At 44.6% G+C, this 70,172-nt stretch overlaps 5 protein-coding genes and 2 non-coding genes across 8 annotated transcripts in view; 2 read left to right on the forward strand and 5 right to left on the reverse strand.

Moving 5' to 3' along the window:
- The first annotated feature begins 285 nt into the window (after positions 1-285).
- Positions 286-24,185, forward strand: LOC115799231 (polyhomeotic homolog 3). 2 transcript variants are annotated; one of them, XM_030756272.1, is made up of 12 exons: positions 286-845; positions 8,053-8,686; positions 10,762-10,914; positions 11,610-11,711; positions 12,756-12,951; positions 14,418-15,530; positions 18,377-18,708; positions 19,128-19,293; positions 21,229-21,340; positions 21,563-21,683; positions 22,294-22,600; positions 23,474-24,185. In XM_030756272.1, exons 2-12 carry the CDS (start codon positions 8,072-8,074, stop codon positions 23,626-23,628), a joined length of 3,372 nt encoding a protein of 1,123 aa, XP_030612132.1. In that variant the 5' UTR covers positions 286-845; positions 8,053-8,071; the 3' UTR covers positions 23,629-24,185. The 2 variants fall into 2 exon arrangements, with proteins under 2 accessions (XP_030612132.1, XP_030612133.1); XM_030756273.1 differs by lacking the exon at positions 11,610-11,711 and having other exon boundaries at positions 287-845.
- A 2,186-nt stretch (positions 24,186-26,371) lies between these two features.
- On the forward strand, positions 26,372-29,557 carry cldn11b (claudin 11b). Its single transcript, XM_030757108.1, has 3 exons — positions 26,372-26,597; positions 27,495-27,659; positions 29,265-29,557. Exons 1-3 carry the CDS (start codon positions 26,372-26,374, stop codon positions 29,522-29,524), a joined length of 651 nt encoding a protein of 216 aa, XP_030612968.1. The 3' UTR covers positions 29,525-29,557.
- Positions 29,558-33,052: 3,495 nt separating this feature from the next.
- On the reverse strand, positions 33,053-47,250 carry LOC115799589 (probable cationic amino acid transporter). The gene is made up of 7 exons (XM_030756817.1): positions 46,950-47,250; positions 46,628-46,864; positions 46,269-46,486; positions 45,282-45,428; positions 37,391-37,599; positions 36,556-37,319; positions 33,053-33,426 (listed from the first exon to the last, which is right to left on the reverse strand). Exons 1-7 carry the CDS (start codon positions 47,248-47,250, stop codon positions 33,053-33,055), a joined length of 2,250 nt encoding a protein of 749 aa, XP_030612677.1.
- Positions 44,399-44,470, reverse strand: trnaa-cgc (transfer RNA alanine (anticodon CGC)). Its single transcript has one exon. It is a non-coding gene; the product is annotated as a tRNA-Ala (tRNA).
- trnaa-ugc (transfer RNA alanine (anticodon UGC)) lies at positions 44,835-44,906 on the reverse strand. The gene has a single exon. It is a non-coding gene; the product is annotated as a tRNA-Ala (tRNA).
- Positions 47,251-51,140: 3,890 nt separating the features above from the next.
- rpl22l1 (ribosomal protein L22-like 1) lies at positions 51,141-54,626 on the reverse strand. The gene is made up of 4 exons (XM_030756786.1): positions 54,469-54,626; positions 51,722-51,835; positions 51,422-51,543; positions 51,141-51,354 (listed from the first exon to the last, which is right to left on the reverse strand). The coding sequence occupies exons 1-4, from the start codon at positions 54,475-54,477 to the stop codon at positions 51,210-51,212; spliced, it is 390 nt and encodes a 129-aa protein (XP_030612646.1). The 5' UTR covers positions 54,478-54,626; the 3' UTR covers positions 51,141-51,209.
- Positions 54,627-64,168: 9,542 nt separating this feature from the next.
- Positions 64,169-70,172, reverse strand: part of eif5a (eukaryotic translation initiation factor 5A) — a 7,055-nt gene continuing 1,051 nt past the window's right edge. The window contains exons 2-5 of the mRNA XM_030756412.1: positions 68,914-69,101; positions 67,504-67,608; positions 64,921-65,052; positions 64,169-64,545 (exon numbers count right to left, since the gene is read on the reverse strand). Of these exons, the coding sequence (XP_030612272.1) occupies positions 64,480-64,545; positions 64,921-65,052; positions 67,504-67,608; positions 68,914-69,081 (471 nt within the window). The 5' untranslated portion in view covers positions 69,082-69,101 and the 3' untranslated portion in view covers positions 64,169-64,479. The remainder of the gene's footprint in view (positions 64,546-64,920; positions 65,053-67,503; positions 67,609-68,913; positions 69,102-70,172) is intronic.

The raw sequence follows: 70,172 nt of genomic DNA on the forward strand, positions 1-70,172 counted from the left end.
TCACTAACCTGCAGGATAATAACACCTGATTGGTGGATTCATTTAGCACCAGCGCATCAGTCAAACTGCGCGCGCTCGTATTTTCTATATTGTCTGCAGTTTTTCTAATAATGCACAATATTGTTAACGCATCTGTGCTGCTCTCAGTAACACACTGCGCTGTTGCATTGGCATGAACGCTGTATTACAGTGTGCTGCGTGCATGGCGCAGCCTGGCTGTGTGTCAGCGTCTTTGCGGTCCTCCTGAGCTCTGAGTGGTGCTGTCTCGCCTCCGTCGCTCTGCAACGACTGCCTTCCATTGCATTTCTCCAGCAGCGGACCGACCAGGCCCCTCGCAGCCGCTACACGGTGGCCCCCGAGCCGGGCTGATTCCCACCGCGGACCCGGCAGGTGAGACGGTGGCGGCACACCGGAGGACGACGGACTCAATAACCCCTGCGAAGGCCGGATCTACGGCGAGGAAAGGCCCAGGATGTGATGAAATCCTAAACAAAGTGCGACACACACACGGAGAGAGACACACACAAGCCCGTGCGCATCATAAACGCGCCCGTCTTGCACTGCAACTTTGCGTTTTTGGCTCTCGGCGGGCGCTGGAGGCGGATAATCACATAGGTGAGGTCGGGGAAATTATTGTCTGGGGAAGGGTGACGCGCACTTCTCAGCAGCCCCTGCGCTGTCAGACGAGGAAGTGAAGCTCCACACACGCCCATTCGAGCCTGTCGACCCTGCTGAAAAAGCCCAGAGCCGCTCATCAGATAACAGCAACGGACTTGACAAACATGCGCCCGCTCTCGGAGGGACGGCAGCGGGAATAACCTGCAGGACGTCGAACATTTCCGCAGGTAGGCGAGCGGAGCGCTTTGCGCGCAACGTGGACGTGACAATTCTCCAAAATGTTATTATCGTGAGATCTCTCCCCTGTGTAGGCCTGTCTCCATCTTTCTTTCTCTTTTTTATGGTCAAATGTATGATCTCTGGCCTAACTGTCACCGTGCACTGACTCACTGCCACCACCGTCTGAGGCGGACGCGTTAACAGGCTGCGGGCCAGATGTCAGCATCTGCTCGCTGTGCGTGGACGGGCACCTGCCTGCGTGGTGGTTTTGCGTGAATTTAGCTGACTTCTGGCAGCAGATTGCGCTTCTGTTTAAAGAAAAACCCACTTGCCAGAAGGTCCTGGCCCTTATTGCGCCCTGATCTCCGCATGTGTTAACTTTAAACAATGAGCAAGCTCCTCGTGTGTTGATATCAAATCCATACATGTTGAATGCAGATAGAGATTAATTGGTAATATATGAATTATTGATGTATTTTTACGCAGATTTGCTGAACTTTGTGTGTTTGAGCTTTAATGTTTGAGCGTTGGATCATTAATGAGGCGAACGGTGCTGTTCCAAGAGTTCAGATTGAGTTCTGGGAACTTTTTTAAATCTTTGTCACATTTATAGACTGAAGCAGACCATCATTGATTTACTTTGAAAATATAAGTGGGAGATAAATCAATAAAAGGCCTGTTTTAGAAGAAATGATACAGATCTTAAATGATTTAATGCACATGAGTACAGATGGTGAGGAGATGTGCAGGGAGACCTCCTGGACTCATCCCGCTGTTTTTAATTTTATTGTCTGGTCATTTTTCTACAGGCTTTTATTGCAGAGCTGCACAGCCGCTCATTGTAGCATCATCAGATCAGTCATTTAAATCATTTTTAAGTAAAAGTGGACAAAATGTGTTGGTTCCAGTTGGTTGAGAATGCTGGTTTAGTTTGTTTTTGTCATAGTTTCTGATACTAAACTCATTAAAGGCATCAACATCAGGCTTCAAACCTGTGATGGATACTTTATTACTCATTGTTATCATTTATAGACTGAACCAGACTGTAATAGGTTTACTGTGATAAATAAGTGGTAGATTAATCAAGAAAAGCAACATTTTAGTAGAAATTATTTACAATAACTCTTATTTACCATTTTTTAATAAATTAGATCTGATCTTAATATTCAGATGCTGTTCTTCCATTCCTGAGAGTATTAAAGTGATCCGAGAAGATCAATGTTGTTTGGGGGGACCCCCCCTGGTCCACACTGGGGCCCCTGTTGTTTTCCATACTACCAGTAAAACATGCCAAACCATGTAAAATATTAATCCGACATGTTAATTCCAGAGCTGATAAAACAGGTTGATTTAACAGGACTTTCAGCTGTTTTTGAAGACAAAGTGTCCAAAATGCTCTGGAATGTGATGGTTTTCTGGCTTTCTTCATAGTTTCTTTTACTACGCTGAGTTTAAGGTTTTTGGATTGATAAGAAGACAAAAATTGGGATTTAAATACTCATTGTTATTGTTTATAGACTGAACCGGACGGTAATCGATTTACTGTGAAAAATAAGTGATAAAATACTCAATAAAAACAAAGTATTGTGAGACAACGATACTGAACACAGATGGATCCTAGAAGAAAAAGTTTTTTCAGGGGACCTCCTGGACTCCTCCAGGGGGATTACCTGGGCCCCCGTGGTTCCCGGGCCACATGTTGAGCAGCAAAACAAAATAGAAAAACAAGTGAACAGTTTTTACTTTTAATGCCTGTTTCTACTCGAGTAAATTATCTGCATGTGTTGACTGAGATAACACGTGCATTAAGTGGTTTTCAGAGCTAACGTGGCAGAAATGTGCCAGTCCCAGCTTGTTGAACCAGCCATAACTGATTTTTATGAAAAATAAGTGGTGAATAAATCAATAAAAGCAACATTTTGATGTCTTTTGAAAGTTTTCACATGATTTAGAGTCAAGAAAAAAGGGGACCTCATGGAACCGCACTGGGGCCCCTGTGGTTCCACATTCTGGACAACAAAACGAAAGCACAGAACCACGTGAACAATAAAGTTATCCAGTAAATTACCCACATGTGTTTATTTACTGTTCCCAGCGTCTGAGTTTTTGAACTGCTGGTGTCTCCATCCAGGCACACTGAGAGTGTTTTAGTGGTCACACCTTATAGAACTGAATAATTGTGAAAATAAACATTAGCTTTGCCCCAGACAGCACTGTGCATATATATTCATGTTCATCTGTACAATCTGTGTGTTGATGGAAAAGTTGTGGACTCTCAGAGTCTTCACAACAATCAGTCAGTCAGGCAGTAGTGAGGGTGAAACCAGGCTTTCTTATAACTAGCTGTGATCAATACAAATACAGTGTTGTGCTACTTTTAGACAATAAAAGTGAAGAAGGGAGGATGCTGGACCCTCTGACCCCAGCTGAGTGTTTGGACTCATCCTGCTGTGTTCACTGTTATGTTCAGGGGACATAATGTGCTGTCCATTGTTTTCTCTCATCTGTCTGCAGCTGCAGGCGTTCATATTAAACATGAGCAAAGTTTCTCATCCCTGTGAGCCAAACACTCGGCTTCAGACAGTTTTTTTCTACTCTTGGAACTGTATGACGTTATAGAGACAGGATATTCCTAATATGGAAAATCTCAGGCAGTGTGGCCCCTCCCACCCACTGTCACAAGGGTCAACCAATCAAAAGAAAGTTGCCCTGAAGGGGGAGGGGCTAAAACTGCTTCTTTTTCTGTGTTCTTGTTTTATTTTATTGAAGCAAAACGAGGAAATAACAGAGAACAAAAACACAACATAATAATAAGCCAGAGACTCATAACAGCAGTATTAATAATTACACACCATACTGAAATAAAGCAGACTAAAGTATGGATAAAAAAATAAAAAGACTTCCATAAAGAAATCATGCTGCTCAGAAGTTTACCGACACTCAGCACAGGTGCTGTGGTCATTTTTAGCAGCCAGAATGATGCCAGAAGCTTGTTGATGGCTGCCAAAAGGACATTTAATCATATACTAGTGGGCGTGTTTGTATGTATGTATTTGAGCCTGTGTGGCTCAGAGAAAATCCTGAATCAATCTAAACTCATGAACTAGTGCCTGTTTTTAAAGTCTTTACAGATGCTGGTAAAAGGACAGTTTAAAGAACTCATTATGAGCCTAAAATTAACATTTGTGCCAACCACACCTGAGTGTCCACAGATGAAAACAGATTAGTCACCTTTGGTTTGTCAAATTATTTCTAATTGATTTTTTTCTTGGAAGATCTTTATCTGTAAATGAATCGGGTTTCATTTCTTCTCAGCTAGCGAGTGGTCTGCTTTCTGCTCAGCTGCCAGCTCACATTTTCCTTCTGAATTCAGCTCTTAGTTCATGCAACAGTCCAGTGATTAAAACTGACGGCCAAAGCCTGGAAATTATGTCAAATAAGAAAACTGTTTTACTCACATTTACAAGAAGAACTTGAACCTTATTAATAATTATTACACTGAAATAATGTCGCAGGTACAATAAAGGCCCCCAGCCCCCCAGGAATACTCAAGAGGTCAAACATTACAAATTGTTGTAATCTGAATATAAAAACTATAATACTTGAACCGTGAGTGCTGCTTTTGCTGGGGGACCTCCTGGAGCCAAACTGGGGCCTCTGTGGTTTTTTCAGGCCACATTTCAGAGAGAAAAGGAAGAAAGAAAAAGTGTTCGCTCTGCGGCTGCACGAAAAGCTGCCCGTTAGAAACTGAGTGTTACTGCATACTGGAGTGTTTAGAGTAACCACCAGCAAAACAAACAAACAGAAATGTTTTTGGATGTTTTATGATCAGCTGTTTCTGAGCAGAGTGAAAGTTTCCCACAGATTTATGTCAGATATGACATAAGCCACTCCCGCAGGCAGAAATGATAACTGCACGTTTCTCTGGTAACTGAGTACTCAGAGTAACCTTTTACTACAGATTGCTGTGACAGGAGTATAAATGAAGCTGGTGGGTCTGAGTTTCTGCATCCGTTTATAGCACAAAAGTTTTTATTTATGTAAAATCAGGCACGTTTATGGAAGTATAGCAGAGTGATGCTTTACATGTTCCTACTGCATTACGAGAACTGCTACATAATTAACTTCTCTCATTTAAAATAGTTGCTGCTGACTCAGTGTGTTGTGTTGCTTTTGTGAAGTAAGCTGTTTAACCCTGAGCTGCTGTAACAGCTCCAATAATGACCTCTGACTCCTTTATCTGTGACAGGAATCATTTCATTTTGATCATTAAATGTCTGCTGCAGTAAATCTTTCCATAATCGCTCTGTTAGCCGTGGTTCACTGCAGGATTTCACTGTTTAGAAAGCATCACACAGAGGCTGCAGATTTCTGTTCATACCTGACAGGTGTGCTCTTCTGCTGCTGCAGCCCATCTGCTTCAAGGCTCTCAGAAATGCTCTTCTGCAGAATGACTTTGAGTTACTGTTGCCTGCTTGAAGCAGTCTGGCCATTCTCCTCTGACCTCTGACCTCGGCACAGCATTGTCTCCCAGAGAGCCACCCCACACTGGACATTTCCTGTTTTGTGGACAGTCTCTGTAAACCTGAGACAGCTGTGTGAGAACATCCCAGCAGATCAGCACCAGCAACCGTGACTTAAATCAGCTTTCATCCTCATTCTGATGCTCAGTGTGAGCTTTAGCAGGTCATCTTGACCATGTTTTAATGCCTACATGTGCTGAGTTGCTGTCATGTGATTGGCTGATTAGATATTTGTGTTAACGAGCAGTTGAACTGTACCTAATAAACTGGCCAGCGAGTGACAGGAGTTGCTGTGTTTTTGAGGATGTAAACAGGAAGAGCAACAACTTTATCTTCAGATTATTTTGCAAACTAGCAGCAACTGTTCTAAAGTCGCAGTTCCCGACAAATGTCCTGCTAGCAGACCTCCTCCTCCTCCTCCTCCTCCATGGTTATAGACCTTCCTCTGCTTCTTCCATGTTGTCACTGGAAGGACATGAATGTGTTTTAAATAACTGGGGGGGGGGGGGGGGGTCCCCTGAACCCCCCCTGGAATCTGCACCTATGCTCCTTAAGCACGTTGTACACGAGCATCTCAGGCATGGTGGCTTTGCATGGGTGCCAGAGGGCTTTAAGCAAATACTGTCCAAGGTCACCAGCTAAAAATACATTTAAATTTCAATACATGCAAAATCTCTTTTTTCATTGTTTGCATCCCTCTGAATAAATATGAAGTTCACTGACACATGGAGGACGTTTCACTGCTGTTTGTTTATGATGAAAGATGAGGCTGGATTTGAAAAACTTTGTTTAACTTCTTGATGGAGAGCTCGTTGGTTCTTGGTTCCTGTTTTCTTTTTGGACATGCAGAGTTTCAGGATCCAGTGTGTGAGGCCTCAAACGCAGGTACAGGACCTGCAGCACGATTACCTGATTGATTTACAGGCTGTTTACAATAATCAGTCTGTCACTCTATAAAATATCAGAAAGGCCAAAAACCAGAAGAAAAACAAGTAAATCTTCATACTGGAGATGTTGGAGCAGTTAGAGCTCCTCTGCAGATGGCTCGAATCCAAACACGTGTGGCTGAAGCTGAAACACAATGCTGCCACTATCAAAGAGGCGGAGCTCCAACGTGCGGGCAGCAGCGAGGCGTCACCACGTCCTCAGACGCAGACTCTAACTGTCACTCCTTTCACATGAAAGTAATGCATCACATTTACTTTGTTACACGACTCGTTACAGTGTTACGCAGCAGCGTCTCCTGTGTAAATGCTACTCAGTGAATAATAAAAGTACACTTTCACAGATCTGCAGCAGCTCTGTGAATGAGGAGGAGGAGATCCTGCTTTCAGTGACACGTTTAAACATCAGAACCAAGCCGACTGCAGGACGGCCTGTCACACAAACACACACATGTATATTTGTCTGTGAACACAACCTTCAGGCTGTATTTGAACCCAAACATGAGCTTTCTCTTACCCTGAGTATTGCTGCCTAAACCACACCTACGTGGCTTTAAATGCTACACCGTGTTTAAAGTGGTTGGTAGGACTTCAACTCTGGGTGGTGGATTCACTTCCAGCTGTAAAATGCAGATTTCTTCATTTTTTGTACATATCAACACAAATCAGTACAAATGAGGTCATGAAGGTGGGTGAGTTTAAATACCTGAGCCATCCAAAGCAACAGAGAGAGCAGCAGGGTGGAATGGGTGGAGGTGAGTGTCAGAGGGATCTGTGACAGAAGGAGAGCAGCAAGAGTGAAAGGGAAAGTGTAAAGATGGTGGTGAGACCTGCTGTGATGGTTTGGAGATGGAGGCTCTGACACAAAGACGGGGGGCCGAGCTGGAGATGCTCAGATCTTCAGTGGGAGTGAGCAGGATGGAGTAGAAATGAGTCCATCAGAGGGACAGCTCAGAGTCGGAGAGGCTGAGAGGGTTTGGTCACGTGCAGAGGAGGGAGGGTAGAGATGGAGCTGCAGGCAGGAGGAGATTCATGGATGAAGAGGGTTGGTGTGGCAGAGGAGGATGCTTGGATAGGGTGAGATGGAGGCAGATGATCCGCTGTGGCGCCCCCTAAAGGGAGCTGAAAGAAGAAGACATACAGAGTTGGGAAAGTTAAGGAGGGAAATTCATGTCCAACTTTGAAAGCAGGGCCTGTTTAATGACTGTGAGTGTGTGCTGTGTGGGCAGAGATGCACACGCCTGCTCATGTCGGCTTTTTAACCTGAAAATCCAGCTTTGGCTGCTCGCTTGGACTCTGCCAGAACATCACTGTGGGTGTGGCCTCACTCGCAGCTTTGTATAGAACGGGTTGGCGTGTCGCTGGAATAGCTGTGATTGTGGACTGTTACATTCCCAGCAGACACCTCCGAGGCTTTCCCAAGCCGGCACAGAGATGTGCAGAGCTCCTTTAAACCGGAGAGAATCATATTTAACAGTTAAAATCACTGATTCATAATTCACTGATGACCAGAAGAACCCTAACGCTCAGTAATGTGTGTGTCTTAAATGAACAGTATAATAAATCCATATAAAAATCTTGAGGACTTCCTTGTTTTTTGTTGACTCTGAGAAGAAATGATGTGATTGGTCAGTTTTCACTGAAACAAAATAACTCCATCTGTGTGTGTGTGTGTGTGTGTGTGTGTGTGTGTGTGTGTGTGTGTGTGTGTGTGTGTGTGTGTGTGTGTGTGTGTGTGTGTGTCTCAGTGTGCTTCAGTGTTGAAGGATGGACAGGGAGCTGGTTCGGCAGAGCCAATCAGATCACGGCGAAGCCACCAATGGAACCAGCCCTCAGACCGCCGCCGAGCCCTCCACCACCCCTACCACCCCCACCCCTCCTCGGCTCACACCCAACCCCATGCTCCTGGACTCCGCCACACCCACGCTGACACCCACCACCTCCTCCCCTCCTCCGCCTCTCACCCCTGCTCCCTCCATCACTGCAAACCTTGGACCGAAGGCGATGCTGGCGGCGGCAGCGGCTGGCGCTCCATCCCCTCACATCCTTGTCCCGGCTCCCCCTAAACTCACCTCCACCCCTACCCCCACCCTCCGCACATACTCCCGCCACGGCCATTCCTCCAAACCATCTCCCTCCACACAAACCCCCACCTCCTGCTCCTCTCTTCTCCCTCCTCCCTCCTCCTCCTCCTCTCCTGTTGTAACAACAGCCACTTTGCCCCTCCTCTCTCCTTCTCCAACTTCCTCTGCAACACACAACAACACCTCCATGTCTACCAAGACCTCCACCAGCCTGACCAATGGGAGCGCCAGGGTCGTCTCCACCACCTCCACACCAATCACACCGTTTCATACACCAGCCAGTCCACCTGGCAGACAGGTAAAGGATGCACCACATCCACACGCTGACCTCCATAAAATCCACAGGAGCACTTAGAAACATGCAGCCTGGGGTCCTGATGGAGTCACAGCTGTGTCATTGAATCTGTCTGAGCATTTTATATTTGCTCAAACAGCACAAGAAAGCAAACACCTTAAAGCAGTCTGTCGTGGTCCTGGGCCGGTGGTCCAGTGTTTTTGAGTTCTTTTGTGAAGTTCTGTTTTGTTCTGTTTCTAGTTGTGGTTGTAGTTTAGTATTAGGATTGTAGTTTTCCTTTGTTTGGTTTTCCATGTTAGTCCTGGTCTTCCCTGTGTGTTGTATCTAGTTTTCTGTTTTGGTCTGGTTTAGATTCCCTCTGTTTACATGTGTGTCTTGATTTGTCACTTCCTGCTTTATTTTGACGATCTTGTGTTCATTGTGCTTTGTGTTTAGGTTTACTTCCCCTTGTCTCATCAGTGTATTTCGTTCACCTGTGTTGTCACCTGTTTCCTTTTCCCTCGTTATTCGCTGGTGTATTTAAGGTCTCTGTGTTGTTTCGTTCCTTGTTGTGTCGTCATCGGTTTTTCCTGCTGTGTGCGCGCGCGCGCCTTTGTGTCTGTGCTTCATGTTCATGTTAATGGTTCAAGTTTACATATACGCTCCAAGCCTGTGTTACCAAGTTCATGTTATGTCATGCTTAATCTAAGTGCTATTAAAAGTTAAAGCGTTTAATTAAGCTCCTCACTTCGAGTCCTGCTTTGGGGTCCTCTGCCTCGCTGGCCACAGCCCCCAACTTGACAAAGTCACCTTCCTGTACTTCAGCAGGACACAACAAGGTGATGACTACATGATTGTACCAAGCATCTGTGTTCATGTTGCTGCAGTCTGGAAAAGCAGATTACCTGAGAAGCTGAACGGTGACAGTCGGGGCTGAAATCCAGCATCAGGACTGTGTTTGTTTCTTAGACTATCTCTACCAGGTGGGCAGAGCCCCCATGATGTCATGGTTTCTAGTCTGCACATTTTGATGCAGTCATGTGACCTAAAAAGGCTCGTTTAGACTCCAGCCAGCGGAGGGGGGGGGTCACTCCCATACAGCTGCAGCAGGGACAGGAACAGGGTTAACATGGGAGTCTGTGGGGACCGACTGTCTTTGGAGCCTGCCCCCAGTGGACGTTAGAGGAATTTCAGCCCTGAGAGTTACAGCAATCAGATGCTAAATATTTGAATGAAACCTCAGCAGAGGTTAATAACTCGAATAATAACTCAAAATTTTGAGTTATGAATAATAATTATTATTATTATTATTTCAGTGTTGGGAAGAAACTTCCATGTAAACATGAGAATGAGTGACAGCTAGTTAAACAGCCCGAGGCCGTTCACCTGTCAGCCTCCATCTGGGTCAGTGTCTCACAGTGTGGGGTTACAGTTTCCTCTTTGTGCGCTTTCATCTGAGTGCGATTCATATCCTGACACTCGGCTCTCAGTGAGCCACAGACACATACGCTGCACTCACACTATCATCAGGTGTTTTTGTCTATGAAAACAGTCCTGATGAACTTTATCAGGCTGTTATGAGTCTGTGCTCAGAGCTCAGCCTCAGAGGATTTCAGGGTTTGTTCTGCATGTTTACGAATTACAGACATTTTTGTACACGTTTTTAATACTTAACAAAAATCTGTTTACAGTGAGCGACTGCCTGAAGTCCAGACTGCCTTTACTGTCACAGCTGCTCTGATGGGCTGAGATCAGGTGTATAAAAATGGCTGCAGTTCCTAATATTTAATATTAACCCCTCGAATTAAAGCTGAGAGTCTGCACTGCAGATTTAACTGTGGAGCTGTTTTAATTTAATAAATGCTGCCGACAGTTTATGACCAGTTTCAGTTTCCTGCTAAATCTCTAAATTAAACCTGAAACTAGAGATTAAAGAACCATAAAAGGGTGCCGTTTCACTGTTTACTCCTTTGGTTTTTACCCTACACACACACACACACACACACACACACACACACACACACACACACTTCTTGCTATTTGAGGAAACATCATATAAAGTCTTCCTTAATTGCTTCCCTCTCCTCCCGTTGTTCCAGGTATCGCAGGCTCACCCTGCGGGCACACCTGGGCTTGTGCGAGCCAATCAGAACCCCTCCCCTGTCAGGCAGAAGGTATCCCAGCAGACACTGCTCCTAGGGAAAGGTCTCAAAGGGTCGGGCCAAGACCAGGTGCTGCTGAGAGCTCAGATGGTAAACACACACACACATACACACACACACACACACACACACACACACACACACACACACACACACACACACACACACACACACACAGTGATTTCATGCAGAAACTAAATCATATTGAAGCCTTCCCTCTGAGATGCAATAATGTAAAAAACTGAGGGTCTTCTACCCTAACCCTTGTCCCTAACCTTGACCCCTGACCCTAACCATAGCAAGCTTAAAGTTTTCAGTGTCCCTACCTGTCTCAGTCACCATGGTAACTGATGCTGAATGTATAACCCCGTCATGTGTTCACAGATTTGGTTTAATATAATCTGGAAGCACCACATTTTCACCTGTAATACTCAGTGGCCACTTCATTAGGTACACATTGCTGGTACCGGGGTGGACCCCTTCAGCTGTCCTTATTTTTTCACAGCACAGATTCAACACTAGTTTCTCTATTCTGTATCGATCACCTCTGATCAGGTCGTAGAGGCTTAATTATGACTGAAAGGTCAGAACCATAAATCTGTGCTATAATTCTGTCACAGTACTCATTACTGATGTGTGGAAGTGAAGATGAGCAGCAGTGAAGGAGAAGACTCAGTCTGAAGAATCAGGCACACTTTAATATTCCCAGCTTGAATCCCTGCTCTCCTCTGTGGATCTCCTCCTTCACTCATCATCTCCGTCTCTTTCCTCTTTCCCTTCTGCAGCTCATTCTTACATCTGCTATGCGGCCTCAGCAGCCGTGCTCCTCCTCTTCCTCCTCCTCTTCTCCCACTTCTCCTCCTTCCTCTAACCCCGCCTCCGCTCAGGTGAGCAGCTGAGCGAATGTGACTGTTCGTGTGTGCGTGCATGTATATTTCTGAATTGATCTAAATCCTTCCTCACATTTTAAAATTTATTTAAATTTTTTAAATGTATTTATTTGTTTTAAATTTAATTTAAATATATTTAAATTTTTATTTCTTAATTTGTTATTAATTTTAATTTTTGTAATCTTAATTTTTGTATTTTTGATTTATTTCTATATATATATATATTTTTTAATCCTTCCAGCCTTTAGGTACTCGTGCTGCTGATGCTGAGCGTCACATCTTCACCTGTTTCTCTCATCCATCTTTATATAAGCTATATATATATTAAATGTCAGATGTTCATATTAAACCAAAGCTCAGATGCTCTCAGACAAAGTGCAGGAAATACAGCTAGCAAACGCTGAGTGCGGCCCCTCGGCAGGCTTCCAGAGACTGAGCAATCACAAAAAAAGCTCCCTTGTAAGAAGGCGGGGCCTTAAAGAGACAGGAGGGTCCAAAGTTCCCACTGCCCCCCCCTCAAAATCAGCTTTACTATATTTAATAATGAAGTCATTTTTATAAATGAGGCATTTTTAGCATTTTTGAGCCCTCAGAGGTTCATAAGTACAGGAGATATCTACATGAAATCCTCTGTGGCTGAAAACATATTTAGACTGTGGTAAAAACTGCAAACAGATCAGTTTTACACCCACTCCAAGTGTCACAATCTGAAGTTTCTCTGACCAACTGTGAGCGCCAGAGTCATGGGAACACATTCAAGGGTGATGTCACCGTGTGGGACAGGTACCTGCTCAGGTTCTGCTTTCTGACACCAGGATCGACTTCTATCCACAATTCATTTGGGTCAGAATAAATTTCTAATGGAGTCCCACTAATTGTGGTATATGGCTGTGAGAAACAACACCGTGTTCTATCATACTGGACATCAGTGCATCCTGCTGCCTCTAACATACCTGCTCTACCTGATAACTGTTGCTAAGCTGTAATTGGACAGCCAGCGCCTTGACGAAACCTTACTGAACATCTTCATCTCCTTTCCAGCTCCTGAGGCCTCCTCCCCCTGGGACCCTCACCATCCCTCCTTCCCTCCGCCTCAAGCACCCCACCACGGCCCCGCCTCCCCTCTCTCGCCCTCGCGCTCCCCTTTTCCCGCCTCTCAGGCCGAGACCGCAGCCCAGCACCACGGCAACAGAGAGCCTGACCACGCCCAGCCGCCACCTCTCTGTGCCTCCTCCAAGTAGGTCCCTGAAGAGTGTGTGTGTGTGCTGTCCCATGTCTTAAATCTAACAGATTTTCTATAAGATCTGATCAATACTTTAGATCAGGTCTTACCTCAAAGGGACTTACTCTATCTTACACATCTCCATCCTTAGTTTTGTGTTTCTAAATAATATACATGTAAAAATAAAATCTAAGCTATAAAAAACTTAATCTACTCAGGCATTCAGGGGCCGTAGACATGACCTGTAAATAAAATGACTCAGTGAGGCTCTTTTTCAAAAGGACAATCATTAATTAATCCTTCTAAATAAATATAAACATTAGTTAATGTACTTTAAAGTACTTTTTAAAAGTCAATTTATAGTAGTTTTCAAAAGCTATGACTTTATATCCATCATATCTGTATTGTGTTGAAGAGATATCAACTGAAATTGATCTTGGGCCTGGCTGTACTTTCATGCAATATCACGTAGTACCACAAGAAGGAGTAGTGAGTCCGTGTAACCATTATTAATCCAGGTTAGTCATTAAGAGCACATTTTTATTTACAGTCATGGTCAGTGCATACGCTAAACTGAATACAGAGAAGATTAGCCAGGACACACAAAAGGCTTTTGAGGAACTGGGGGTGGGGCTAAAAACACATTAAAAAACATTAACACCAACTGGTAAACTCTGCCCCCTGGTGGTCAAAGATTTAGTTGACATTTGATTACAAAACGTATCTTTAGGACTTTACTATAACAGACAGCAGCCTAATTACTGAAAACATTTACATGTTAATGATTTTTCATTTCTGCCAAACTGTGTCAAACTTTCTGGAAATCAAAATATTTTATCAACTAGCATCTGTACTGAGGCCAAAGGTCTCAGGAAAGAAGTGTTTCCAAGGAAGAGAAACATTTCTGAGATTGTAAGATATTTTCTTTTTGGAAATTGATATTTTAAGTCTTTTTTGCCTAAGAATAAAGTCATAAAACAGACAAAAAAAATAGATACAATTATTGCATTTAGCTGCTCAAAACCTTCATTAGCGGCTCTGCTTTAGCCCTGAGTATATGGTTTTAGTTCAGTCTGCCAGGAGACGTCTCAGAGCTCCAGTTTACCCTCAGACAACGAGCTGCAGCACATTTCCAGCTTGTTTCCTGTCAGTCTTCTGCTGAACTCATAAATCACTGGATAAAAAACAAACTGCCCTGTCCTGCAGAACAAAGTCAAATTAAATCATCTATCTTCATCTCTTTTCCAGGCTTTTGAGATAAAAAATAGAACATTTTTCAGTTTGTGGTGGCGTTTCAAGAAAATTGAAGTCTCTTAATCTCCAGAGTTTCTTTGCAGACTGAGCCTCCTGTGCATCAGCATCAGAGCAGAGAATTAAACCATCAAAACACACACTAGTGGCCACTAAAGGAAGTGCAGGTTTTAGCTGTTACAGCCATTCTTCATTGTTTAATGGTTTGTTCTTCATCTCCTCTCCCACAGCTCTCTACTCTCCGGGTCGAGCCAGCCCACTGAGACCCAGACTTCACTCTCCTAACAGTCACAGAGTGGCGCAGACCTCGATCCTCCAACCGATCGCTGCTGCTCCCTCTGGTCAGGCGTCTCCCATCAGCAGGCCGCTGACTGGACTGAAGAGCTCTCCGCTAACTCACAGCCCAGTGTCCGTCTCCAAGCCTCTGTCGGCTGCGCCGCATTTTGAGCGCTCACCGTCTGCAGCGAGGCAGCTTCAGATCATTGCTCTGTCCTCGAGTCGCCAGCCGCAGCCGGGAACGTACACGCACACTTCGCTGCAGCTGGCGCCTCCAGCTGCAGAGTCACCTGAGCTCTCCGCCCAATCAAAGAGGACTTTGAGTGCTGAAGATGTTCCTCCTCCTCCTCCTCCTCTTCCTCCTCCTCTAAACCCATCATTGCCAAAAACCATCTCTCCCCTGCCCTCACCTCCATCCCTGCTTAGTCCAGGATCTCCACAGAGTCAAGCCGAGCCCCAACCACAAAATCTGACCCAGAAAGTGGAGGCAAAGGAGGCTGAAGAGCAGAGAGAGTTAGGCAGAGGGGTGAGACAGGAAGTCAAAGATGAGGGCAGCACTGCTAAAGACCTAAGGGTGGAGAAAGATGACCAAAGAGAGAAGGTGAAGGAGGAGAAGCCGACTGAGGAGCAAATCAGTCAGGAGGAGCAGGAAGTTAGCCGTGAGGAGGATCAAATGGAAGTGACGGAGGAAGGCCAAAGTGACAGAGAGAGGAGAGAAGAAGGCAAGGACAAGAAGATGGAGGAGGAAGAGGAAGGAGAGACTCCAATGGACCAGTCTGAGACCCAGACCGGACAGCTTCTCCACCCACACCACAACACGGATCCTATCCCGGTGCCTGACTCTGTTAAAGACTCCAGTGTGGACTCTAAACCCATTACGGGTCTCATTTCAACTCCAGTTCCAATCCAAACTCCAATACCAGCACCAGTCCCGGTACCAGTACCAGTTCCAGTCCCTGAAGTCTCGACCCAGACTCAGAGGCTGCTGGAGCCTCACAAAGACCTCCAGCCCATTAGCCAGGAGGACTTCTGCGAGAACATGTCGACTCAGTCCGACAATCAGTCAGGTACCATCAGCAGCACGTCTCATACTTAGCATCACTCATCCTTACTGCTCATATCTGCGTATTTATTGGTGCATTAGGTTTTATAGTAAAGCTGTTGGTGTCAAATGAAGAAACAACTTCATCTGTTTTTTGTTTGTCATCTGGCCAAGTTTGTTCTCCTTTAACAGTGTGCACACAGATAATTAATTATTATTAAGCTTATGTGCTCATAGTGCCTGCACAGATAAGTCAGCACAGGAAGGCAGCCAGCAACAAATTCTGATACTTTATAATAAATATAAATGCAGTTAAACTATCTGCAGGGAGTAATTAATGTGGAGCACTAATGCAATAAAGACTCGCTGGTACCCGCTGCAGTCTTCTGAATTTCTCTCACAGTAAATTCCACATGCTTGTTTTTGACTGCAGGTCTGAATATGTTAACTTCAGCTTCAGGCAACAATCAAGGAGATTTTATTGGAAGGAGCGTGTTAGATGTGTTCATAATGAAAATATAAGTAAAGACAGGAAATATACAAATGAACATGCCCAAAGTTTTAAATAGGGGCCATCCTTATATGGTCATTGTGGGAGCCCCTCCTACTTTTAATTTAGAGAAGCAGCTAATCAGAAGAAAATTAAATTAAAGGGGGAGGGGCTAAATGGGTCGTTAGACCATAGACTGTATATGTATGCATCAAAGATGGACGTAGCTACTGTGACATCACACATTTACCAGTCGCAGCAGATGACTGCCCCTCCCTGAGTCTGGTTCTGATGGAGGTTTCTTCCTGTTAAAAAGGAGTTTTACTCATAGGGGGTCGTTTTGACTGTTGGCTTTTCTCTGTATTATTTTAGGGTCTTTACCTACAATATAAAGTACCTTGAGGCGACTGTTTGTTGTGATTTGGTGATATATAAATAAAATGAAATTGAATTTACCATATTTTTCAGATTATAAGTCGCTCTGGAGTATAAGTGACACCCCCGGCCAAACTATGAAAAAAAGTGCGACTTTTCCTTGGGGTCAGAAGTCACCATCAGGTCACAGATACACTCCTGATCAAAATCTTAAGACCAGTTAAAAAATTGCATGAATTTGCATTTTTCACTATTGGATCTTAAGAAGGTTCTAATTAGAGCTTCACGATGCTAAAAGAAGAAATCGGCGCAAGAGACAAAAACTTCTGAGCAGGGAATTTATTGAAAACTGCATTTACACTCAAACATTATTTTTTCAGCTGATCAAAAGTTTAAGACCACAGGTCCAAAAAAACAAAAAACCCCTCAAAACAGAAATCAAAGTGTCAACAAAAGGACTCAGTAATGAGCAGCTCCACCATTCTTGTTGATCACTTCAAACAGTCGTTTGCTTGCTTGATGCCAGTGTTTCCAGGAGGCTAGTGGGAACGTTGCTCCAAGTGTTGAAGATGGCTTCACGAAGGGCATCCACTGTCTGGAACTGATGTCCATTTTTGTAAACTTCTCTTGCCATCCATCCCCAAATGTTCTCAATGGGATTTAGATCAGGGGAACATGCAGGATGGTCCAAAAGAGTGATGTTCTTCTCCTGGAAGAAGTCCTTTGTCAGGGGGACATTGTGAACTGCAGCATTGTCCTGTTGAAAAACCCAGTCATTACCACACAGACGAGGGCCCTCAGTCACGAGGGACGCCCGCTGCAACATCTCCACATAGCCAGCTGCTGTTTGACGCTCCTGCACAACCTGAAGCTCCATTGTTCCACTGAAGGAAAGCGCCCCCCACCCCCCACTGTGCCGTGTAGAAAACATCTCAGGTGGATCTCCTTGTCATGCCAGTAATGTTGGAAGCCATCAGGACCATCAAGGTTAATTTTTTCTCATCAGAGAAGACAACTTTCTTCCACCTTTCAGTGTCCCATGTTTGCTGCACCCTTGCAAAGTCCAAACGGGCAATTTTGTGGCGTTGAAGAAGACGTGGCCTTTGAAGACGTTTTTTGTGTCTGGAGCCCTTCCCTCGCAAATGTCGTCTGTTGGTTATTGGGCTGCAGTCAGCACCAGTAATGGCCTTAATTTGAGTAGAGGATCGTCCTGTGTCTTGATGGACAGCCAATGGGATCCTGCGACTCAGCGCTGGTGAAATTTTTTTGAGTCTACCACTTGACTTTTTTGTTCTATAACCCTCAGGATCATTTAAAAAATGCAAAATGACTGCCTTACTGCGTCCAACCTCAGCAGTGATGGCACGTTGTGAGAGGCCTTGCTTATGCAGCTCACCAATCCTACCACGTTCAGTCAGTGAGGTTTTTTGCTTTTGCCGTCAGGAGGTCTTGACAGAAAATGGCATGGAATCCAAATTTTTGCACAGCTTTTGGCTTTTAAAGGCTGTGGTCTTAAACTTTTGATCAGCTGAAAAAATCATGTTTGAGTGTAAATGCAGTTTTCAATAAATTCCCTGCTCAAAAGTTTTTGTCTCTTGCGCCGATTTCTTCTTTTAGCATTGTGAAGCTCTACTTAGAACCTTCTTAAGATCCAATAGTGCAAAATGCAAATTCTTGCAATTTTTTTAACGTCTTAAGATTTTGATCAGGAGTGTATTTGAAGTAAATGGCCAAAAGTTTGTAGACAGTATTTGTGAAGCCTTTCTGTCACTGAATGTTGAACCTGCTGAAACTAAAAGGAAAGTAAGGCTGAGTGCAGTCGTTCCTCCCCAACATCTGTTGATACAGAGCTAGATGAACACTGTTTTCAGCAGTGTTATGAGTCATCTTACTCTGAACTATGGTGCTGACCACAAACCATTCAGAGCAGCCAGAGTATGTGGACGGGAATGATCACCTGCCATCTGCAGCTTTTTCTAACTTACTTCTTTTTCTGCTGCTCACAGCGCTGTCCAGCCTCTCCTCCCAGTCTCCCCCCTCCTCGCCCTTCATCACCCCTTCGGCAGAAAACCCTCCTCCTCTTCCTGCGCAGACCGCCCTCCCGACTGACCTCAGCCTACCACAGCACGAGCCCGCCAAGGTGGACAAAGCAGTCGATGAGTCACAGCCCCTTGCAGAAACTGAGGCGGAGCCCCTCGGCCAATCGGAAGATGAGTCGGAGAGCTTCGGCCAATCACAGAGCAACCCCTGGGACCCGAGGCCGTGGCCTGAGGGACGGCAGGTTCTAACCCACCTGGTGGAGGGATTTGTCATCCAGGAGGGGCTCCAACCATTTCCTGTACGGACACAAAAACAGGGAAAAACAGAGCTGCTGTTAACCACAGTTAGCGTTTTAGTTACTGGTGCTTTTAATCTGAAATAAGCAGCAGCCTCAGCACTACACCGGTCTGGGTGTTTAATCTCCTCTTAGAGCTCACTGAAATGGATTTGTATGATGAATAGATCCTCAGTGTTTTTCAGCCTCCATATTTCTCAGTAACACTAAAATTATTTTGGTCTAACAGACAGTTTAATCTGCTTTGGCACTAAGTGACCTTTATAGAGGTCAAATATTAAAGAGGGGAAAAGTCCCGATTTTAAACTGCATGCACAGACCTGTGTGTAAAAGTAGAATAAATATGGCTGGAAGTAAATTCATTTCATCCTTATGTTGCTGTCTCGCAGTGCATTTACAGGCACTATATTTCTGTCGAGCAGGTGAACCGCTCCTCCCTGCTGGTTCCAGAGCAGGTGGCCAAACCACAGGAAGTGAACGGGACCAATGGAAAAGCAGCGCTGCCTGTGACGGACACCATCAAACAAACCGAGCAATCCACAGATTCGGATGAAGAGGAAGGAGGAGACACGGACGACCCCGGGACCAGTAAGGAGCACTTTAGCTTTTAAACTTTGCCCCGCCCTGTCAGCATTATTTTGATGGTCAGCCTCATTTATTGCACCACAGATGATCAAACAAAAGCAGCTAGCTTCAGATGTTTCTGCGCCTTCAAAGACGGAAACTTTTTCCTGAGAACTGCAGATAATAAATCTGTCCTGAGACGCTGCAGCACCTAATAAAAACTAAAAACTGGGTTCAAGCTCCAGCATCTTCAGCTCACACGCTGTGTTCCTCATGATGGAGCTACACTGTGATTTTAAGCTGTCCTAGCTGACAGGACTGTGGTGATATCATCACTGTGGCTTTAAAACAGGAGGATTAAAGGTCGCCAGAGATAAATTAAGACGGAGATTTTGGACCGCCTTCTCACGATGTAATGGCTGCTCCGACCCTGACATGACATCACGAGTACGTGATTAAAATCAAATGAAACGACCTCAGGGGGACAGATTCAATTAAAACATGCAAATCCAAATGTTTGAAGCTCAAAAAAAAAACCCAAGAACATCTTGTTGAGCAGCAGATGCTAGTTTGCATGATGTGTCCAGAGTTAGCAAAGGGGCTGTGCAGTATTATCATCATCATCATAGAGTCTGCGTGTGTGTTACCATATGTGTGTTGAGCAGCACGCTGAACTTCTCTATTCACCTTCATGTGTGAAAGAAAGCAGCGAGCGGGAGCTTCTCTCCTGAGTGCCACGTCTGCTCGCCCATGCCAGCATTTACCATGTAAATCACTCAGGTTTGCAGTTTGTCGGTCAGTTTGAATTAACAGCACAGTTTCCACTTGAGACTCCACAGTCAGTCCAGCATGTTTTAAAGTGTATCCACAGTGACTTTTGGGCTGTGAAGTGCTGCAGCCACACAGAGTGTATTTATTGTAGTTTCTGTGGCAGATCCTGATACAGTGATACCAGAAAAGGCTTCACTGAGACCTCAGTGTGCGAAACGTTCCTCCTCAAACATCAAACATCAGACAAACTTCTTTCCATTACATGAATTTGTTGCATAAATGGTGTTCCTGTGGCACTCGAAAAACTTTTAGTCAGACTTTTTTTTTTACCTGCAACCATGAAGGCTTTAATGACCTGAGAGCAAATAAGAAACTAATATACTCGTGTATGTAGTCTGCAGAGTCCAGTTTGAGCCTCAGGCCGTTTCCTGCCTGTGCTTCACTGCCTTATTAAATGAAAGCCCCAAATTAAATCCACAATAAAAGCATAATTCAGACTTTACATAAGGTCAATAAGATTAAGGGTAAGATTGATGTATTAAGGCTTATAGAAAACAGTAAAAAGTAGGGAATAAAGTTTCTCATGGATGCATCGAGCAAGGACAAAGACTTTAGTCGCCCTCCAGGAACGGTGGTTTTTCCCTCTCTGAGCTCTTGTCTTGAGAACATGAAGTTAAACCTGAGATTCTGCTCTGCCCCATCATGCTCTGGACCTGGGGCCTGTTCTCCAAGGCAAGGTCAGCTTATCCTAATATTAGCAATCAAGCTGTCACATGAAAGTGGGTACCCCCCTCCTGAGAAATGAACTGATGCTTTAATAGTTGAGTCACAAGCAGAGAAGCTGATTTGACACAAAAACATCAGGTTAAATCTGAAGAACAGGCTGAGGGTAACCCCCACCCTGCAGATACGCAGCACAATGAAAGTGTGTATGAGAGTCTACGGGGTCGAAGACGTTAACCACTTTTAATACCCTGAAAACTCAGCGGTAAACCCAACGTTACCCCACATATCCCCAAATCCTGCCTCAGTACGGCTCTGCTGGCCTCTGTGATGATGTGATAGATGTGGGAGGTGTTCAGCCTTGAAGCCAGCAGCAGAAACCATATTTTATCAGCCAGGATGCCTCAGTGAGCACCTTCCTCTGCTTCGCTCTCTCATTCCACCATGTTTGTGCTGCTCTCGCAGGGTCGGGCCACAGAGACCGGACGGTGCTGCACTGCCAGTTCTGCGGGAAGAGGGGCCACGCACACAACTTCATGCGCTCCAAGCGCTTCTGCTCCACTTCCTGTGCACGCGGGTGAGGCCTCGCTTCATTGGCTTAAGTGCTAAAGAGAGCAGCTGTGATGTCATGAGACCTTTAGACATTGTAGAGGTGCTGCAGCAGCACAGGATGTGGTGTGCGTGCGGCCTGTGTGGAGGCGCACAGGTGTCAGATATGAGTGTGAATGAAAGCAGCGGAATGAGGAACTATCAGCACCACGTGTCTCTGTGCCCCCCCCCCCCCCCCCCCCCCCCCCAGGTTTAACGTCCGTCTGACGAAGCGTCTGCGGGCTCTCAGCGCAGGAAGTCGCTCGGAGAAGCCTCGTCCAGCCCTCAACCGGGCGGAGTCGGTCCCTGGGAAACCCCTGTTACTGCGGCTGGTACGGACACTGAACCGAGCAACACTTTAACTGCAGCAGGAAAATACTGTGAAAATACTGCAGTACAGGAAAGTTAGAGCACAGAATACTGCATGAGGCTCACGCATACACAGACTAGTGTTACAGGTTTACTCATAAAACACAATTTTAAGTCTTTTATGGACACTTGTGGAGTTTATCTGAACGACTGCCTTCTAAAAGTGCTTTACTGCATTTATAGTTTAATATCTTTCAGAATAAAAGCCCTGCAGAAACACTGACTCTGAAACTGAACATTTTTCACAATAAAAGACTGAAACAAATAATCCCACTATACTACCTAGAAATGGAAAACTGTATTGTCTCAGTCACGTGCAATATTTTTATATTTGGTCTGATAAACGAGCCCTTTGAAGGCAGCCCTGTGGGGCGCAGTGACCTGTGGTGGCCTTTAGAGGTCAGCAGAGCCAACAAAATAATAAACTGCCTGTACATCAATGCATCAGTTTTAATAAAGTTACTGCTTAGAAGCACTTTTACTTTAAATCATTTTTATTGGGATGAAAATGCAGGACTTTTGCTGCTTTAATGAAGTATTTGTACACAAGTTTTGTCACCCGTTTCTTTTCAGCCTCGTGATCTGTGGAGCGCCGGACGACGTGAGAAAGACGGAAAGGAGAAGGCAGCGGCGGCAGAAGAGGAGGAAGAGGATGACATGGTCGGAGGTGGAGGCAGGGAGGAGGAGGAAGAAGACGATGACCGAGGAGAGGAGGATCCTTCTGTCGCCATGACGGTCAGGGTGGAGCGTCGGGCGGCACGGAGAGCGAGGAGGGCGTCGGCGCCGGCCGTGACCACCTCCACGCCCACCACCACGTTTAAGCCGGCCCCCTCGCAGTGGAGCGTGGAGGAAGTCACCGCCTTCATCCACACGCTGCCAGGTAAATAAGAGCAGATTTAAAGGTGTCGAGCTCCTCCCGGGACCTTTAAATCAAACCTGATTTATGGCAGCGCGCTCGGCATCTTAATGATCAGCAGCCCGCTCACAGCCTCTGTGCGTCCCACTCGTCCTATTAAAGGTTTCGCAAAATGCTGAAATGAACCGCTGAGTGAAGTAATGTGCATACTTTTGACCACCCACTGTCACACTGAGGGAGGCTGCTGTGAAACATCTGGAGGAGAAACAACAGTGAACCTCGGTGTCGCTTCTCAGCTGGAATCACATCAGCAGCAAAGATGATTCTGTAGTAAACACCATCAGGTTCTTAGGTAGTTATAGTTTCATCATTAACGTGCACAATGTATGATTGTCATCTGATTTTTTAAGATCACATCTGGATCTTTAATTATGGATGTAGGAAAAAAGGGATCTGTTCTGGGATAGACTCTCAGCATGAGGCCTGTGGATAAACAAACTGTTAGCTAACCACGCTGGATAAACAGAGTTCATGCAAATCTTACTAAAATACTAAAATCTCTGTTTGCCCTCCTACACGATCAGGATCAGAAATCAAACCTGGGACACGGGTACATCTTAGGTCCCTGAAGGGTCTGTGAAAGGGCCTAGTGTTAAAACTGCAGTTCCTCAAATGTCCACTTGAGGCTCCATAAATGAGTAGATGGCCTCTGTGGATGATTTCCTCTTTGTGGCAGCTGCACACGGGTGATTCTTTTAATAACTCACCAGTTTAAATTGTATTCAGTTACTAAATCTAGAGGCACGCCTACTTTAACTGTCCTTCACTGTAGCAGGGCTGCTGCAGTGCCTCTGAGCAGAAGCGTGAGTGTTTCTAAACTCTGTGTTGGCGTTTCAGGCTGCAGTGACGTGGCCGAGGCTTTCCGGGTGCAGGAGATCGACGGCCAGGCTCTGTTGCTGCTGACCGAGGACCATCTGATGACCAGCATGAACATCAAACTGGGACCTGCTCTGAAGATCTGCGCTCACATCAATGCACTGAAAAACCAATGAGAGACAAAAAGATATATAACATGAGAAACAAATTGAGAGAAAGAGAAAACATAAGTTTAATATGGAAGGAAAAAAGGCAATAACAGAGAAATCGACAAGGCAAAGCTGACACCGAGGATGACACAACGATGAGGTCAGTCATAATTTCTGAGATTATAAGTGGAGGTGTGGCCTTAGCAGACGGGAACTGGAGAGGAGTGCAGGAGCACGACGATGCCAGAGTCCAGAAGAAATTTCACCAGTTTTGGGCCCTCTGGCTGTAGCAGGAGACCGGGGGGGGGGGTTTTGTAACTTTGTGTATATTTTACATGCCGCTGGAGAGTGTACATTTGAAGCTATTTGATGAAGGATTTTGAACATTTAATATATAAAATTTGTCTATTTAGTTTTTTTAGAACGTGACGTCAACATCAAATCTATCCAGTAGCTAACATAACCTGTGTGTGTAAAAGAAAACAATAATACGTAGACTTTGTAAGTGATTAATGAAAGTTTAATGTTTTATATCACTATATTCTGGACAAAAACATGTCTGTGTATTAAAAAAGTCACTATCAGGGTAGAGACTGGTGTCTTTAATCGTCACATTTTTATGGTATCCTGCTTGAAATTATTTAATAAATGATTAATCATTAACCAAAGAATTTATTTATCTTGTTGTTTGAAATAAATTCAAGGTTTTAAATTGCCAAGCAAATAACCCCGGGGGGCACCTTCGCAGTAACCCCGGGGGGTAAATAGGCAACTGAAAGCAGAGTTACATTAAAAAGGACCTCCCACCAAACATGTATGTATTTAAGACAAAAATCGTTATCACTGAATGTGAGCACGGAGCCGTTTGGAGCACGTTACACAGTGAGGAACAAATATCGTTCCATCTCATCGTGTTTTCATGGGAGATAATGATGGCAAATATATAATTCCACTTCATTCTAAAAGGTTAAAGAGGATCATTCGTGGATATTTTCTTAAATAGTCTATGTTTTAACAGTAATGTCCAGTAATAATGATACTGAAATGAAATAATGTGTAGCAGGACTCTCAGTATGGATTTTGTTGATGAACATTGTGTTTTGAGTCTTTTAATTATATTTTCTTAAACATTAAATTAAGACTTATTTTTACTTTTATATTTCAATATAGACATTTCAAATAATAATTCACAAATTGAGTAAACAACATTTTTAAAATTATTAAACAGTAACATGGCCAGATACAGTATTAATAATTTTAACCCAGAACCACAATCTATGTGCATAAAAGCTTCAGATTTACAGTGTAATATCTCTCCAAGCATACCGCTGTGTAAAAGTCTTGAGCCAATTCTCGTTTAAATTTTCCTTCCAAGCAGCCTGGCTTTAATTTTTAAAGTGCTCTTGAGCAACAGTTCTCCAGCTTTCTGAAAAACCTTTTAAGTTCTTATTGGCTGCTTTTTCACTCATTTTCAGTCCGGTCCTCGTACCTGTGACCGTGTCACAGGAGCGATTTTTGTTTGTTTAAGCCTCTTAACACGTTCCAGCATGAAAAATGCTCCTGATGAACCAGCGCTGATGACTGAGCAACGAACCGAGCTTAAACTGTATCTTCAGGCACTTTGTGACAAGCAGCGTGTCACAGAAACACATTGTTTGTTCATGTTTCTTTAGATGAATCTATGAAAATGCCAACAATAACAGTTTGATAGATATAAAAACTAAAGTTTGGATTTCTCCCCAAACAAAATCAAAATCATAAAACTGAAGGAGAGAGCGGTCAGCATCACTGTGATCAAAGGATGATGGCGTTTCCTCTCAGTCACAACCTTAAAGGTGCATGGCACCCTTTTTATTTGATCCGTATCCCAGTTGTCATAAAGTGGCAGGCAGGGTACACCGGGACAGGTCGCCAGTCTGTTGCAGTGCAAACACAGACAGACACACAACCATTCACACCTAAGGTTGATGTGAAACGATGAGAGCTGTGTGTTTTTTTTTGTTTTGTTTGTTTGTTTTTAGATAAGTCAGTTTTTGTTAAAGCCAAACTGTGAAAGTGACTCGAATGTTTCTGAAAGTCAATTTTTCAGGATTTCTAACTTTCAAAAGTGTTTTTAATCCAGAAAAACAAACAAACAAACTCCTCAATGTGGAATCTTTGGGTTATAAAGGTTTCATTCACTGTAACAAATCAGGTGACCTACAATGTCCCAGAACACTGAAGGGACCTGAGCAGCAGGCATGGTGATGATGGGATGGAGGGAACACCAGCAGGGGGCCACAGTGATGCAGGTGAGTGAGACCTGATCAGCTCAGAGCTGCTTCCTGATGGATTTGGGTTTGTGTTTTTCTGTCTGAGCCTTTCGTGTCTGCTTTAGGTTAGGATCTCACATGTGCTCCCATTGGTTCTGGAGAGGGTACGACTTCCACCACACCCGGTGATAAATCTTATTCTGGGCATTTTTCTGGTGGATCAGCTTCAGCACTGAGGAGCAGGACTGCTTTTACCTTTGGACATTTTAAAGATTTTAAATCTGTTAATCTGCTCAAAATCAAGGTTTTTTTTTTCTACAGTTATTTCTACAAATATTTTCGAACACATTTCAGTTTAGTGTTCTTTAACACACAGTTTTCATCTGGCCTTTCTGCCTTTTCCCTCACACGGACATAAAAAAGAAGGCTCTCGAGGAGCTTCCACCTTCCTGAAGTTAAAGTTAGTACTTTATTGTATTTTTATTTTTGGAGCGCGTAAAAACGCACGGCGGCTCGACATGTCACAGATGCGCAGGCAACTCCTTGGCACCGCGGCCAGCTGCGCGGGTTGGGTGGGAGTCATCGTGGCCACGGCCACCAACGACTGGGTCCGGACCTGCGACTACACCGTGACCACCTGCGTGCGCATGGACGAGCTGGGCTCCCGCGGCCTGTGGGCAGAGTGCGTCATCTCCCCTTCCCTTTCCCACTGCGTGGGTCTCAACCAGATCCTCACACTGCCCGGTGAGAGCGAGGGAGGGAGGCTGGAAGGGGGGGGGGGGGGGTGCTCTCGTGCATAATTTAATTTGTGTGATTTTGCAGTGTTTTTAGATTATAGATGTTTGCTGTGCGGGTCTGTGGGAGGGAAACAAAGGCTGGGCGCAGAGTCAATGAATCCAGATGTTTAAGGATCTACTGGTAGTTAAAGTTGGCTTAGAGGCGTCACGGTGGCTGCATACTGACAGTAACGGTCATATTTAACAATGATACATTGTTACTGTGTCATCGGTGCAAATGTAACATAATAAACACATGTGCACTGATAAATATGCTCACTATAATAAATCAAATCAAACGTTTATTTCATGGGTAAAAACGTAATCAGTGATTATATCAGCTGATCTTTTCATTAGAAAAACAACTTATATTTCAGAACTAGTAAAATCAGATAAATTATTTTAATGTCATGAATTGCTTCAGCAGTCACCTTTCAGGGACTTTTATTGTGAAAGGAAGGGAATAGAAGTAGGCATGTGTTGCGGAAATCAGGTTCAAAGCGTTCACCTGCACAGGTGACCAACAGTTTAAAATCCTTTATAGTATTTATACATTTATATTGCAATAATATTTTTTACTAGTGTAGTTCTGTTGTTTTAGACACTGAATTTCAGACGTGGTTTATAAACAACTATTTTAAAAGCTTTTAATTGTTTGATCAAATGTACCTGCCTAATAATAAAAACTCATATTCTGGATTATTTAATCCTGAGAGGACGCTCAGGCTCAGACAGGAATATGAATCCTGATTAATGCGTGTTTTTCCTGCACCTGTAAAATCTGAGGAGTCTGTTCCGTCTTCGGTGCCAGGATGTGTTCACATTCCTGCTCTGCTGGGAATTTGATGCTTACTCCCTCTCCCAGCCTACCTCCAGACGTCTCGTGCTCTGATGATCTGCGCATGTCTGCTGGGTCTCCCCGCCGTGCTGCTGATCCTCATGTCCATGTCCTGCGTCCGGCTGCAGAACGACACCTCGGCCATCAAGCGGCGCCGCGCCCGAGTGGGAGGGGTCCTCTTCCTCTTCATGGGTGAGGAGGCCACACACACACACACACACACACACACACACAGTCATGTTTCCATCACATATTGATTTCCTGAGTGTTGATTAGCTGATTATAGCTGCTACTTCACTGACCAAAGTCATCACACTGAATTTCACTGATTTCACTTTTCCCTGAAGGCTATGAAGGAGGATCAATGAGGACTCAGGAAAGAGAATCAGAGAATCGGACTGCGCGTAAAAGCACATTTGTTTCACGTGCTCTGATCATTTTGTGTTACATGAGCTGTGGATGTGTTAGTTTCTGCTTTAGAGAGAGTCAATGTCATGTAACTGCTGTGGCAGGCAGGATGAAGACCCAGAGACACAAGCCAAACTTAGACTTCAGCTTTCTTACCTAAATGAAGGACATTAACAAGGCTGGACAGGAGCCAGCAGCACAAACTCATTTGGGCTTGACTTAAACTGGGCATGAACATGAACACAAGGGCACACAGTAGCCAAAGCCAACACCGAGGATAACAAAGAGAAATGCAGACAATGAATACACACTAGGTAATCAGGGGAATCGGACACACTGGGGAACACAGCTGTACAGAATCACATTAACAAGACAGAGGAAGCAAAACTGAACACAGAGCGCAAGAAAAAACAGACTGTCAAAGTAAAACAGGAAATGAGTAAATACAGAGACCAGGACTAAGAACTAAGACACTCGAACGTCACACAGAAACCAGACAAACATCAGGGAGTCAGGCACACAGAGGGAACCCAGGACCATGACAGTCAAAATAATTCACGATGGTGTTCATAAAGGCTGCAGGACAGCCACAGCTGAGTCATGGTGAACATGAATATATGACTATAGGTTCTTTAGAAAAGGCAGTATCTTAATGAGATGCAGCATCATGTTCACAGCTGCAGATTTAACCGTGGATAAAGGTTCAAACATATCAGCAGGAAGTGGAAAACATTATTAACTAACATGACGATCTGCTGCCTGTCAGTTATGCTGTCTGTTTGGACAGATGTTGACTGGCTGTGACTTATGGGATGGTATTATCTTCTTTCCTTTCAGGAAGGATGCTCCAGTCTGCTAAAGGAGGTAATAAAGGAAGCACTGACGATCCTTTCCTTTGGGATTCAAAGAATGAATGAAATAATGTCTTATTGATAAGTCTGTGTACAGCAAATACTTCAAATATGCTTTATTAATATTGCAGATCTTCTCTTATTGTACTGACCAAATGGTTTAAAGTCCTCATGCACTCACTCTGTGCAGCCTTCTGTGTTTAACCACTTAAGCAAAAAAGAAAATACATAACATGAAATTGGGACTTTTTTATTCTAAATGGAGATTTTTTTTTTTTTGGAAACATAAACTTAGAGGACAGTTTTTGGTTTAAGAAGCTTTTTGTAGACTTTCAGAGAACAGTTATTTTTTGGCTGTGCGGCACTCGGGTCTTTCCCAGCTACAGCAGGAGGAAGGATGGATGGTCAGGATCTGTCAGTCTGCTTCCTGTCAGATGAGACAGGTAGTTCCTGTCCACAAACTCCGGGACGACAGCCACACTTTCATCCTTCAGATAAACTCTAATCTGTGTTTTTCCCCTTTTGTGTTTGAACCCAGCTGTGTGCAGCATCATATCAACCGTCTGGTTCCCTATCGGCGCTAATAAAGAGGAGCATCTGATGTCCTTCGGCTTCTCGCTGTACTCGGGCTGGGTCGGCTCCGCCCTCTGCCTCTTAGGTGGCCTCCTGATCTTGTGTTGCCAGGGCATCGACCCCGGGACCCCGAGTAGGGACAACAGCTTCTACTACTCTGGGAACAGGGGGACGGCCACGCTGATGGACCCTCCTGCCAACCATGCCAAGAGTGCCCAGGTGTGAAGAAGCCAGGGGCTCTGTTCTTAACAACAAAGTCACCATTAAAGCTAAACCGGGGGGGGGGGTATAATCAGCTGACATGAAGGGAAGTCTGGAGAATCTGGGTACCTTCCAGAACAGATCACCTTCAAAATCAGAAACTGGAACAAAACAAACCAATAAAATAAAACATATTCGGTCCTCGGCGTTCACCAGCTGTGAGGTGGACCTGCTCCACCCCGCAGTCCTGCAGCTGAGGGTGAGCTCGGTTTACATTCAGAATAACAATGAGGAACTCAAAACAGGAATCCAGAAATGCAACACAGAAAAGTGTATAACAGGGAAAACCTGAACAAACTTAAACATGTCATTATGACATCTCTGTTCCAGCAGGTACCAACAGCAGCTGAGGGCAAGCAGTGGGTTAATTATGTGGCTCCATGTAAGGGAAATAAACAGGCTCTCCAGCTGTATCAGATTAACTGCCATCGCTACAACACAGAAATAATCCACCAGAAACTTTAGTGCTCAGTTCATGTATATATATATATCATATCCTCAGCCGCTCAGTCAGGAAGGAAAGTCCCCATTTAACTGACCATGAGCTCGACTCCAGTTAATCAGCAGCTCTTTGCTTCACATTATAAATATCAGACTGCTGCTTGCGTTGTGGCTTTAATCTTAATTATACTTTAAATAGCAGCTCATATTTAATCCCCCACAATCGTTTACCAATAATTGTCTTTTTTTTACTTTTATATGAACAGCATAATCAAAATAAATCATCTGTATTATTACATTTCTGTCTGTTTTTACAAATAAAATTTTTTATATCAGTTTTGTTTTCCAGAAACGCCCTTTCTTATTTACAAAAATGCATTCTTATATTCTAGTTTTACTGAGTATTATTTATGCTGCTTTTCCACTTGATATGAATCCATTTCATATTTGATTTTATGGCTGTGTCTCCTTCCACATCATGCTGGGAGGAGAACGACTGTTCTGGATCAGCTCCTTTACATGTAACATTTCAGTCTCTTTGGGACACAGTAAAACCACAATAACACAACCGGCTTCTTTAAATTCATTTTATTTCTGAACTTTCCACGACAGACACTGAATCACACATCCACCCCAACAAAATGAAACATTGTAAAAGCAGCACTAAAACCACACCAGAGGAAAGCTAAACCAGTGTGCGCTGTTTGCCGTCTCTGAATGTCATGTAGAAATGAGACGTACTCAACGGCCACAAGAAGCAGAAAGGACGATACTGGAGGCCAGTGATAGCGCGTCTGCAGAGAAGCACGTGGATCAGGTCTGAGTGACTCTGACACACACAAATATAAGCATGTAATGTGAGCGTGGATTTAGGTCCAGGCCTGAAAGCAGGGTGACTGGCCATGGCTACAACAGACTACACATAAAACATGGATGAAGCCATGAGGACGTACACCTTGGTCCCGCTATGAAGAGTCAAGGTAAGCATTTTAGCTAGCTTAGCTTCCTGGAACCATAAAACTGTATTCAGTAAGACTTGAAAGCGAAACTCATCATTAAACTGCTTACTGAGGCCATAGTGGATCCGAATGCTCCTTCAGTTCACAAATAGAGACCAAGGCACCACTGAGAGTTAAAAATGGTCCAAAATCTTTTGGACTAGTTGACATATACTGATGTGCTACCCGCTGGCTAGCTACAGAGCTATGTTAGGCTAATATGAGCACATTAGCACAGAGAAGATGGAGAATGAGGATTAACTGTTCTCAGTCCTCGATGGGCAAACGCCATACGGCAGGAAGAAGACGCAGAAAACAGACCAAAATTCAGCCAAGAGAGGATCTTTCACAGCACGAGGTCAGTCACTAACATGCTGCTGCGGGGGTTCGATTACTGGTGTCCAGGACAGTTTTTAAAAGCTTAGCCTGAAAAGGCACAGGAATAGGGCCAATAAACAGTTGAAGCGATCCAGACTGAATAGTTTTGGGTGCGTGTGCTCGTTCAAAGAAATAAACTTTAAAATGACAAAAGCCTCATCAGATAGGATTCAATCCACAGGTTTCTGGAAGAGCGTACGTAGGCTGCCATGACAGACGGCTATTCTACTGTACAGTTTTATACTTCCGGTTACCCAAAGTCAGAGCCAGAGTTAATGACAAAATTCGGTTACTTTGTGCTGTAACAGGCGGCTTTATTAGTTGGAACATGAGCTCGGATTCAACTTGTGCTGTTGTCACTACATCAGTCTGTACATTTTTTCAAATTATTTTATTCTGTAAATTTGTTCTTTTCCCCCAAATTATACTACCCAGTTGCACATCCTATTACCGTATTTTTTCCTTATGTTTTAAGCTTTCCTTTAATGTACAGCCTCATATTTGTTTATGTTATTTTATTTATAGTGTGACACTACAGCATACAGCCTACACAAAGCTTAAACAATGTGTACCTTCATGTAAACACGTAGCAGTTAGCAGGATGACACCTGCGTGTCTCCTCGATCAGCCTTCAGCCAGTCCAGTGTTTCTGTTTCAGTGATCTGAACACTCTGATATCCAGATCAGTGATTTACCTTCCACAGAATAGCTGCAGCATCACTACATGATTTCCCTAATCAGCGATTCAGGAACAGCTGACTGTCTCCACTTTCCCTTAGCATGACCCATGCTAAGCGTTTAGCTTGGCCGATGCGCTGGCTCGGCTCTACAGCTGCTTTAAGGAAAACAACGTTGCCTTGTTTGTTCAGCATTACTTGATTGATTTTATTGCTTTGAAGGTAATCTGGTGCTCTTATAATTACGTGATTCCTCGCCATCAACACCTTCGGAAAAAACAAGGTAACTGATAATGTGGATGTAGCGACTTCAGGCCATAATTTCATGTCATTTACACAAGTGACGGCTGAGGCACTGTTACCTCGCTGCTTTTTAAAACATCCTTGCAATGTCTCCACCTCTGATGTGGTACCATTTAGGCAGGTAAAAGAAACTGCAGTGTCAAAATGTTTCAATGAACGGCAAGAGTGTAAGCCCGCAACCGTAAACAACAGCGCAAACGGAAGTAAACTACCAGCTTCCGCTATGAATTATGGGTAGTGGCGCGAAGTCAGGAATACTGTGGATATAACTTCTTTTTGACTCATGGTGGCCACTAGAAAAAATGCTGGTTTGTAATAAGAAATAATATGTACCTTCATCACTTCATTTGAAGCCAACTGCAAATCTGACAAACACATGAAGACACTTTACAGACTTTACAGAGGCAGGTTAAAGGTTACTGCCACTGTCAGGTTGTTGGAGGCAGGTGAGTGTTTGTGTCCATTCTCAGTCATCCAGGTACATCATCAAAGGCAGCTGGACTTCTTTAAGGATATTTCACCTCTCATCCAACAGGCTGCAGACCAAAGACGTCCAGCTGCCTTCGAGCCAAGCATGTTAGACTTTATTGAAGCTTCTTGCTCTGCTGATATCTGATCCTGGTTTTCACAAAAGCATCCACAAATATTAAAATATTGCATCAAACATAGAAGTTTTATTCACTCTTTCATATTACTCAGTCCTCCTCTTCATCATTAAACCCATAATTGGTCTTTCCCCTGGACCTGCTGCCTCCTGATCCAGACTGGTATCCATACTGGTCCCCATTATCTTCACACTGGCTGTGCTCCAGCTCTCCACTCTCTTGGTCCTCATATTGCATCTTGTGTTGGTGTTGCTGCTGGTAGGGGTATCCTCTCTCCTCAGGGGCAGACCAGCCCTGGTAGGGTGTCTCGTTCTGGTCCTGAGGATAAAGGTCATCACTGGGGGAGAAGGTTTCATCCAGGTGGTCGTCATAACGCTGGTAGGAGCTGGCATGTGCCTGCTGCTCCCGAGCATTCAGCTCCAGCGTGCTGTGCCACACTCCATAACCAATGTAGATCAACAGACCTGAAGATGGACATGCAGCAGAGAGTTAGAGGGAGGTCAGCAGGAACAGACATCAGGCTGTGGAGAATTTTCAATGTTTATGAATTCCAGATGAAGCATCTGCCAACCAACTGGAGCTCTAAAAGAATCCTGGATACACACTTCATATGAACCGTATCTTCTCTCGTCTTTGATGGGAACACTGTATTTTAAGATCCAGTTTTCTAGTCTAGTTATCACCCAACAGGTCCTTCAACCAAGGCCCCAAAGCTCCAGGTTTATCACTTAAAACTTAGGTTGCATAACACATAATATTAAGTATAAATTATTAATAGTTGCTCATTTGAAGCAAAGCATCAGCACTGTGAGGTCCTTTGTGTCTAGTTTGAAGTCCTTCCATTTGATTGTATATCAAGGTTGTTGTTGTGTTTAAATCATTGCCACTCAAACGAGGTTTAATTGTTAAGGTCCTGGAAGACAGTAACTAATATTTCCAGGACTCTTTGGAAGCATGTTGAAGCCTCCTGTCATGATCCTGGGTCCTTTGACCCAGCGTTTTGGTTTATGATTTGTTTTTTTTTTAATCATGTTTTCCTTTGAGCTTCTTTTGTTTCTGTTCATGGTTGTGTTTTAGGTTGTGTTTTGATTTCTAGTTTCCCAGTTTTCCCTAGTGTTGAGTGTTCAGTCTGTGTCTTCGTTTCTCATGTCTTAGATTCTTGCCTTGTGTGTCATGGAAGGTCATGCTTTGGTTCCCTGGGTGCTTACCACCTCATACAGTGGCTTGCAAAAGTATTCATACCCCTTGAACTTTTCCATATTTTGTCACATTACAACCACAAACATAAATATATTTCACTGGAATTTAATGTGAAAGACCAACACAAAGTGGTATACAGTTGTGAAGTGGAAAGAAAATTATACATGATTCAAAACATTTTTTACAAATAAAAAAACTGAAAAGTGCGGTGTGCAAAAGTATTGAGCCCCCCTGAGTCAATACTTTGTGGAACCACCTTTTGCTGCAGTTACAGCTGCAGGTCTTTTAGGGTATGTCTCCACCAGCTTTGCACATCTAGTGACTGAAATTTTGGCCCATTCTTCTTTGCAAAACAGCTCAAGCTCAGTCAGATTAGATGGAGAGCGTTTGTGAACAGCAGTTTTCAGATCTTGCCACAAATTCTGGATTGGGTTTAGGTCTGGACTTTGACTGGGCCGTTCTAACACATGAATATGTTTGGTTTGAAACATTCCATTGTAGCCCTGCTTTATGTTTAGGGTCGTTGTCCTGCTGGAAGGTGAACCTCCACCCCAGGTTTTCCTCCAAGATTGTCCTGTATTTGGCTCCATCCATCTTCCCATCAACTCTGACCAACTTCCCTGTCCCTGCTGAAGAGAAGCAGCCCCAGAGCATGATGCTGCCACCACCATATTTGACAGTGGGGATGGTGTGTTCAGAGTGATGTGCAGTGTTAATTCTCTGCCACACATAGCGTTTTGCATTTTGGCCAAAAAGTTCAGTTTTGGTCTCATGTGACCAAAGCACCTTGTTCCACATGTTTGCTGTGTCTCCAACATGGCTTCTGGCAAACTGCAAACGGGACTTTTTATGGTTTTCTTTTAACAATGGCTTTCTTCTTGCCACTCTTCCATAAAGACCACATTTGTGCAGTACATGACTAATAGTTGTCCTGTGGACAGATTCCCCCACCTGAGCTGTGGATCTCTGCATTTGGTCCACAGTCACCATGGGCCTCTTGGCTGCATCTCTGATCAGTGCTCTCCTTGTTGGGCCTGTAAGTTTAGGTGGACGGCCTTGTCTTGGTAGGTTTACAGTTGTGCCGTACTCTTTCCATTTCTGGATAATGGATTGAACAGGGCTCTGTGAGATGTTCAAAGCTTGGGAAATCTTTTTATAGCCTAAGCCTGCTTTAAACTTCTCCACAACCTTCTTCCTGACCTGTCTGCTGTATTTGTACTGAGATTAGATTACACACAGGTGGACTCTTTTTAGTCACTAGCAGTCATCAGGCAACTTCTGAATGCAACTGGTTGCACTCAGAAAAAAGGGGGCTGAATACTTTTGCACACCACACTTTTCAGTTTTTTATTTGTAAAAAATGTTTTGAATCATGTATAATTTTCTTTCCACTTCACAATTGTAACCACTTTGTGTTGGTCTTTCACATTAAATTCCAGTGAAATATATTTATGTTTGTGGTTGTAATGTGACAAAATATAGAAAAGTTAAAGGGGTATGAATACTTTTGCAAGCCACTGTATGTCAAGTCTGCATTCTTGTCTTGTTTGTTGTTTGTTTTCACTTCCTGTTCTATTTTGACAGTCTTCTGGTCCTGGTGTGTTATGCTCTACTTTGCTTCCTCTTTGTCATGTGTGTTATTTGATGCACCTGTGCTCCCAGCTGTTTCTACTCCCCTCATCAGCTCTCTTGTGTATTATCATGTCGTTGTTTGGTTATGGTGGTGTGTCATGTGTCTGTCTTATGTTCCTTGCATTGTTTCCAAGAAGATTTTGTATTTTGATTTCACTGCATTTGGGTCCAACTCTGCCCATTCACACTGCCCTTTATGACACCTCCACATTAGCAGTGGTGGCAGCTAAAATGCTAATGTGGCTATGTTTGATTTTTTTTTTTTTTTGGGGGGGGGGGGGGGGGGGGGGTTATCAGTGCATGTGACAAGTTTTTGTCCTTTGATGGCTTAAAAAGTCAACAAGTTATACTTTCCTTTTTGTCTGACAACAAAAAAGCAAACAAAAAGCAAACCAACGAGAACAATGAAAAATACAAATACTACTCTGAGAAGGTGGCACCATAATTTTCATCATTCAACCAACTGACTGGCTAACAGATTGGCCAAACAAACCAGTGAACCATACAAACAACCAAACAACCAGTAAACAGCTCAGCCAACCAAACAACTTACCCACCAAACCGACCAAATGACTGTGTACCCAACCCTCTCACCATCTAACCAATAAGAGAATATATATATATATATATATATATATATATATATATATATATATATATATATATATATTATTATATTTTTTTTTTAATATATTTTTGCTACTTCTCAGTGTTCCATTTCAGATCAACTATAATCTATAGTCAAGAATGTTTCAGCTCACCTATGAGGCACCAGATGGTAAACCTTGCCCAGGTGAGTGGAGACAGTTTGAGCATGAGGTAACTGTTGACCAATATGGCTGCTGCAGGGACAAAGGGAACACATGGTGCCATGTAGGGCAGACTCCTTGTACTCTCTGGCTGCTGTATGATCATAATCAAAAGCTTTGCCAGTGACCCCACCATCATTGTTGCCATCAATCCGGAAAACACCGCCCCAACGCCTGTGCCCTGCTCAACTCCAAATATTATGGTGGACCAGAGGAGGAAGGACACGAAGAAGAGGAGGAGAGTGCATCTGGTCACTATGCGGCCGGTGGCAGGGGTGGGTCGTGCTGACGCATCGGGCATTCCCAAACGCAGCCGAAGGGTGTAGTAATGACCTCCCAGAAGCCTTTTCAGCAGTGAGGCGTGGCCTGTGTGGAAATCAGAGTCATCTCCCTCCCCTTCCATCCTGCCGGCATGGTAAGAAGATGACTCGTCATTATCTGTCAGGATCTGGTTGTCTTTGGCATCCTCATGCTTCAGGGAGTCGATGTCCTGATGTTCAGAGTCAAACTGATGCGTGTCAGTCTGGTCGTCAGGCTGATAGCGCAGTAGCAGCACGCACACGCTGACCAGAGTGTAAGCCAGCAGGGTGCCGATGGACATCATCTCAATCAGGTCCCTGAGGCTCACCAGCAGAGCGAGGACGGCCGCCAGGCTCCCTGACACCACGCACGCCACCGTGGGAGTGTGTGTGAGTGCAGTCACATGAGACAGAAACCTTCAAACACAGACACAAAAACAAGTCATATCAAAGCTCCTGATCATGTGTGCTTTTAAGTACCTCCTCACCTGAACAGCAGTCCGTCCCGGGCCATGGCATAGATGACCCTGGGCATCGGGAACAGGGACCCCAGCAGAGAGACAGTGAGACCAGCTATAGAGCCGACGGCTACAGTGTACTTCCCCCACAGGAAGCCGTGCACGGCGAACATCTCCATGAGAGGAGCTGAGCCATCGATCAGGTTGTAGGGGACCATGAGAGTCAGGATTACACTCACCTGCAGAGTAGAAAGGATGAGGGACTCCTGAATTATAATCGCTCTTCATCAGGAGGAAGCACAAGTAATTAAAAGGTCACATGTAATAAAGATATTCACACAGTATTACTGCATATAAATATCTGTTAATCGGGAGATGTGGCTGCTTCATGAAGTCACTGAACTGAATCTCTCAACAGTGTTTGTGCTGCTGGTACCTTCTGGAACATTTGTAATGGAATCATCTGACCAGTACTACGGCTTCCTGTGTGTAGATGGCATGATAATAATACCATCTGAATTCTTTTGCTATTTGTTTCCATTCTACATTTTTTTGGAGTGGTCATAACAGCTGGAGGAAACATCATTTTCCATCTGCTACTTTCATCTCAGCTTGTTTTGAGGTTTTTCTTTATCAAGTTTTTGTAATAATTGTGATTTCTATTCCCCTGAGCTACATTCCCACATGAACACAGATGATGATGCCTGTTCCCCATCAGAAGCTTTTGGGGTGGTTGGTCTCTCTATGGTCTTTAAGTTTCGTCGACATTTTGAGTTTGTTTACAGTTGTTCGTGTCATAGGTCTCTTATTGTTTTAATCTGTATGAAGAAACTTAATGCTAAAATATGTGGAGATGCTGGGGATTGAACCTAGGACCGCGTACATGCAAAGCATATGCTCTTCCACTGAGCTACATCCCCTTTTATGCTTTCTTTTTTGTTGTTGTTGTTGTTGTTGTTGTTGTTGAAATCTTGCCCGTTTTTCACACTTTTTAAGGTCCATTAGAAGCTTATTGTTTTGGTAAGTCTTGGCCTTTGCAGTTATTGGATTGTTATCGGGTCTGGAAGGCACCGCTGACGGCGGAGGGAAAGGAAGCAGAAGCGGGGGTGCAGGTCCGGCCTTATGTTGAAGCTAAAACGCCAACCACACAGGCCTCCTCTGCTGAGCCTGTATCTCTCCAACGCCAGATCCATGGTAAATAAAACGGACAACCTAGAGTTACAGCTGGCTGGAAATTACTATGTTCGTGACTGTTGTGTGATGATTATCACTGAGACCTGGCTTCACCTGCAGATTCACGATGCTAGCGTGCAGCTAGTAGGCCGCACTCTGCTACGCGGGGATCGGACAAAGGACTCCGGTAAGAGCAGGGGAGGGGGCCTCTGTATTTACGTGCATGAGGACTGGTGTAACAACGGAACAATCATAGACAAACATTGTTCCTCAGACCTCGAGTACATGTCTGTAAGGTGTCGGCCTTTTTTTCTGCCTAGAGGGCTAACAGTACCGGAGGTGAAGGGAGCCATCAAGCTGAAGAAAGAGTCTTATCGGGCTTGGTTAGCCTGTGGGACTCCAGAGGCAGCTGACAGGTATCGACAGGCCAAGCAGAATGCAGCTCGGGTAGTGGCCAAAGCAAAAACTTGAGTGTGGGAGGAGTTCGGTGAGGCTATGGAAAAAGACTTTCGGACGGCATCGAAGCGATTCTGGCAAACCGTCAGGCGACTCAGGAGGGGAAAGCAGTGCTTCACTCACACTGTTTATAGTGCGGGGGGGGTGCTGATGACTTCAACTGAGGCTATAGTCGGACGGTGGAAGGAATACTTCGAGGACCTTCTGAATCCCACTGACACGCCTTCTGTAGTGGAAGCAGAGTCTGGGGATGAGGGGGATGACTTGACCATCACTGGGGGTGAGGTCACTGAGGTAGTTATACAACTCCTTGGTGGCAGAGCCCCTGGGGTGGACGAGATTCGCCCTGAGTTCCTGAAGGCTCTGGATGTTGTAGGGCTGTCTTGGTTGACACGCCTCTGCAACATCGCGTGGAGATCTGGGGCAGTGCCATTGGATTGGCAGACCGGGGTGGTGGTCCCCATCTTTAACCCCTTAACTGGCAGCAAAAAAATCACCTGACAAAAACTACATAACGCCTTCTGGTCATTATTGGCTCTGAACAACCCATTTCATAGCCTATTAATCGGCTGCGTCTGGTCCGCGGGCCGAATGAAGTGCATTTATATGGCAGGCTAGACCCGCCCATTTTGACTGACACCTCATTCGGCCAATCATGTTAAGAAATGGGTTTCCCAGAGCCAATAATACTCAGAGGGCGTCACGTAGCTTTGTCAGGTGATTTGGTGCAGCCAGTTACATGATTGGCCTAATGACGTTTCAATAAAAATGGGAGGGTCTAGCCTGCCATATAAAAGGGACTACAAACGGCCCGTCACTGGGCCCTTGCCAGTTAAGGGGCTACGAAGGGAGACCGGACGGTGTGCTCCAACTTTCGGGGGATCACACTACTCAGCCTCCCCGGTAAGGTCTATGCCAGGGTGCTGGAAAGGAGGGTGCGTCCGTTAGTCGAACCTCGGATTCAGGAGGAACAATGCGGTTTTCGTCCTGGTCGTGGAACGCTGGACCAGCTCTTTATCCTCTCAAGGATATTCGAGTGTGCGTGGGAGTTTGCCCAACCAGTCTACATGTGCTTTGTGGACTTGGAGAAGGCATTCGACCGTGTTCCTCGGGGTGTTCTTTGGGAGGTTCTGCGGGAGTATGGGGTGTCTGGCCCATTGTTGCGGGCCATTCAGTCCTTGTACAACCACAGTGAGAGCTTGGTCCGTATAGCCGGTAATAAGTCGGATTTGTTTCCTGTGGGTGTTGGACTCCGTCAGGGCTGCCCTTTGTCACCGATTCTGTTCATAAGTTTTATGGACAGAATTTCTAGGCGTAGCCAGGTGGCGGAAGGCTTCTTCCTTGGTGGCCTCAGAGTCTCATCTCTGCTTTTTGCAGATGATGCGGTTCTGTTGGCTTCATCAGGGGGGGGCCTCCAGCTCGCAGTGGAACGGTTCGCAGCCGAGTGTGAAGCGGCTGGCATGAGAATCAGCACCTCTAAGTCTGAGGCCATGGTCCTCAGCCGGAAAAGGGTGGAGTGCCATCTCCGGCTCAGGAACGAGTTCTTGCCTCAAGTGGAGGAGTTTAAGTATCTCGGGGTCTTGTTCACGAGTGATGGGAGAAGGGAACGGGAGATCGACAGGCGGATCGGGGCTGCTTCTGCAGTGATGCGGACGCTGCACCGGTCCGTCATGGTGAAGAGGGAGCTTAGCGTAAAAGCAAAGCTCTCGATTTACCGGTCGATCTACGTTCCTACCCTCACCTATGGTCACGAGCTTTGGGTAGTGACCGAAAGAATAAGATCGCGAATACAAGCGGCAGAAATGAGTTTCCTTCGAAGGGTGGCTGGCCTCTCCCTTAGAGATAAGGTGAGGAGTGCGGCCATCCGGGAGGGGCTCAGAGTAGAGCCGCTGCTCCTCCACATCGAAAGGAGCCAGTTGAGGTGGCTCGGGCATCTGATTAGGATGCCTCCTGGCCGCCTCCTGGGTGAGGTGTTCCGGGCATGTCCCACCGGGAAGAGGCCCCGTGGTAGACCCAGGACACGCTGGAGAGATTATGGCGTCACCCCAAGGCGAGGGACCCCAAGGCGTTCCCAGGCCAGCCGAGATAGGCTGGCCTGGGAACGCCTTGGGGTCCCTCCAGATGAGCTGGAGGAGGTGGCTGGGGAGAGGGAAGCCTGGGCTTCTCTGCTTAGGCTTCTGCCCCCGCGACCCGGCCCCGGATAAGCGGAAGAAAATGGATGGATGGATGGATGGATGGGCTAACAGTAGTGATCGTCACAGCTGTGTATTTAGCTCCCAATGCTAATGCTAGCATGGCGCTCTCTCTCCTGCTGAACACCATTAATGAACAGCAGCGGGTCCACCCCGACGGTGTTCTTATTATCGCGGGAGACTTTAACAAGGCCAACTTAAAGACTGTACTCCCGAAATTCCACCAACATGTCAAATGTTCTACAAGAGGGGAGAACACTCTTGACCATGTTTACTCCAACATTAAGCACGCTTACAGAGCCAAACCCCTCCCCCACCTCAGGTCGGTCCGACCATCTTTCCCTGCTGCTCACCCCAGCATACACCCCCCCTCAGACGGAGAGCCAGGCCTACTGTAAAAACCATTACAACCTGGCCTGAAAACACACTCTCCGACCTACAGGACTGCTTTGCATACACAGAGTGGGACTTATTCGAACATGAGCACCTGGAAACATTCGCAGGGACGGTACTGGACTACATTAAGTTCTGTATCGGAAATGTGACTGTTAGCAAAAACATCTGTGTTTTCCCTAACCAGAAACCCTGGATGAACAGCCAGGTCCGTTCACTCCTCAAAACCCGTGATGCTGCCTTCAGGTCAGGCGACAGAGCTCTGTACAGTGCTGCTCGAGCTGACCTGAAAAGAGGAATTTAAAAAGCCAAAACGGACTACAGGAGGAGAATAGAGTCCCATCTGTCCAGCAGTAACTCACAGGAGGTGTGGCAGGGCATTTAGAACATCACAAACTTCAGAGGCTGTGATGTGACTGCAGGAGACCTGAGTGTGTCACTAGCAGCGGAACTTAACTGTTTCTTTGCTCACTTTGAGACACCTCAGGACCACCCATCTGCTCTGGCCCTGTCCCCCGCTACCAGGCTCCACCCCACTCACTGTCCAGGAGCATGAGGTACGGCGCGTGCTCCTGGCAGTGAACCCCAGGAAGGCTGCCGGACCAGACGGAGTACCTGGCAAGGTGATCAAAGCATGTGCCCACCAGCTCACCCTGATTCTCACCAGGATTTTCAACCTCTCCCTGGCCCAAGCAGTCACCCCCCACCCCACCCCGCCTAAAAACAGCTACAATCATCCCCGTGCCCAAAGGTCATCCATCACCATTGATTACTGCCCTGTGGCCCTCACACCGATAATCATGAAGTGCTTTGAGAGGCTGGTTCTCCAGCACATCAAGGACCACCCCCCCCCCCAACTTTCAACACCCATCAGTTTGCATATCGTGCAAACAGATCCACAGAGGACGCCATCGCTGTAGCTCTCCACTCTGTGTTGAGCCACTTGGAGCAGCAGCAGAGCTCTTTGTGGATTACAGCTCAGCGTTCAACACAATCATCCCGGACATTCTCACTACCAAACTGCACACCCTGGGCCTCCCCCCTCTCACATGTTCCTGGATGAAGAACTACTTAACCAACTGGCCCCAGACTGTGAGACTTGGCCCCCATCTCTCCTCCACCCACACACTGAGCACTGGCTCCCCACAGGGCTGTGTGCTGAGCCCCCTCTTGTACTGCCTCTACACCCATGACTGCAGTCTGGCCCACAATAACAACCTCATCGTCACATTTGCTGATGACACCACAGTGGTCGGGCTCATCTCAAGGGGAGATGAGGCAACCTACAGAGAGGAGGTCCTGAAGTTGACAGCCTGGTGTTCAGAGAACAACCTGCACTGAACACCATGAAAACCAAAGAGATCATCATCGACTTCAGGAAACACAGGACTGACCCAGCCCCCCTCTACATCAACGGCGAGCATGTGGAGAGGGTCCACACCTTCAGGTTTCTTGGTGTCCTCAGGAAGAACAATTTGGACTCAAACCTGCTGCTGACCTTCTACCGCTCATCCATTGAGAGCCTGCTGACGTACTGTATCACAGTATGGTACGGCAGCCGCACTGAGGCAGACAGGGTCAGGCTTCAGCGGGTAGTCAAGACAGCACAAAGAATCGTTGGCTGCCCTCTCCCCTCCCTGATGGACATCTACACCTCCTGCTGCATCAGCAGAGCCAGAATCATCATCAAGGAAAGCTCACACCCTGGCTTTGACCTGTTTGACCTGCTGCCCTCTGGCAGGAGCTACAGGAGCAAAAGCCAGAACAAACAGACTCAGGAACAGTTTCTTCACCAGAGCAATCACCACCAGCATGACCTCAGTCTTTGACAGGTTGATCTTAAAACCTGACACATGTCCAAACTGCTCTAAACATTCCATCAAGTGTGGGATGGATGTATCAATCTTATCTAAAAAGAGAAGTACATCATCTGCATAGAGAAATTTTATGTATTTTGCCACCAACCTCTATCCCCTTTATCTTGGTTTCAGTTCTTATAAGCTCTGCCAATGGCTCAATAGCCAGTGCGAACAGGAGGGGGCTCAGTGGACACCCCTGTCAGGTTCCCAGCACCAGAAGGAGGGTATCTGAGCAATGGGAGTTAACAATTATGGAGGTTTTAGGGGATTGTAAATTTTACCCGTTCAATGAATCCTTTCCCAATTTTAAATTTGTCCATAACACGAAAAAGAAAAGGCCATTCTACTCTATCAAAGGCTTTTAATGAGTCCAGGGACATCACTAATCCCTGAATGGCATTATTATGAGCGAACTGTATTATATTCATAAGCCTCCTGATGTTGTGGAAGGAGTTTCTTCAATTAATGAATCCTGTTTGATCAGGCTTCACCAAGCTGGCGATCAATGGTTCTAGCCTAAGAGTCAACACCTTTGCCAAAATTTTTGTGTCTACGTTGATAAGTGAGACGGGTCTGTAAGAGGCCGGATCTTCTGGGTCTTTGTTTTTTTCAAGATTAAACAGATCTGCCATTGTTTCTGGCAACTGATGTGTAGTACCGAAGCTGTAGTTGAAGGTTTTAGTTAGATAATTGGTAAGCTTATGCTTATATTCTTTAAACCATTCAGATGTAAATCTGTCAGGCCCTAGTGATTTCCCACTGTGCAATGGACTGTGATTTTAACTTTATATATTTTAAGTCTTTGATTGCTATTTTAGTCTCTTTCTGGTCTTTTAGTGGCATTTAATGAACCAGCTGCCCCTCAGCACACAACCACCATTTATACACAATGGCCACATTTCACACAAGACCTCCCAAAGCATATTTAAAAACTGAGAAATTTAGAAGCTTAATGCTAAAATATCTGGAGATGCTGGGAATTGAACCCAGGACCTCATACATGCGAAGCATGTGCTCTACCACTGAGCTACATCCCCATACATGGGCATGTATTGCAATCTTGCCTGTTCCACACACTTTTAAGGCCCATCAGATGGTTGTGGTCTAGTGAGCATCTCGAATCTCTTTGCTGTTGTTTCAGAATCAGAATCAGAATCAGAATTAGTGCCTCTTGTAGTCATTATGAAGCTCTTTGTGGCCGTTACATCTCTGTGTTTGGTTGTTTTGAGTATTGCTGACATTTTGAGCCTCGTTGTGGAACATTTTGACTTTAGTCTTGTAATTGTTTTAGTTTCTCTTTATGAACACAACAATTTACTTAATTTGTGGCTAACTTTCACACAAGACCTCCCAAAGCATATTTAAGTACTAAGAAATCAAGTAGCTTGATGCTATAAAGCCTGGAGATGCTGGGAATTGAACCCAGGACCTCATACATGCAAAGCATGTGCTCTACCACTGAGCTACATCCCCATACATGTCATTCTTTTCTACACTTTTTAGGGCCCATCAGATGTTTTTGGTTTGATCAGTAATTTGAAACAGTTTCTGAGCTTAAATGCATTCACCAGTTTTCATAAAGACTCATCATAAAACAGCTTCTGAATTTTAGCTGACAGTCAGAAGCCCTGCACGTCTCTCTCCTGCAGGCACTTCAAAATGATGCACATTAAAGTGTTAGACTGAGTATTTTTGTCCAGTCAAGATTTTAGTTTCCCTTAAACCCTGTGATGGAGGTGGAAAGTGTACAGTTAGTGCAACACACACATTAAACACACCGGGACCATCCTTAAACTAAAGCTGAACAATGAGAGCATGCATCAAAATCCTGCTCGAGTCTGTACAGACCGACACATAGGCGGTGAGGCAGGTGACCAGTGAGGCAGTGATGGCGTAAGGGATGGAGGTGTTGGGGTTTTTGGCTTCCTCTCCTGTTGTTGCGATGATGTCAAAGCCGATGAAGGCGTAAAAGCAGGTCGCTGCACCTTGCATCACCTGAACAGGAAGAACGTGTCACTAAAGCTCTCACAGGGTTGGACCCATGCTGTCCTATAGAGACTGTTCCAATTATGGACTCTCATAATAAACATGGACAAAGTTTAAATAATGAAGTCAGTACGGTGCCTGTCAGTCAAAGGTTCAGGTTTCAGGCTTTGATATTTCTGATGTAATAGAGACAGGATTTCCTTTTATGGTCATCTCAGGCATACAGCTCCAGCTAAATAATTTGTTTACGAGGGGCAGCCAATCAGAAGACAGGTGTTTCAGTTACATGTTTATGAATAAAAAAAACAAAACAGATGCTTGTTGGCATTTCTGAAACAACAGCTGGGTGTGATCTGGATCTAAACTTTAACTTTAACAGGCTTCAAACAAAAAAATAAAAGTAAAGTCATGATTGAAGGAAGATTAAATTTAAATCTTTAGAAAAGCACAAAAAACATAACTTTCAATTTTAAAGTGCAATTGTTTCATGCAGGAAGGTAAAGACTCATTATATCTGACAGGGATCCCCAACAAAGTTCTTATGAGCAACCAATTGGGGACAAATGGGAGGAAGAACTCTGTTTTAATGGACCCACACTCAGGGAGGGGCAGCCGTCTTCCCTGGAGAGCTTTGGATGAAGACTTTTCATGGAATTTTTAGGACAACCAAATATTTTTTTAACCAAACTTTTTAAGGATATTTAATTTTGCAGACGTTTATGTGTCACTGCAGGCCTACAGCCGAAAATGAGCTTTTAGCTATAGCTGGTGCTATAGTGTACTGTAAGTACCACTTTAAGTGTAAAGGTCCCCTTTAACTGCTGCTTTAACAGCATCATAGCTTCTCACCCCCGACCAGCCGTATGGCATGAACCTGCCACCCTCCCAGTTGTTAGCAGAGACGAAGAAGAGTCCAGCGATGATAACGAAGACCCAGACCACCAGGTTGACCATGTTCAGGACATTGTTGAAGCCTACAGTGTTACGCACTCCGAGAGCAATGATCACTGTGACCAGCAGGGCGATGAACGAGGCCAGAAGGTCGGGGTACGTGTCCTCACCTTTACCTGAGACAGCGAGAAACAGAGTTTAAGTATCGGGTACTTTTACCCATAACTTAAGAGCTTGGAGCTAAATCTGGTATTTCTGTAGCATTAATGTTCATGTGCTTCCTCTCTAACAGTTAAATAAACTGCAGAGCCACTGACCGAGTCCTTTGACTGTGCCCAGGTGTGTGATCATGTAGTTACTGATGCTGTGGTTGGCCAGAGAGTCAAACATGTTGCTGAGAGCTGAAGCCCCCGCCGCTGTACCGATCAGGTACTCCAGGATCAGGTTCCAGCCAATGAAAAATGCCACAAATTCCCCGACCGTCACGTAGCTGTAGGTGTACGCCGAGCCAGTAGTTTTAGGGACTCGCACACCGAACTCTGCGTAACACACACCTGCATGAATAAAGACACAATGTGGCCACCAGACTGCTCTAAATGCTTTGTTTGGTTGGTGCAAGTACTTCAAACCTCTGCTTACCTGACAGTATGGAGGCCACCGCTGCAATGATGAAGGACAGGATGACCCCAGGCCCGGCCATCGCTTTGGCAACCAGCCCCGCCACCACATACATCCCTGTGCCCACGCAGCTCCCCACCCCGAGGGAGACCAGGTCCACGGTGGTCAGGACTTTGGCCAGCCCGACCGCTGACCCCTCCGCCAGCTCGGTGAGATCGTCCGAGCTGTGGCCCATGGATCCCACCGGTTTGGTCCTCAGCAGTCGGGAGTACATGTTGTACCAGGTGTCGCCCAGCGACACCCGACCCAGCCACGCCGCCATCGCTACACCTGGTTATTACCTGTTGATGCTGATGAGTTACTCACTCCTACCACCTTCCTCCTGCCTCTGTGTCTGTCATACTCTCACATCATCATGAAACTTTGTAGAAACTCTGAAAAGAAGACAAAAAGTTTTAAGGATACTGAAGCGGTAGAGGGTTTGATGGATGGTGTTATTGGCTTTGAGTCTCTTCGTGGTTCTTCAGGTTTTATGAGGTCATTTTGTGTCTCTTAGAGGCCATTTTGAATCTCTTATATTGAATACCTTCGTGGTCGTTCTGCGTCTCTATACTGATCTTTTCCTGCTGTCACTGGTTCTGTATTCGAGCCTGTGGTCCTGTAGGCCTGTTTTCATGCTAATGAGGTGAAGCTGGGATACCATCAGCTGTTCTCCTCACTCACTAGAGCGAGACTCCCTCTCTGAAACATTAATGATGAATGAGGAGGATCCACTTTCCTGATCAACAGGTATGACTATGGTGGCTAAAACTGAATCATGTACACCTGTAAACAGGTGAGCTCAATCAACACCTGAACTGAAGTCAACCTCACAATCAGGTTGGGTTTAAGGAAGCAGACGGGCTTAAAAATCTCTGATTAAAGCATGCATCATGCAGTTTAAGCATGCACACCTGAGTACACAGGTAATACACTCACCTGTTGCTGAGCTTCCCTCCTGAGTCCCCGTCCAGTGCAGAGCTGCAGGATATGTGACGAGAGGAGATGGCCTTATTTAATCATTCAGACCTGAAACCATGTGACCAATTTGATCAAATATTCAACACCTGAGGCTGAGCAGGGCGTGTGATGTAGCTGCCATCATTCATTCGCTGCAGGGATGACAGAGCCGCTGTGAGAGTGTCTGAGCTCAGCTGATGTCTCTGTTAGCGTGCGGGGCTGGGACCTCAGGTGTGTGTTCAGACCCTGCATGGCTCATTCTTCCTAACACATCACTTCATGAAAGAGTGTGACGGTCATTGTTCATCATCAGAAGAGAGCAGACTGCATGTTTATTTATAAAGTACTATTTCAAACATGACCCCATGCTCCTTTGTTACATTCAAACACAGTACTTTCATTTTTAGTAGTACTGCTGGATTTAAATACTTTGTACTTTTTACTCTGCGTGTCTTGATTCACTCTCACCTGGTATCTGGTTTCTGGGTATTTAATTCAAAAAGCAAAGTTAGCATCAAAACTGTTCAGGATCGAGCGACAAAAGCAGAATTTTTTTAAACAATGGTGGCATCATGGTGGCTACATCCATCGTTTGTTTGCAGTCTATAGTCTGATCTTTGGGGTCGTTTGTCCAGTGCCCCCCGAATGTCACCAGGGTGTCTCAGCTCCAGCCCTCTGACACCATTAGCTGGACTCTGTGTGTGGTAGATGTTTATGTGTGCTGTTGCTAATGGTCATCTGATACACAGGGTCAGATTACAGCGTTACCTGCAGATACAGTTACATTATGGTGTAAAGCAGCAGAAATGGGATACTCCGCCTCTGTCTGCACAGGTAAGGCAGTTCAAGACCAGAGACCGTCACACATTCAGTTGCCCAATCAGAAGGCTCTGAGTGAGTTTGGCTGTTTTAATCTGATCCAGGTGCAGAACCAGGTTTTGGTGCCTTACTTACCAGGAACAAATGCTCAGGTCTGGATTTCAGGAGTTTATTTTCATTTTATGCTACTCCATGCACTATTTTGAGGCAGATATTTGCTGCCAGCTTCTGCATGTAATAAACAGCAGCCGTATAAAAATGTGAGACGCCACCAGGCGCTGCTGACTGCACAGCAGATGGAAGTGGAGGTGGATGCATTCTTGAGGCTACGCACTTTATATGCAACAGATGAGCACATGGGCGTGGATCCAGCGGGAGCAAAGTTAAACCTCCTTTTCTGTTTAAGGGAATGAAGCAGTTATCTTACAGGAGCACAGGGCTGGAGCCTCAAGCTGAAGTGCTAAATTATTGTTAGGTGCTCAAAGTTAAAGAACAATGCTTCATTAGATAGTTTAATTACAGCTTCCATGAGGCTTTGCTTCAGCGTTAACTTTCCCTCCCATGGCACTGAGACTAAACTAGTGTCTGCAGCTTTTTGTTATCCTCTTGCTTCATCAGATATTCTAGCTGTTTCTGTTTGGTTGGTTGGGGTTACGGGCCCATTTTTACTCTCATCTTGGGATTTTGTGTGTCTCTGTGGTAACTCTGAGTCTGAAGTTATTTTGTGTAACTGCTTTTTATGTTCATTTTAAACACCTGGCCAACGGTCTTATTAAACTGCATCCCTTTATGTCAGACTGATGCTGTTCATGAACCAAACATCAGTGCGTCACCTGGTGGCAGAGAAACAACTTGATGATGGTCTACATTGTATTCTTTCAGCTGCTCCATTTAGGGGGCGCCACAGAGGATCGTCTACCACCATCTCCCCCTATCCCAGCATCCTCCTCTGCCACACCAACCCTCTGCATGTCCTCCTTCATACATCCATGAATCTTCTCTGAGGTCTTCCTCTTTCCCTCCCCTGCAGCTCCAAACCATCTCAGCCTCTGTGTCTCCAGTACGGTTTCCCTTTGTCTGTGTGACTGTTCAGAGAATGATGGTTCATATTTATTTTTGAATCCTACATTTCATGACACTAGCTGTATTTATCAGTATTACTAAGGCTGCTATGATGATGATGACAGGAGAGGTGGAACTGAGAAAATAAAGTTCTGTGGTCTCAGAGGCCTCTTTCCCACCAACAGGGTTCCGGAGCCGGTGCCGTAATTTGAACCGTTAGGCGGGTTTTCCACCGCGGAAGCACTCGGTGCTCAGCCGAAAAAGGGGTTCAACTCCGGCCCCGCAAACTAGCTGGTCTCGAACCACGAACGCGGCAGAAGGGCGTGACTCTGCCATCTCAACATCAAGTTTTCTACCATATTACATGTGTATTACAGGAGAAGCGATTTTCAGGGCTGTGAATTAGGTTGGGCTCTAAGGCTGAACTCGCTGCTTTGTATCAGTTCATATCACAGATAAAAGGACACAAAGTGCGTACTTGTCGTCTTGCTCTAATCGCTGTCTGTGTTTCCCTCTGTGCTGCACACAGATGCTGCAGTAGTTTGGTTTGGACCCTAAAACGTATTTGCAGCACAAGAAAGGGGAGCGTGTTCTCCCACGTTTGTGCGCTTCGGCTTCATGTCCAGACGAGGACCCGCCCACGGTCATACGTAAAGGAGCAGTTCACAGAAACGCAGTGGGAACGTGGGCCCGTTCTTGAGTGTTTCGCCGGTTCATTGGGAACAGCACGAGCACTGGCACGTGAACCGGCTCCTCAGCGGTGGGAAAGAAGCAAGAGTGACATCATCTGTGGATGAAAGAAACATGCAGCAGTGCATCATTTCCTTCTCTGTGAGAATGCTGAATTCCTCCCATGTGTGTATTTACTCTGCAGAACTAGATACATCTCACCCCAGATTATTATCATTAACTAAAATTAAACTGACAAACTTCTATCCATTTTTTCCCAGCTGCCATTGGGTGAGAGGCGGCGTACACCCTGTACAGGTCATCAGTCTGCTGCAGAACCAACATAAAGATACAACCATTCAACCTCTGTGCGATTTAGACTCACCAGGTAACCTAACCCCACTAACTGCATGTCTTTGGACTGTGGGAGGAAACCCACGCAGACAGAGGGTGAGGATGCTGAGGAAACTGAGCAGCAGCTCACAGTACCACAGGACCTGAAGGTGCTTCAGGAAAGCAGCTTCCGTCAGACTGAGACCACCCCAGTGCAGGATGGAAATGCAGCAATCATCGTTATTGACTCACTCATCCAGAAAACATGAATTTATGCAGCAGCTTTAAACATGCACATTATTTTTTTCTGACAAAAACGACACAGACGAGTTCTCCTCTCCACATTTATTGTCCTGCTGACGCACACACACGGACACACACAGATGTGTCTGCAGGTGTTCACTCGTCTGCCTCTGACTCCTCGTCATCCTGACTGATCTGGAAGTATCGCAGCTCGTACGTCTCCTTGTCAGAGGCCACCACCCTCAGCCAGTCGCGCAGGTTGTTCTTCTTCAGATACTTCTTTGTGAGGTACTTCAGATACCTGCAGAACATTTCACATTAGAACCATTTCCAGGGTTTCTCTTTGGTTCTCGTGGAACTCCTTTTACCTCTTGGAGAACTGCTTCTCAGATGTCACGTTGATCTTGTTCTTCATGCGGCCGACCTGGACGACGTCACCCAGATTCCCCGTCTTCCCGTTGACCTTGATCCTCTCTTTAAGGAAGGTTTCCTATTGGACAGAGCATAGTAATGCACTAGGGAAGAGAACCCTAGTAAATATGGAGCTAGGGAAGGGCGCCCTAGTCCACAGACCAGGTCAGCCGCTTGGAAAACACACTAAATTAACTCTTTAATAACCGCCTTATGGGGACATGATCAGAAATGAACCAGACTGCAGGAAGACTTACGAAGCTGGCAGAGTCCAGGATCCCGTCCTCCACAGGGTGGGTCAGGTCCAAGGTGAACTTCCATGCTGCTCCCTTCTTGGACTTCTTACCACCAGCTGGCCTCTTCTGTTTGAGCTGTGATGGAAGAAAAACAGAAACCTGAGTAACATTTTTACTTTATTAGAACATCAGTGAACTAATGAAGGGAGCAAAGTTTCTCTTCATGGCTTGTTTCAGAGGCAGCAGTCAGACCGATACGATGGTGGACAAACTTCAGTCTGAGGAGAGTCACTGCATACCCACAGGTACGGCACATGAAGTGAAAAATTAAATACTTGTTTTTTTGTACACTTATAGACCAACTCTTCATCAAATGCCTCCAATCTGACCATTTCAGATTTGCCTGAAAAAATTCCATGGGGAAAAATCCACTTCTTAATGGGCAATAAACAGGAAGCTCTGGGAAATGTCTCAAATGGAAGGGAGGGCTAAACTAAAATGATGAATGCCTGATGTCCCTGAAATATCTGACCTCTGACTGCAGACTTTGGAGATGAGAGCTGATATTTTATTTACAGCTTATTTTCAGGTAACATATTTGTTTAATTTGCATAATTATTATTAACAGTTTTTTCCCCTGGAAATTTTTAGGCAAATCTCTGACGGTCAGGAGGTAAGTTTCTTTTTTTAACTGGTTATTTGAGATAGTGTGACCCTCTTAAGAGTCATTTGCTAAAAAGAGACAAAACACGGCTTAATAAATAAATATTCTACACTCTACATCCAGTAATATCGTTAAAATGAATTATTTTAATCATATAGGAGAAATATAATATGGTGACAGCCCTAAATAACACACAACCCAGCATTAGCTGGCTTTTTTTATACAGAGAATAAGCGCTTATTTCAGTTACATTATTGTTACAAAAAAAGACGATAGCAACACAGTAGCTCATAAAAACTGGCTACTATCACCATACTCTCTCAATAACGTGTTTATTATATTGTGACTATAGACGGGAAGCTCATTTAAGTGGTGCCGAATTCACCAGCGGATCTTAAACTGCACAGAGACTTAGCTAACCCAAACTGCAACACTTCAAGGTGAGAAAACTGTTAAAAATACAAATACGTGTTTTTTTTTATGGAGTCTGGTCGGCTATACCAGAGGTCCCCAACCCCCGGGCCGTGGACCGGTACCGGGCCGTGGGACATTTGGTACCGGGCCGCACATAAAGAATAAATAACTTAAATTATTTCCGTTTTACTTATTATCTGCGCCTAAACTATATTTTATTTTGAAAAATGGGCGGATTCGCTCCGTTACTTCCCTCCATGACTTCCTCTTGACGTGTCAAGACGTTTCTGCTCACATGATACGTCACCGCTAAAATTAAACCCAGAAGCTTCAGGCCTGTCTAACGAAATCGGTTGGTTGACCTACATAACGCTTCTTTAAATTTTTGGGTGCTCAACAAGAGTAGAAAAGCGCTATGTAAGAACTAGTCCATTTACCATTTTTATTTATCAACACCGGGGATAGCAGTGAGGTAGACCCAGCCATCAAACTGACTCTCCAGCGCTTGACACCGCGGCTCTGCAGCCACGCTCCATGTGAAATCGGCCGAACCCAGTCAAACCAGAAGCCAGCAAAAATGAGTATCAGAGAAACAAGCTCAGGGGGCTTACACTGATTCAGTGTTATGGTGAGTTGTATTTTTCATGCGCTTTATACAGTAAAAATCACCTAAGTCGAAGTCGCACAAATCGGGTTTTCGCTCTAGTTGGATGGCATCTGCAGGTCCTGATTTTTCCTAACATTAATTCCAATAAAATCATCACATAAATCTGTCGGATATTCACCTACCTCGGATGAAAAATCTGGTCCCATTGTAATAAATTTCCAGTTAAATGTGATCGCATAAACTGGATGAGTTTAGCGCTAAAACCCTCCTCAGCTCCTGTCCGCCCACTTCCATGCATCGGCTCGTTCATGCACAACTACACACACACTAACAACGCCTGGAAATTGTTTTAGTGTTTATATCAGTTCATTTCACCGGGGACAATCGTGGCAAGTGTAAGCTACAAACTTGCACTTACGAGTAAAATTTCAGATTATAAAATTTGCAGAAGCAAATTCATAGATGAAGCAGAAGCCATTGCAGCGAAATTCGATAATAGACCCCAAACTGGGCCATTTGAATCCGACTGAGGTGATTTCTACTGTATTTGTTTTTGCGGTGTATCTTATTTTGAAGGCATGTTTTACCATGGCTCTAACAGCTGACCAGGGAGCGCTGTGGGCAGAGAGCCTGTTATTCATGTTGAGGCGGGATGTTACGAGGACGCTGCTGATAGAGTTGCATACGAATACAAAGTGGATTCACGTTTTTTATTATTATACGTAGAAAATATCACACTTGGTTATGGTCGTATCATTTATTTTGACGTATTTATTCGCCACACCTTAAAAGCCGGTCCGTGGAAATATTTTCTAACACTAAACCGGTCCGCGGCTCAAAAAAGGTTGGGGACCACTGGGCTATAGGACTAATGAATGGGACACGTGCATCCGGGATGCTACGAGCTAATGCTAACTCGGCTAACTTCTTATTTTTCTAAACCAAATAAGGCTTTATCCGTACAGCTATACGTGGGGGACGCTCGGCGCTTTAATAAAGGAGCGACCAAAGGCCCAAAGAAACAAAGAGACGCAGAAATTCAGATTAAATTAACCAAGAGCCGGAGGACCTAGCGAGACTTACCGGCGCCATGTTGAGAGCTTGCACGAGAAAGAGCGCAGCGGAGGTGACGCAGCAGTGACGTCGTGCGTGCCGCTTGGAACGCCCTACCAAATATGGTCAATGGGCTTATAACCCACATGCATCAGGAAAATGGGTCGATTTAAAGACCTACGCCTGACTGTTGACACTGCAGAGCTCCTGCTGGAGCTTTGGTTTACAGCTGTAAGCTGAAACCCGAACAGGTACATTTAAACAAAACCGGAGTTTAACCCGAAAACAGGCGGCTGCACACTTCTGACAGCTGTTGTTGCTGCAGCGCGTCTGTGAGGGAGGACGCAGGTCCAAAGGTCAGTGCAGCCCAGGCACTGATAATAAACCTGCTGAGCCCGGGCAATCATTGACAGCCTCTTCACACACTCAGCCATCTTCATTTCCACACCGCCACACACACACACACACACACACGCGCGCGTGCGCGCACACAGACAGAGGAAAAAAATCCCTCCTGATGAGTCAGAGAAACCACAACTGGTTAGTGGGTCCCTTTTCAAACTCTTCCCTTTGTGGTTTGAAGTGTGGCTCACTGTGCAGATATGCAGGCGAGTGAGTGATTCATCTTCACATGAGGCGCTCAGCAGGGCGTGGCTGCTGCTGCTGCCACTTAAACACAACAAAGATGCTGAGCACTGAGGGAGAAGCTGCAGCGTGTCAGAGGACAGGGAGTGATCAAGTGTTTGCACCAGGGTTATAATAGTTTTGGATTTTACATTATAGTTTAGTTTTAGTTAGTTTTTACTTTTTTTTCTCTAATTCAGTTAGTTTTAATTAGTTTTCAGAGTGGTTTTGCTCGTTTTTATTTTTGGTTTTATGCTTAGTTTTAGTTAGTTTCAGTATTAGTTTTAGTATTTTCATACTTAATCAGGTACCCTTTAAAGATACCCTTTAAAGAAATAAATTCAGCAACCAACTGTTCACAGACAGCAGCACTACATGCTAAATGTGTGTAATATTAAGGACACACATGAACATCAACAGGGAGAAACTGCTAACAATATGAACTCCAAAACTCGATAAATTCTACAATAAACTCCCAATAAAGTTCAGCCTCAGTGCAGCAGATTAACAACAGCTACATGTGGTGTTTGACAAAAACAAACTCCTTGAAGGAGTCAAAGCTCAAATCCAGCTGCATCCTGATGTTCTCTCCACCTGATGCTGCTTCTGTTTTGGAGCTACTTGGTTAGATGCTCGCTGATTAGACTTGCAGGGTCTTTGCGGCCTCTGTAGCCTACGGAAGTGTCCGACCTCATGTCCGCATTTATGCATGTATAGCTGGATTGCGTGTGTTAATTACCTTGTGGTTGTGTGCTGGGGGTTTTTTGGTCCTCGCTCTTTGTGCTCAGTTTTTAGGGTGCAAACATATTTGTCCCTGTTTTTTCACTTTCTTCATTCCTTCACGTCCATTCCCATAGTTTCAGCAGCTCCCTCCAGGAATTTGCTGACATTTGTGAGTCCTTATATTGATGCTTTGATTATTAGTCCTGATTGTTATTATCTGACTGATAAAGTAGCCGGAAACGCACAAGGACTAAACACAACGTTGTGGCTGCGTTGACCCGACGAGTAGTCACGTTTCTCTGGAGGTGCAGGCCGGGTTGCCTTGTAGGATGAGAGCGGTTTCCGTAGCTGCCTTGTGTGCGCTTCTCAGGTCTACTTTGATGTTGGTGTTTTTTTTCCTGACTAAGAAGTGTTCCGTACATCATCCACAACATCATCCACAACAAGACACTCGCTGCTATCTGTGCTATCATAGTAAAAAAAAAAAAAACACCACATGGGACTCTCTGAGGAGCAGCGCGGTGTGCGCACGCACGCACATGCGCACCCATTTGCCCGACGGCGTTCCGAGCTTAAACTCGGAGAGAGGAAAAAAATGATTTCATATCAATCCACAAGACTTTTGAAAAAATAATATCTATAATTTCAGTTAGTTTTAGTTAGTTTTGTAAACTCACAATTCAGTTTTAGTTAGTTGTCGTTTCTTCCTTTTAATTTTAGTTTTTATTTATTTCAGTTAACGACAATGTTTTTTCAATTTCAGTTTTCGTTATTTCGTTCGTTTTCGTTAACTATAATAACCCTGGTTTGCACTCAGTTTTTACTATTTACAACCCCCCAACACACACACACACACACACACACACACACACACACACACACACACACACACACACACACACACACACAGCAATCAGCCATTTATGCTCCTGTAACCCTCAAGTCACCGGCTAACATGACCTGGTGGGGTCATTATATTCCACACGGGACATGACAGATCCTTTCAAATGTTCTAATGTAAAATTATTTGTGATCATTCAATCATTTTTATTCAAAAGTTTAAAATAAAACCAATGGGACTGCAGTGATCATTTTACAATCCTCATCTGTTCACTCCTACAGAACTAATGTAAAACCTTATAGCAGCAGCAGCTCAGGGTTTACGGTGCCTGTGCAGCCCGGTCTCTGAGGATAAAAGTGTGTGACAGACCTGAGGAGTGTGTGAAGCTGCTTATAGAGATGTGATGGGGCAGAGACAGGTGTGACGGAGGCCACATCTGCTCCAAGGCCTCTGCAGCAGGAACTCTCCGTCTGTTAGTTCACGATGTAGCAGTGACATGAGACATCACACTGAAGCCCGTCCCTGCAACAAGACTTTTTTTTTTTTCCAATTCAGGGTCACAGGTGGGGTCACATGCCCAGGTCCTTTAAAATCACCAGTTAGCATCTGCATCTTTGCACTGTGTCCAAGGAGAACATGCAGACTCCACACAGAAAGGCCCCATCATCGCATTGGGACGTGTCACAGCACTCAGTCAGTGGAAGGTTAATCAGGATCTCCACTTGTATGGTCCTGATAAGCTCCACACGTCCTCTGTTAGAAACACATGAAACACTCTGTTGTAACGTAACACACACACACAGTGTTCCTGCTCACTTCTCCTCATGATTTCAGTCATGTTACTGCATGTGACGGTTAACCCAAAGCTCTCACACCCCACTTACACAACACTGTTTTGCTGTTGTTTCTGAAAAGTGATGCGTTTACATGGAAACACAAAACGCTGCAGTTCCCACTGCCAGGGCACCAGTTGGCAGTGTGGCCGAAACCATAGTGTGCATGTGCAAGTGCCCCTGTTTCCAAAAAGTATCGTTTTCACTTTTATGTCCTTCCTGACTCAAACCTCAACGATTGTCTGGAATCTGAACCTGATCTTTCACCTTTGAGGTAAATCTATGAGCCACCGCTCAGACAGTGAGTAAAAATCTCTTTAAGAAATGTGAAAGATACTAGCCCCTCTCCTGCTGGGCAGTAACTATCTACTCTGAACAGGCAGGACCCGAGTCACAGAGGAAGCAGCCTGTTCAGCCTGTAAGAGTTCGAGCAGATGCTCAGGAGGATGCAGTCAGTGGATCGAAGTTTAGACTAGGGATGGCACGATACCACTTTTTTATGTCCGATACCGATATTTTACATTTGGATATCGGCCGATACCGATATAAATCCGATATTTAAAATTGATCCAGGCATTTAAAAACATTAAAAAAAATTTTTTTTTTTTTAAAAGAAGTCAACAGCCTCTCACACAACAAAATCAAAGTCTTTTAGTTGTCCCATATACAAGACTAAGGACCAGGGCGGGCAGAGCTTTTTAGGCAGTGGCACCGAAGCTCTGGAACTGTTTACCACTCCAGCACCATTTAGCTGACTCTGTGGCATCATTTAAAAAATAGTTGAAAACTTTTCTGTTTAACCAGGCTTTCTGGTTTCTGACTTTTTTAATTCTTTTTCTTTTAATATGGTAATGTTATGTTTTTAACATAGTGTTTTCTGGGGGTGGGGGGGTGATATTGTGTTTTAATTATTGTACAGCGCTTTTCTGTCTGTGAAAAACGCTATATAAATAAACTTTACTTACAACAATAACTATCACCTGAATCCTGTTGCTTCTGTATGAGAAGGTGATGCTTATGGCATGTTGCAAATTTCAGTAGGGCTGCAACTATCGATTATTTTAGCAATTGTGTATTCTATTTATATTGATTACCCAAGTAAGTGGATAAGAAATACTTTTTTCATATTAACAGTTCATCTGCATATTTTAACTTCCGTACTGCAGTCTGTCTGCACAAGCGGAAAGAGGCGGAGCCGGCGCGCTCAGATGGAGCAGAAGGAAATGTTTTTCTAGTGTCCAAAAGAAGCCTTTTCGTCCCTGTAACCTCCATTAAACCTTTACTGGGAAACAGCTGGAGGTCCTTCATCAACCACCTGATCAGTAAGTGAAGAAACGAGAACTTTGTAGCTGCTCCATCCACCCTGCTTGTTTCACACAGGGAAAAACTGCAGTACGGAAGTTAAAATATGCAGATGAACTGTTTTTAATCCAACTGACTTGGATTAAAAAAGCAGAGGTGGTGTATGTGATGGTGGTCCTTAGCTGACCTCTGACATTAAAAAGACCTCTCCCTCCCCCTCTTGCCTCTTTGCCCATGTGATCATTGTCACTCTGATGTACATGTTTTCCTCCTGAATGAGTAAAAAGGCTGAGCTAAAACTGCAGCTCCACAGGCTGAGCCCCAGCCCCTTCCAGCCCTGTGACATAGACAGCAGTGGGCTACAGATGAAAGGATCCACAGTGATTTTACACCACATTTAAAATGCTAGTCTGGGTGCCCCGGTAGCTCAATGGTGGAGCAGGTGACCATATGCATATGCTGCATTGTGGTGTGGGCGGTGCAGGTTCAACTCCTGGCCTGTCACCCATTTGCCTGTGTATCTTTCACATGTCTCTATACTGCCAATAAAAGCCGCTTTGGTCAAACAAGTTACAATGTTAGTCTGATAAGCTGCACATGTGCTCAAAGTCAGGCTTGCTGCCTGTATTCCTGCTCTGCTCCCTCCCCATACCTGCAGGTCTTCTTACATCTGACCTATAAAGCAGTTTTATAAATAAACTTTACCTACTCTGACTGCTGCATGCTCACTGCAGTGTTTGCAGGAGCTGCAGACCTGCTTCTCTCAGCACTCTGATTCAGTCTGAGCCTCTCTGCTATCTGCTAACACAGATCAACACTGAGCTGCAGGCTGCGCTCATCACAGCCACATCAGCGACACCAGCATATTCAGCATCACTCAAATATAAATCCTGTTTCCTCCGAAACTGCACCATAAAAACCTCTTTCCAAAACCTTTGGTGCCTTTTGAACATCATCCTGCACTCCTGACCCAGGATCAGCTCAGGTTTGAGTTTTGTCCTCTTATAATCCACAAGAGCATTAACAACCCGTCTAGGGTCAGGGTTAGGAGTGCTAATTTTCACCTCCAGTGAAAAATCTTTCATTTGAAAGGCAGCATCGCTAGTTTATGAAAGCTTTCCCGTTTAACATGAGGCTAAAAGAAGAGATAACAGTAACCATAAAACAAGTTAGGCTCTAATGCTCTACATTTATGGGCAACATGGTCATGACTTTATTCCACAGGGTCTCTTTCTTAAATGGTTTGTGGACCAACTGGGCTAAAACATGAAGCCAGAGCCAAAAACTGCAGTTCCTCTAACGTCCACTTGAGGCCGACTCCAACAGTGAGACTCTCAGGGTAACAGCAGCCTGCTACAAACACAGCTCAGGTGTGTGTGGATTGTTTCCACCTTCATTAAATCTGTGTACGTCTTCACTTTCTTTTTTTTTATCATCCATCTGCTAAGACTTAAAGATGGTAAAAATAAGGGGCTGTCTTTATGGACAGACCCCCCGCCCCAGAGTGCAGCTAACTGCAGTCTGAACTAATCTCAGCCCGTCGGTGCCTTCTGGCTGCTGTGTGGTTAACAGACCATCCATGAAGTCAGAGCTCAGGTTCTGGTGAGTGAAGTTTTAGGTATTGGAAAATATATTTTATTAACACAAATAATAATTATATTGTAGTAATAATAAATCCTGAAGCCAGAAAGCCCCTGCTCAGAGAACATCTTGATGGACGTGCTGTGAGTTTGTGTTATCTTCATGAGAAAATACCGAGCAATAAACAGAGCTTACCATCAGCTCCACTCACTCAGCCACAGCCAGTGGTGAAGGTTACCTGAGTCCTGAAGACTCCGAGTCTCTCAGAGCAGATCACATCATCGTGTCCTACTTCAAGGAGACTCCAAGACATAACCAGGACAGGAACTGTCTCAACTGGACACCTCGGTGACCTCCTTGAAGAGCTGGCTGTGGAGAGAAAGGTCTGCATCTCCACCCCTGTGACCTCCACCCATGGTGTCAGAAGATGGATGGATGAATGAGTTGGTTGTTGGAGTTTAAAGACTTTACCCACTGCAGTATCCACACCGAGGTCAGAGAGCTAAACCAGAGACATGCAGTATTCTGTTCCTGATGCCTGCTCAGGTTCTTCATCCAAACTTATTGAACATTCTCAGAAGTTCTTCAAAGGACAAAATCTGAAGGCATTTTTAAAGGATTCTCATTTTTATTGGTCCACTCGGGGTCTGTACGCAGAACTAAGATAAGGCTGCACCCTGCCTCAGATGGTGACTCAGCATGTAGATTACTCCATACTTGTGTTTGTATGATGGCGCATCGTTTACAGGGGTTGATCTTATCTACTCACTTCTTACTGGGACTTCCCCTCATCAGCGACAGCTGCTTGTTCTTCACCTGTAAACGGCAGCTTCTCTTTGGGTTTCTTGATCTTTTTGTTAAATCCAGTGAGTCTGCACCAGTGAACCACCTCTTTCCAACCACCACTCACCTCCATAGGTTTGTGATGATACACCACTATCAGCATCACTGAAAGGACTAAAGCACCTTTAAAGGGGGTAATATGGTGAAAGAAGCCCCACCCACCTACTGTTCAACCCCTCTGTTTGTGAGTGGCAGCCAATCAGAGGACGGCTGTGCTTGCTCAGATATGAAGGGATGTTTTCAGTGGGTACAGTTACACACAAACTGGCACTATTTCAGTTTCAGACTCCCGTTAACACCAGCCATCAGAAATGGAGACCACACTTATGGTCGTCGTTACCGTCAGCCCAGAGGCAGAGAAGTAACGCCTGCCTGTGTACCCGATCATCCACAGCTGTAAGACCCTCTGAAACACGTCTCCATCAGCGTGTTTAACAGTCGTGCAGCCGATCAGCTTTGCTGTGAAGCAGGATGTGGGATTACTGAAACACTCCGAGGGTTAACCTGGCAGTTCACTGGGATGCATCGCCATGGTAACTAATCCTGCAGCCCTAACCTGCCGTGGAACAGGTTATGTTTCAGATTAGAGATTAACAAGTACGACATGATCATCTACAACCCGCCATTCCCGTCTTATTGACCAAAGCTCTTAGAGCTCTCATACACAGCTTTTAATACTTTTCCTCTCACACTCGCTCAGCAGCTGAGCAACTTTCAGCATCAATCGTGTTTAATTTCATATTTTTCTATTATGGTTTTTTCCTCATTTGTAAAGCCAGCATTGATCCGGCGCTGCAAACCCTCTTTGATGTTGATGTGCTCATTGGATTGATGAACCCTGGGCTGGCTTATTGAGTTGATGACCTCTCAGTCTGATGATGTCAGAGTGAAACCAGTTTGATAACACGGGTATGAATTTATGTTCCTTCCAGTCAGGTTTTAAAGTTTCCATGCCATCTCCGATTACAGCTGTATTTACTGTTCTGAGTATTTGCCAGCTCTTGCTACTGCTCACACTAAACCTCTCCTAAACATCTTTACAGGGAGACCGCTTTGATGTTTCAGTTATAATGCACCAGGATTATTCTGAACTGGGAATCATATAAAGCTATGCTAGTAGTTGAAAATGAGCAGGAACCACTTTTAAAGCTTGATCAATGATTCCTACAATCATGCAGATCACCTCTAAAAACGAAGCTCCACCCACCTGCTACAAAAATAATATTACAAGGGGCAGCCAATCAGGAACTGAGCCCCCCCCCCAAGCTACATCTCTTAATACCATGTACTGCTGGATCCTCACAAAGACATCTTTAGTCTGTTCCAGGGACACGGCTGAAAGCTGAAGGGGATGGCGACCTTTCCACAGGTTTAGGAGTGTTTATGGGAATTTCTGACCATTCTTCCAGAAGTACATCCCCAAACTCCAGAGAACACATCTCCACTGCATCCAACGCTTTGCATTGAGCTTGGTGATGTAAGGCTTGGATGCAGCTGCCAAGGAAACCCATTCCATGAAGCTCTCACTGTTCTTGAGCTGATCTGAAGGCCACATGAAAGTTGGAGGTCTGTAGTGATCGACTCTGCAGAAAGTTGGTGACCTCTGTGCACTATGACCCTCAGCATCCTCTGACCCCTCTGACTTTACGCGGCCTACCACCTAGTGGCTGAGTTGCTGTTGTTCTTAATCGCTTCCACTTTGTTATAATCCCACTAACAGCTGACTGTGGAATATTTAGCAGTGACTGGACTTGTTGCACAGGCATCATCCTATCACGGCACCACGCTGGAACTCACTGAGCTCCTGAGAATGACCCATTCTTTCACTGATGCCTAGGTGCTAGGTTTATACACCTGAATTCAATGATTTGGATGGTGAGTACTTTTGTCAGGATGGTGGATCAAGAAAAAGTTACAAAGCATTTCCAAACAGCTGATTTTATTTTTCTACTCTTACACGTTTGGGGTTTGAGTGAAATCAGAGCGATAAAGGCCTTCAGGAGAGCACCAGCCGCAGTTTAAGAGCTGTTGGAAGCAAAAGGTCCAAAAAACAAACAAAAAACAAGGAGCTGGAAATGAGCTTTGAGCAGCATTTTGTATTTTTAAGCAAATAAATGACAGAAGTTTGGAGGCTCCTCTGAGACCCTCGTCTAACACTTCAGAGACAGAAAACCAGACATCATTTGCAGTTTTTGTCCATTTGTTTCATCGTTTTATTTTTGCCATCTCCAGTCAGGTGACAAAGGCCTCGAGTGAACAAAAAACGCTTGCAACTCTACCACCCTCCCCAACCCGATTGAGTCCCTCAAAAAGAAACACACACACCTCACTGCAAACCGCCTCCCACATTTCGGAGGCCCACACCGCCACACACTCGCGCCCTCTTATAAATGAAACAACATTCCTCTTTTTGTATTTGGGGTACGGCCCCGATGGACGAGAGGTGTGAGCGCACGGAACCCTCACGCCCCCTCAAACTTCTACACAGATGAGACTGGCATCACAAGGGTTAATTTTCTTTTTTTTCCTCCTCTTTTTTTTTGGGGGGGGGGGGATATCTTGGTTTTAGAGCTTTGACATGCTGGGGTGGACCTCAAGTGCTCCTGACGTGCCGGCCACCACTGATCCCAGCAATCGGGAAGGAGGAAAGGAAAATAAAAGGGACCTTGTCGCACTCAAAGGCCATGCTGGAAAGTGGTATGGCTGCTAGAGGGACGACCTAAACCAGAATTCAGCATCTACAGGGGCAACCCTCCCTCCCTCCCACCCACGGCTTTAACACCTGAAAACCTGCCCCCTCCCGACCCCCCCCATCCCCTTCCCACTAAAAGGCTTTAAACCTGCTAGATTCAATCTAAAGAATATAAAAAATAATCATACAAAAGCTGAATCCCGCTGTTATTCCAACATTCAGGAATGTGAGTGGCAAAACCAACACGTCTGAAGGCAAACATGATAAGCAGGAAATGAGCAACTGATCGTGGATGCTTTTTTTTTTTAAGTCGTTTTATATAAAGTTGCCAAACAAAACCTCAATGATCAGGCAGAGGCCCACGCAGCGAGCTGCGGTGGAACAATCCCAACAGCAAATGGAAAGGAGAAACCAAAAGGAGGGAGGAGGAGGAGGAGCAGGGGGGGGGGGGGGGGGATAAAGATCAATGATGAGAGAAAGATCACAACAGAATGATTGAGGTTGTCTGTGAAGGCCGACGCTTTGGTGACAGAACCAATGAGAATGCAAGAGACTGGTTGTGGGTGGTGCTTGTTGTCCGGGCAGCAAAGTCTATCAACTCCTTATTTGCTGGCCAAGACCTTGGTAGCGACGGCACATTCCTCCCCCATGGCAGAAATCACGGTGACCTGCGTAGAGCGCACAGACACACAAATGTGTTCCAGTCAATCATCTGAAACTTTACACGCATCTCCGCCCTCCTCCACCTAACATGGAAGCCTGTCCTCAGGTTCATCGCTGACCCCAGGTCAGCAATTTTCATATTCATGACAAATTGCTCAAAATGTTCACAGCCCAGGAATTAGACCAGACCAGGAAAATTTAGAGACAACCTACTAACCTACACTAAACCAAAACTAAGAAGCTCAATCTGCTAAAGCTACGCTTTATTAACCATGTAAACTAACCCAAACTAAACATTTTAAAGTCTTTTTGTCTAATTTTATGCGTCACATAACATTAATCTGTACAATAAAATTAACTTCCTTTGAGACCAAACTTACCATGAATTCTTCACCCGCGTCGAACTTCGCCTCGATTTCCTTGCCGACTTCATTTTCAGGGACACGCAGGTCCTCTCTGATGTCGCCGTTGTCACTCATCAGGGACATATAGTTTTCATTGATGTTAACCAACTGTTTGGGGGGGGAGAGAGAGACAACCATCAGTGACCTCAGCCAGGTTTGATAAAGGCCTAAAACCTGGGAAACAGTTGTGATGCACATTTAAAATAAAGTTTCACGTCTACGGTTGAGCTCACAGCTGCTGAAGATGCACCTGCAGATTAATGTTCAGTCACTCCTACACGCCCCTCAAAGGGAAAATCATTAAAAATTTTTAATGCAGCTACTTGAAGCATTAACGTTCAGCCTGTGTCAGCCATAAATGACCCATCTCAGAGTCTAACTAACCTGATCAAGTCTCAGCTTCTCACCCCAAACTTAAACCTCTATTAACCTGAACGTGACTCCTGACCAGAGCAGCACACGTGCTGCCTTCCCTGTGATCCACTCATGTTTAGTCACATCCTGAGACTGGAAACCCCCCGTCACACACGATTTGGCCATTTTCCAGGAAACAGATCGAAGAAAGTGGAACAATTTGAGAGATTTTATGAAACGAGTGGTGTGAAGAGTAAACAGACAGAACTGCTCTAAAGGACGTGTCAGCTGAAAGGTCAAAGTTCAGAGTTTAGGTTTTCAGAGACCAAACAGCATTATAGCTAACCCAGACTGACCCACAATACATCCAGCTGTTTCACTCAGCAAACTGTTCTTACAGAAACAGTAAATGTGTTTGGCTTTGGTCAAACTTATGAACAAGCATCAGGAGGTTTTAGTTTCCTGAGAAATTTACCGTTTACACACTCCACCATCACTAAACACCAAGGCTCCGTCAGGCCAAACAAAGTGAAACTAAAATAAAACCACAGGAACTCTGAGCGTCGGCTGCGACCTTTAAATAAGAGCCAATGAAGAAGAACAAACTCATTTTCAGACAAATATTATGGCGCTCGTTTCTGAACTTGGAACGAAATGCAGCAACATGACAGTTTGGAATAACGTCTCCACCCGGGCCTCAGCGCTCTGCGACCCAGACACACAATGGAGAAACACACCTGTCTGTGTACCTGCACAGCATCAGCTGACAGCAATCCTTCTATACTGTCAGTCACAGCACATCTGCAGCATCTGGACTGACTGAACCCTCAACTTTACTTAGTTGTGTATCCATTATAAAAGAAAGGCATGGCTGACAGAATCCAAACATCTGGAACCACTGCCTGAGCCGAAGTCTGTACCTTAAACTTCTTTGAACTTGTCTAACTGTGTGAATGTTTCATAATGGTTTAAATGTTGTGTCTGATTGTGATAAATATGAACAAACGGACTCGAGGAAAAACAAACAAACAAACAAACAAAAAACAACAACAACTTCCCATTAATACTCACTGATCTTAGAACAGCTGCAGAGTCCCAAAAGGCCAGTATATAAAATTTTTACTGGCCCAGGGAAAATAAGCCAATTTACTGACTTTATATAGTATAAGTTTAATAAATAAGGTCATTACTGATATTATTGTTAAATCTGCAGATAATCATGAACCCTTTGAGATAAACTGCAGGGATCCTGCAGGTGTGGACAGCTGAGGAAAACGAGCCAGAAAGTACTCACAGGTGAAGCTGACCTTTGAACCCTCACATCTTTGGACACAGCTTTATTCAATATTCTATATCTATATATCTATCTCTCTATCTATCTATATATCTATATCTTATATCTATCTATATCTATATCTTATATCTATATCTATATCTTATATCTATCTATATCTATATCTTATATCTATCTATATCTTATATCTATCTATATCTATATCTATATCTTATATATATCTATATCTATATCTTATATCTATCTATATCTATATCTTATATCTATATCTTATATATATATATATCTATATCTATATCTTATATCTATATCTTATATCTATATCTATATCTTATATCTATCTATATCTTATATCTTATATATATATCTATATCTATATCTTATATCTATCTATATCTTATATCTTATATATATATCTATATCTATATCTTATATCTATATCTATATCTTATATCTATCTATCTCTGAGCAGTCCACCTAAATACAACTAAAACTACAAAACAGCGACGAGCACATTAGGAGAGAAACTTTGGACTAATAATGTCATCACATTTGAAACTCTTTCAAATTTCATGACATTTTAACGTCCTGGTGAGCGATAACGTCACAGTAAACGTCTTTGCTAACAGCTCTCATGTTTCCTCCAACACAGACGTTACTGTGTGGACTCATTCACAGAGTAGTGTGGAGTGGAAACATTCTAACATTAAAAGCGTCTCTGGTGATGACGATCCCGATCCCAAATATTTCTCCGACTATAAATCAAACTTCATGTCAAGTTTCCAGAGAAACAGACGCCCTGTCAGTGTTTCCATCTGCTGAGTCACCGCTGGGCCAAACCAAACACACGACGCATCACTTTTGTCACCGCGAGGTCACGTGACCTAACAGAGGTAACCGACAGGAAGTACCTGATAGTCTATCCTCTTGATGGAGGGAACATCCATGTTGTGGGTGGAGGGGCACATGTCTTCATACTTCTTGTTGGTGAAGATGTCGATGCCAACCAGGTTAACCTAAAGGGAGACCAATCAAAGCTGTTTAAGGAGAGCAGGCGCAGACCAACCTGACCAAGCGTCTGAGACGCTCACTGCAAGCCTAACCCTTAGCGCAGGCTCGGCCTGAAGGCCGGCCAGATATTCTCATCTGCAGAGGCCATTTTTGGTTCCACTCGTCTTAATTATGGGTTTAAACTGAGAAGTTTATTATCTTAGATTCTCGTCTGTCCTGAAAGTTTACACTTGACTAAAATCTTAAGAGCTGCTCTCACTGCATTCGTTTAAAGTTATTTTAAATACTCAGCCTGAGAAATATCAGGCTTTTTGCTCAATGACAGTCTGAAAATTGTTAAAATACATTTTGGCCTGTTTTGGTGGGAATTTGGTCATGTTTGAGTTCGACGCCTCAAAAAATGCCGTCATTGAAAATCTGTTTGATTCTTCTACCTGAATGAAAATCATGACTGAGAAATTATTCTGCTTTAGTTTTTAAATGGCATTAAATTTATTTTGCTCAGTCCGTCTCAAAACGATCCAACAAATGTTTGACTTTGGCATCTATACGACAAAATCTTCTAGTCTCATTTATCGAATGTTGGGTTCCCCCCAAAAGATATTTTTAAAATTTGTATAAAATTCAGAGACTGATTTAGATATTTATCAGTTTTATAAACGTGGGCTTCAATTATATTAAATTGGGCAGAAATCAGGAGGGGAAAAAAAAAAAAAAAAAAAAAATCCAGAAACTTCTGTTAACTTGATGAATTTGGCTGTGAGCAGGTCCACTTCAATGTACTGGACTGAATTATTAGTATCAAAGTAGAGACTGCCATGAAGTTAGTTTGTAGTACCCAGAGTAGCTGCAATGGTATTCTAATATAAAAGTACTATATCTGACCAATGTTGTGGCCTTTAACACTAATTACTGTAAAATAACTTGATTTTTAAGGTAAAGTACACACGGGAACACCCTGCAGTTAAAGCTAAGATAAGAACACTTCAGGCTGCTTGGATCAGACAGGTCTGAAACCCGAGAGCCTTAAAATCTGAGCTCAGCCTCAGGTCTCTGCCAAGGAGCTCAAATTTGATGCTGGTTCTACTTTGGCTGTTCCCAAACTTTATTTTAAACTTGCCAGCTTACAGCAGCCCTCTGCTCAAAGCTCTCAGCTTCTGTCTGCTCTGAGGTTTGTCCTGTTTCCTGTTGATGGCCCGTTTTTCTGTCCTGATCAATATTTTCTACCTTACAGTATAAACTGATCCCACGTAAATAAACCCAAGCTGAAAAAAAAAAGGACTCATAACGGTCTCTGAGGGGAAGTTTACCTTAGCATGTCCGTGCTTGCCGGTCTTAGAGGTGGACATTTCCACAATTTTGCAGGGACGCCCCTTCAGCACCACGTAGCCGTTCTTGCGCAGAGCGGAGCACTGCATGGGGTAGGTGGCGGAGGCGCCAGACTCACCAGTCTGGAAATCAAGATCGGGATCTGCCATGGTGCGATGGGTCTGGGGCGCTGCTGGAGACATTTGAACATCAATTACCCCGAAATAAAAGTTTGATTTCCACGGTCAGCCGAGACAGAATATCCTTCCTCCTAACAGTGAGCCCCTTATCTCTTAATGAAGTGAGACTGAAGAGCCCTTTGAATGATGGAGAGGTGTAAGAATTTACATCTACAGCAAAGATAACAGACTGTGGTGCTATCATGATAGTTAAAGCTTTTGTGACAGTTACATGACAGCTGCCAGTATCATCCGTCCAAAACTCTGGACATCAAGGATTTGATGTAAAAATTTACGGCTACAAAAGCTAAACAAATGTCTCAATTATAATTTTAGTGAGTTTAGAAAGAGTTTAACAGTCATGTTGCCGGCCAGCTAAAATAACCCAGTTCCTCAGTGCTTCAGTACTGTGCTCACCATTTCCATTAGATTGATCACATACTTCAGAGTTTGGGTGCTTTGGTACAGCAGTTAATGCAGAACATTTGGAATCCAACTGAATCTGATACAGTTTTCAAACAGCAGCCAATGAAATGTTTGGAAAATAATAAAAAAACATTAAACATTAAAAACACCCCTCTGAGAGCTGTGCAAATTTCAGGGCTTTAATTAAACTTTTAAGGATTTAAAATTTGCGGGGAATTTTTTTTACTTTAAATCTGCTGAAGTTTGAGTTATTGGCAGTTCAATGTGCCTGATTGCAGCTTTGATTTTAACCCAACGTGAACCACAGTCCCTGAATGTTTCCCCCTTTAAAGGAGGTCTAAATGCTACCTTATTTCTACAGTACAGGTAGAGATTAACAAACAGTTCAATATCACCTCAAAACCTTGAGGAAAATATATTAAAATCAACCTCAAAACTGTCAAGAAACCCAGTTTAGGGGCTTCTGTTGCAAATGTTTCAATGTTTAATAGTTCCCCCCCCTAAAAAAGTGATTCCACTATAAAAAAAATTTCTACATTCTGCTGAGTTTAAAAAGCACTTTAACAGTCTTGTCCCCAGCTTTGATTTCAACTACTGCAGCCTCTCCTGGGCCCCACAGAGCCCTCTGCTACTTCCAAGTACATATCGCGAGATTT

The sequence above is a fragment of the Archocentrus centrarchus genome, chromosome 20 (assembly GCF_007364275.1).
Source record: "Archocentrus centrarchus isolate MPI-CPG fArcCen1 chromosome 20, fArcCen1, whole genome shotgun sequence".
NCBI classification, from domain to species: Eukaryota; Metazoa; Chordata; class Actinopteri; order Cichliformes; family Cichlidae; genus Archocentrus; species Archocentrus centrarchus.

Coding starts and splice junctions, on each gene's coding strand:
- LOC115799231 (XM_030756272.1), top strand. CDS start 8,072: ATGGACAGGGAGCTGGTTCGGCAGAGCCAATCAGATCACGGCGAAGCC. Junction 12,952..14,417: donor CCTCTCTGTGCCTCCTCCAA/GTAGGTCCCTGA, acceptor CCTCTCCCACAG/CTCTCTACTCTCCGGGTCGA. Junction 18,709..19,127: donor AGGGGCTCCAACCATTTCCT/GTACGGACACAA, acceptor TCTGTCGAGCAG/GTGAACCGCTCCTCCCTGCT.
- cldn11b (XM_030757108.1), top strand. CDS start 26,372: ATGTCACAGATGCGCAGGCAACTCCTTGGCACCGCGGCCAGCTGCGCG. Junction 26,598..27,494: donor CCAGATCCTCACACTGCCCG/GTGAGAGCGAGG, acceptor TCCCTCTCCCAG/CCTACCTCCAGACGTCTCGT. Junction 27,660..29,264: donor GGTCCTCTTCCTCTTCATGG/GTGAGGAGGCCA, acceptor GTTTGAACCCAG/CTGTGTGCAGCATCATATCA.
- LOC115799589 (XM_030756817.1), bottom strand. CDS start 47,250: ATGGCGGCGTGGCTGGGTCGGGTGTCGCTGGGCGACACCTGGTACAAC. Junction 45,429..46,268: donor TGCCATACGGCTGGTCGGGG/GTGAGAAGCTAT, acceptor CTTCCTGTTCAG/GTGATGCAAGGTGCAGCGAC. Junction 37,320..37,390: donor CGGGACGGACTGCTGTTCAG/GTGAGGAGGTAC, acceptor CTGTGTTTGAAG/GTTTCTGTCTCATGTGACTG.
- rpl22l1 (XM_030756786.1), bottom strand. Junction 51,544..51,721: donor TCCTGGACTCTGCCAGCTTC/GTAAGTCTTCCT, acceptor TCTGTCCAATAG/GAAACCTTCCTTAAAGAGAG. Junction 51,355..51,421: donor GAGAAGCAGTTCTCCAAGAG/GTAAAAGGAGTT, acceptor AATGTTCTGCAG/GTATCTGAAGTACCTCACAA.